Genomic DNA, 68,851 nt, shown 5'->3' on the forward strand with positions numbered 1-68,851 from the left:
CTGCCCAGCCTGGCAAGAGTGGCCAAAAGGGTGTTTATCATCCCCAGTGGCTCTGCAAGTGTGGAGAGGATGTTCTCCCCTGCTGGTCTGCTCTCCAGGCACCATCACATGGGCCTGAAGCCACCATCACATGGGCCTGAAGCCACCATCACATGGGCCTGAAAGCCACCCTGATCACATGGGCCTGAAGCCACCATCACATGGGCCTGAAGCCACCATCACATGGGCCTGAAGCCACAGACTGGCCAAACTCAACATTTTCAAAAGGCTCTAATAAGTCATTTATCATTTCATTTGTACTTAATTCTCAGCCGATATGCACAATTTATAGACTATAATTATTTAATACAACAAAATGTTTAAATGCTTTATGTCCATACCAGCCTATTGCTTCACAATGTATTTCTATGTAGGCTATTGCCTTGAAATAATAATATAGCCGAATTCATTCATTTCCGTTCCTTCTTAGGCGGCCGGTCTGACTCCTGACCTATTTAGAGTGTTTATATGACATGTAGCCTATTTCAAATGTTTATTCAAATACTTTTCATTTAAATCCATATGGTTTGGTTTCAATTCGTAAAAACCAATAGGTAGGTCCATGTAGTCACAATAATAGATGGATGTTGGTTAAATTGTGATTTTAACGAATGGAACAATTTGGAGCTGCAGCTTGTTTTTCTCCTGTGAGCGGAGTGGTTTTTAGCTGAGCAGTAGGAAAGGACATGGAGCGCTGAGCAACATGAGAGATGAGCAGTAGGAAAGGACATGGAGCGCTGAGCAACATGAGAGATGAGCAGTAGGAAAGGACATGGAGCTGAGCAACATGAGAGATGAGCAGTAGGAAAGGACATGGAGCGCTGAGCAACATGAGAGATGAGCAGTAGGAAAGGACATGGAGCGCTGAGCAACATGAGAGATGAGCAGTAGGAAAGGACATGGAGCGCTGAGCAACATGAGAGATGAGCAGTAGGAAAGGACATGGAGCGCTGAGCAACATGAGAGATGAGCAGTAGGAAAGGACATGGAGCGCTGAGCAACATGAGAGATGAGCAGTAGGAAAGGACATGGAGCGCTGAGCAACATGAGAGATGAGCAGTAGGAAAGGACATGGAGCGCTGAGCAACATGAGAGATGAGCAGTAGGAAAGGACATGGAGCGCTGAGCAACATGAGAGATGAGCAGTAGGAAAGGACATGGAGCGCTGAGCAACATGAGAGATGAGCAGTAGGAAAGGACATGGACGCTGAGCAACATGAGAGATGAGCAGTAGGAAAGGACATGGAGCGCTGAGCAACATGAGAGATGAGCAGTAGGAAAGGACATGGAGCGCTGAGCAACATGAGAGATGAGCAGTAGGAAAGGACATGGAGCGCTGAGCAACATGAGAGATGAGCAGTAGGAAAGGACATGGAGCGCTGAGCAACATGAGAGATGAGCAGTAGGAAAGGAAATGGAGCGCTGAGCAACATGAGAGATGAGCAGTAGGAAAGAACATGGAGCGCTGAGCAACATGAGAGATGAGCAGTAGGAAAGAACATGGAGCCCTGAGCAACATGAGAGATGAGCAGTAGGAAAGGAAATGGAGCGCTGAGCAACATGAGAGATGAGCAGTAGGAAAGGAAATGGAGCGCTGAGCAACATGAGAGATGAGCAGAAGGAAAGGAAATGGAGCGCTGAGAGCAACATGAGAGATGAGCAGTAGGAAAGGACATGGAGCGCTGAGCAACATGAGAGATGAGCAGAAGGAAAGGACATGGAGCGCTGAGCAACATGAGAGATGAGCAGTAGGAAAGGACATGGAGCGCTGAGCAACATGAGAGATGAGCAGAAGGAAAGGACATGGAGCGCTGAGCAACATGAGAGATGAGCAGAAGGAAAGGACATGGAGCGCTGAGCAACATGAGAGATGAGCAGAAGGAAAGGACATGGAGCGCTGAGCAACATGAGAGATGAGCAGGATTTCCAACCTCTCATCTCTGCTCATATGCTCTGATTGATTCCATTCCCCCTCCTCCCTCAGTCTGTAACAGGGTATCACAGTAAACTGCAATCTCTCCATCACTCCCCTCCTCCCTCACCATCAGTCTGTAACAGGGTATCCCAGTAGACTGCAGTCTCTCCATCACTCCCCTCCTCCCTCACCATCAGTCTGTAACAGGGTATCACAGTAGACTGCAGTCTCTCCATCACTCCCCTCCTCCCTCACCATCAGTCTGTAACAGGGTATCACAGTAGACTGCAGTCTCTCCATCACTCCCCTCCTCCCTCACCATCAGTCTGTAACAGGGTATCCCAGTAAACTGCAATCTCTCCATCACTCCCCTCCTCCCTCACCATCAGTCTGTAACAGGGTATCCCAGTAAACTGCAATCTCTCCATCACTCCCCTCCTCCCTCACCATCAGTCTGTAACAGGGTATCACAGTAAACTGCAGTCTCTCCATCACTCCCCTCCTCCCTCACCATCAGTCTGTAACAGGGTATCACAGTAAACTGCAATCTCTCCATCACTCCCCTCCTCCCTCACCATCAGTCTGTAACAGGGTATCACAGTAGAGACTGTTGTGCTTCTGTCTCTGTAGTTCCTCCAGGAGCCTCAACTCAAAGCCAGGCAGACGGTACCTCCACATCTTCCTCTTCTTGGCCTCCACCCTGAGAGGGAGGGTGGGTTGGGGGAGGGGTATTGGGTAGAATGGAGAGGGGGGATAGAGTGGTAGAGGAGACAGAGGAAAAATGGATGTGGGGAGAAGGGGGGGCAGTGGGTAGCAAGGAGAGAGGGATAGAGTTGTGGGGTTTAGAGGATAGAAAGGGATGTGGGGAGAAGGGGGGAGATTTAAATGACTGCAGATCGTTCTGACGGTATACAGCATTTGACGAAGTGAAACAATGGTAAAACCGGATTTTCATTAATTGTCTCAAAATGTCGTGCTTGGAGAAGACTGGGCTGAAAAGACAAGGTGTGAAGTTGGTTGTGAGATGCTACGGGCAGCAACAATGTCATACTTGTTTGGACCAGACAGCATCAGATAGATGGCCTGCACGTAGAGAGACAGAGGGGCGCTGTTTCACTCGCTCGGATGCTTTCTCCTGTGATATCCATTCAGCCTCTTGCGAAATGAAGGAAAATTATGAAACACAGAAATACGAAAATGTTAATTTTTTTTGGGGTAATCCTGGCTTCCCTTGGCCTCCATAAATACACACCACCGGGGTGAGTCTCTAGTACTTTACATTCGGGACTCTTTAGTCATGTATTAGTTCACACATTCGTTTCATGACGAGAATAACAAAAAGTTCAGCTATTCGTATCACTTGTTAGTCAGTGCTTTTGCTAGAAAAGACAGCTTGTTCCGTTGGAACGCTTGCAAGAGCCGTGCAATTCAAAGCGTGTTGTGGGCGACCTCCACTTAAAAGACACACTGACAATAGGCCTACAATCAAAAACACAAATGTTAATGTGTTGCATTAGTGCACATTAATTTCGTTTTCAAACAACTGCAAGTGTGGTACAGCTTTCTATGTAATTAGTTTAATATGTATAATTTTCAGCACACTCGTGCCGGGGAACTAGAAACGAAAGTCTTGTGACGTTAGCTAAATGTGTTAGCTGGACAGCTAGCTAATGCACATGCTTACCTTTTCGATGCCAGTCAGGGCCTTTTCTTATCTAGTGACTTGCTTTCTCAAAAATCAGAATATCGCCAACCAATTTGTTTCAAATAGTTAATGTTGACATATTCCCGAGTTGATCGATTCCCACAACGTGGTCAAATTCACGGACTGACGTCACACTTCAGAAAGGAGTTCTCATCAACGTCAAAATCGCGAGGGGCGATCGTGCGTGTTCATGGGTAGTTAACGTGGGAAAAGCCAAGACTGCACATTCGAATCATGGGGTCTTTTCGGCGCGTCGTTGATTTATTTTTTATTTTTTATTTCACCTTTATTTAACCAGGTAGGCTAGTTGAGAACAAGTTCTCATTTGCAACTGCGACCTGGCCAAGATAAAGCTTAGCAGTGTGAACAGACAACACAGAGTTACACATGGAGTAAATTAACAAGTCAATAACACAGTACAAAAAAAGGGGAGTCTATATACATTGTGTGCAAAAGGCATGAGGAGGTAGGCGAATAATGACAATTTTGCAGATTAGCACTGGAGTGATAAATGATCAGATGGTCATGTACAGGTAGAGATACTGGTGTGCAAAAGAGCAGAAAAGTAAATAAATAAAAACAGTGTGGGGATGAGGTAGGTGAAAATGGGTGGGCTATTTACCAATAGACTATGTACAGCTGCAGCGATCGGTTAGCTGCTCAGATAGCACGTTTGAAGTTGGTGAGGGAGATAAATCAACGTCTGTCGTTCCGCACTCAGCTGAAGAGCCATTTGATCTGATCAAGAGCAAACCTGTTGAAATCTTCAGTTCAATGTTGAAAAGTATTCTGTTGACTTTAGCCAATCAGAGGCGTGCGTTAGTTCACCCATTGATTTCAGGGTCTCAACACTGCATGACACTGTATGATTGATGTTTGTGTTTATGAAGAGTACAACTGTACAGGGACAACTACTGACATTTACTGCAACACATGCATTTCTCAAATCACACAGAGCTTGAGAGAAAAAGTCAAGGCCAGTATTGAAAAAAGCACTTTTTATTTTATTTATTATAAACAGTATTGCTTGTTACATATTCCATTCATGAGAGAAATGTGCAACATTAAGAGCCAAGGCATAGAAGAGATTAAGGTTTTCATTCAGAATCACATTTTAGATCAGCGTTCCAATAATAAACTGTTGACAGAAATTGAGAGTTGGACTGTCTCCTAAATGACCCCCTGTCCCCTATATAGTTAGCTACTTTCACCCAGAGCCATATCAGGCCATTTAGTAGTGTACTATATTGGGAATAGGGGACCATTTGGAATGTAAAATTGATTTTACATTGTGTTTTGCTTGTTTTCTCTATAATTAAAATATATAAACCATAAATGTTTCTCAATTCAAAAATAAACCTGATTGCATATGCGTTCACCCACAATACCTGCAAGACGAATAAACCCAAATCATAAAATATAAAAACAATACATAAAACCAGTCAAATTAACAAATATTTATCTTCTATATATAGTTACATTTGCTTTTTATTTTATTTATTTTTTAAATAGCAACTAGAATCAAAATCAGGTCTTTGCACTTATACAAATCTTGCTAATTTAATTTTATGCTCCGTCCCTCTTTAGTCCCACTTTCCCATTGGATTCCACTCCCACATCATTTCCTGTATCAGTTCTAGATCATCTCATTCTACGACTATATCTGGTTACAAGGCAACTCATTTACATTTTTCTGAGACTGACCATTTGTAGTGTTGGATTGGCATGAAAATAATCAAAGGAACCAAGAAACGCTTTTACCCTTAGTGTTTAATCTACTGAGAAAATATCTACATCTTACTCTGCACTGAGAATAATAATGTCTTCTACGGTACTAAAGGAACTCTGTCTGGAGGAAACAACCAGCTAAATGTGTTCTCTCCCCTCTTAGTGTTCTGTGGTCTCCATGGACACCAGCCAGTCCAGCAGGGTAGATGGACACCCAGGCGTAGGTTCAGTAGGCTGGAACACTCCAGTCTGACGTGGAACGTATGGCACTAGAATGGTTCTCTCTGTTCCATATGCAGAGCATCAATCATATCAACTCTATACATTCCATTGTGTTATTATGCGGAACACACACACAAAAAAACTGTTCTATACATTCCATTTGGATTCAATGTTCTGGAATGTTGCTGCTAGTGAATGACCCCCATCCCACCTTAAAAACACCAATCAACGAACGAGGCACTCCAGTTAGCCATGAGCCACACAGACGTAGTTGAAGGCGAGCACATATTTACACATTCATATATATAGAGATTTGCAGATTGAAAGAAATGCAGTCACTGGATCAACAATCAAATCTGTGGTTTCTCCCATAGCTTCAGGAGAACCATTAGAACCAGAGGGAGTTGAGAAAGGGGGTAATAACAATGACGCTAAAGAGCCACACAGATAGAAATGTATTGAATAGAGCCGAAACGGTTCACTGGTCTATTATACATGGCTGAAAAATCATAGAAATATAATCTGCAGAACAGACGATCAAGAATGTTCTGTGACGCAAGACCCATGTGTAAAATGTTAAAGTGGTCGTCAAACTACTTACTTCCCCACAACACTGCCCAATGGCACACCAGTGCCTGTCTGACATCACCCAATGATGTCATGTACACTAGAACATCACAACAGATGGCTCTGAGAAGAGAAGTAGTGTTGAGAAATACTCTGTAGTAGAAAGTCACTGCAATAGTGGTGTGTAGTTTGGCACGTGTTCACCACTGTAGTCAGGACCACAACTCCACCATCACACCTCAAACAAAGACCAATGAAACACCGGCGGTAGATCAACAAACATTGATTCTTTGTTGGGAAACAGAAGTTTAGTGGTAATTAGTTATCACAAGAAGAAGAAAAAAACCTTGACTGGAAATCTTCACAATCACTTGTAGAAATGCAGTTTTAACCATTCCAGTAAAAAAAGGGGGGTTTGTCAGTTTAAGTTCAGTTACAGTTTGAATCCCATTCCAACAGTTCCCTTTTGATTAGCTTTGTTACTGTGGAGGAGAACGTTCCCAGTTCCCAGATGAAGTCCCAAATGTCCCGATTGTGGTGGGAGGAGTTAGTGTAGTGTTGGGGGTTAGTGTGTCACTGTGGTGGGAGGAGTTACTAAATTAGAAGTGGTCTTATGTCATAGTAGTGTCAACAGGTAGTAGAGGGATGTCAGGAGTCCATAGTGTTCATTTAGTGGCTAAAAGTCACACAGTCTAAATAGAGGAATGAGGGAGAGCGAGGGAGGTGAGGAAGGCTGAAGGTCATGCAAGTGGCTTATGTCACAGACCCCGAGAGAGATAAGAGGGAAAGAAGATTAAGAAATTGAGAGGAGAGAGGAAGAAGAGAAAAGGAAAGAGAGAAAGACACAGAAGGAGAGAGTCCAGTTCTAGTGGAGTCAGTGGTCCCTCAGTGAGTGTCCAGAGGTTCAGCAGGGGCAGTAGGCCGGTAGAGGCTGCTCTCTTTTCTCTGTGGGAAGACCAGATGCATACTATCCAGTTTCTCTGTGGGAAGACCAGGACAGAGAGACAGAGAGACACACACAGAGAAGGGTTACTACCATGTGCAATAAACATTTCAATAGTAAGAGTGCAACTCATTAACCAGCTGTATAAACTTAGAGGATTGAGAGGACACAGAACCTGCTCGTGAAGACAATATCGGTCACAGCCTAAACATCACCAATCAATACATGACACACAGACAACATGAACACACACAGCCTAAACATCACCAATCAATACATGACACACAGCCTAAACATTACCAATCAATACATGACACACACAGACAACATGAACACACACAGCCTAAACATTACCAATCAATACATGACACACACAGACAACATGAACACACACAGACAACATGAACACACACAGCCTAAACATTACCAATCAATACATGACACACACAGACAACATGAACACACACAGACAACATGAACACACACAGACAACATGAACACACACAGCCTAAACATCACCAATCAATACATGACACAGACGCTTGAAAAGAGATCAAACACACACAAGACAAAATTCCATATGTATACAGACATGAAACAAATGAAACGAACATCAAGACACAAGATCAACAACATACTATATCAAATATACAAATCACCAGCAGAGGGAGCAAGAAAAAAACACCAATACAATGGGGGGGACACAGAGAGGTTAGTTAGGCCATGCGGTTTAGTGAGAGAGGCAGGTGTTCAGTCGGTGGACACACATACCATGCGCTCACATGCAGTGTGTGGGAGGGTGTGGCCTAACCGTCATAAGAGTCCATGAGAGGAACAGAGTCCCGCCTCTCCTCATACAGCCCTCCCTGAGAGGGGGAAGAGAAGGTGGGAGGAAGAGAAAAGGGGAAAGAACAGGGGAGGAGAAAGAAAGAAAGAACGGGGAGGGGGAGAAAGAAAGAAAGAACGGGGAAGAAAGAACAGGGAGGAGGGGGGAAGAAAGAACAGGGAGGAGGGGGGAAGAAAGAACAGGGAGGAGGGGGAAAAAGAACAGGGAGGAGGGGGAAAAGAACAGGGAGGAGGGGGAAAAGAACAGGGAGGAGGGGGAGAAAGAAAGAAACGGGGGGGAGAAAGAAAGAAAGAGGGGGGGAGAAAAAAAAAAAGCGGGAGGGAGAAAGAACAGGGAGGAGGGGGAGAAAGAAAGAACAGGGAGGAGGGGAGGGGAAAAGAAAGAAAGAAAGAACGGGGGAGAAAGAAAGAACGGGGAGGGAGAAAGAAAGAACGGGGGAGGGAGAAAGAAAGAACGGGGGGGGAGAAAGAAAGAACGGGGAGGGAGAAAGAAAGAACGGGGAGGGAGAAAGAAAGAACGGGGGGGAGAAAGAAAGAACGGGGGGGAGAAAGAAAGAACGGGGAGGGAGAAAGAAAGAACGGGGAGGGAGAAAGAAAGAACGGGGGAGAAAGAAAGAACGGGGGGGAGAAAGAAAGAACGGGGGAACGGGGGAAAGAAAGAACGGGGGGGAGAAAGAAAGAACGGGGGGGAGAAAGAACGGGGGAGAAAGAAAGAACGGGAGGGAGAAAGAAAGAACGGGGAGGGGGAGAAAGAAAGAACGGGGGGAGAAAGAAAGAACGGGGGGAGAAAGAAAGAACGGGGGAGAAAGAAAGAACGGGGGGGAGAAAGAAAGAACGGGGGAGAAAGAAAGAACGGGGGAGAAAGAAAGAACGGGGGAGAAAGAAAGAACGGGGGGGGAGAAAGAAAGAACGGGGGGAGAAAGAAAGAAAGAACGGGGGAAAAGAAAGAACGGGGAGGGAGAGAAAGAAAGAACGGGGGAGAAAAAGAAAGAAGGGGAGGGAAAGAACGGGGAGAGAAGAAAGAACGGGGAGGAGGGGGGAGAAAGAAAGAACGGGGGGGAGAAAGAAAAGAACGGGGGAGGGGGGAAAGAAAGAACGGGGGAGAAAGAGGGGGGGGAGAAAGAAAGAACGGGGAGGAGAAAGAAAGAACGGGGGAGAAAGAAAGAACGGGGGGAAAAGAAAGAACGGGGGAGAAAGAACGGGGGGGGGAGGGAAGAAAGGGGTGGGTTGCGAGAAAAAAAACAACAGGGAGGAGGGGGAGAAAAGGGTGGTAAGGAAGAATCAGATGAGAGAAAAGGGGGGGGAGAAGAGGGAAGAAGAGGTGGTGGGTTGAAGCAGAGTGAGAGAAAAAAGAGAAAGAGAGATGGGTGTGTTCAGAACGAACAATATGAAAACCAGAAAAATCAGATAAGAGAGAGAGAGGGGAAGAGAGAGAGAGGGGAAGAGAGTGTTGATAAAGTGGGTTAGTGTCAGAAGTTAAGTGAGAAATCGTTTGTGAGAAAAGAAGCTAACCACAGTATTTAGTGAGACATGCGAGAACATGCTCTGTGTGTGTGTGTACCTGTGCTGTGTCTTTGTCAGCAGGCTCCAGTGTTCCGTCCAGAGTGTTCTTCCTCCCCCTCTGGTCCAGTGTGGAGTAGGCATCTGGAAGACAGCCAAGGCCTGTTAACAGCTGTGTGTTTAGGCCTGTGTGTGTGTGTGTGTGTGTGTGTGCAGACATACCTGGTCCCATATCATTTAGTGGAATCATGTCTCGCTTGTCTCCTCCTCCTGACAAACAAACACAGTCACAGGATGAGAGACAGCTAGTGTGGTGGTTATAGTGTGGTGGTGGTGGTTATAGTGTGGTGGTGGTAGGTTATAGTGTGGTGGTGGTTATAGTGTGTGGTGGTGGTATAGTGTGGTGGTGGTTTATAGTGTGGTGGTAGGTTATAGTGTGGTGGGTTATAGTGTGGTGGTGGTTATAGTGTGGTGGTGGTGGTTAGTGTGGTGGTGGTTATAGTGTGGTGGTGGTTTATAGGGTTATAGTGTGGTGGTGGTAGGTTATAGTGTGGTGGTGGTAGGTTATAGTGTGGTGGTGGTAGGTTATAGTGTGGTGGTGGTAGGTTATAGTGTGGTGGTGGTGGTGGTAGTTATAGTGTGGTGGTAGGTTATAGTGGTGGTGGTAGGTTATAGTGTGGTGGTGGTTATAGTGTGGTGGTGGTTATAGTGTGGTGGTGGTTTATAGTGTGGTGGTGGTTATAGTGTGGTGGTGGTGGTTATAGTGTGGTGGTGGTGGTTATAGTGTGGTGGTGGTGGTTATAGTGGTGGTGGTGGTTATAGTGTGGTGGTGGTTATAGTGTGGTGGTGGTAGGTTATAGTGTGGTGGTGGTAGGTTATAGTGGTGGTGGTAGGTTATAGTGTGGTGGTGGTTATAGTGGTGGTGGTTATAGTGTGGTGGTGGTGGTTATAGTGTGGTGGTGGTGGTTATAGTGTGGTGGTGGTTATAGTGTGGTGGTGGTTATAGTGTGGTGGTAGGTTATAGTGTGGTGGTGGTATAGTGTGGTGGTGGTGGTTATAGTGTGGTGGTTTATAGTGTGTGGTAGGTTATAGTGTGGTGGTAGGTTATAGTGTGGTGGTGGTTATAGTGGTTATAGTGTGGTGGTGGTTATAGTGTGGTGGTGGTTATAGTGGTGGTGGTTATAGTGGTGGTTATAGCGTGGTGGTGGTTATAGCGTGGTGGTGTTGGTTATAGTGTGGTGGTGGTGTTGGTTATAGTGGTGGTGGTAGGTCATAGCGTGGTGGTGGTAGGTCATAGCGTGGTGGTAGGTCATAGCGTGGTGGTGGTAGGTTATAGCGTGGTGGTGGTAGGTCATAGCGTGGTGGTGGTAGGTCATAGCGTGGTGGTGGTAGGTATAGTGTGGTGGTGGTAGGTTATAGTGTGGTGGTGGTAGGTTATAGTGTGGTGGTGGTAGTTATAATGGGTGGTGGTAGGTTATAGTGTGGTGGTGGTAGGTCATAGCGTGGTGGTGGTAGGTTATAGCGTGGTGGTGGTAGGTCATAGCGTGGTGGTGGTAGGTCATAGAAAACGTGGTGGTGGTAGGTCATAGCGTGGTGGTAGGTCATAGCGTGGTGGTGGTAGGTCATAGCGTGGTGGTGGTAGGTAAACATGTGACCTGGTGGTAGGTCATAGCGTGGTGGTGGTAGGTCCATAGCCAGGTGGTGGTAGGTTATAGTGTGGTGGTGGTAGGTTATAGTGTGGTGGTGGTAGGTTATAGTGTAGGTTATAGTGTGGTGGTGGTAGGTTATAGTGTGGTGGTGGTAGGTTATAGTGTGGTGGTGGTAGGTTATAGTGTGGTGGTGGTAGGTTATAGTGTGGTGGTGGTAGGTTATAGTGTGGTGGTAGGTTGTGGTGGTGGTAGGTTATAGTGTGGTGGTGGTAGGTTGTGGTGGTGGTAGGTTATAGTGTGGTGGTTATCCTCTTGAGACTCTAGGGGCAGTATTTCATTTTTGGATGAAAAACGTTCCCGTTTTAAACAAGATATTTTGTCACGAAAAGATGCTCGACTATGCATACAATTGACAGCTTTGGAAAGAAAACACTCTGACGTTTCCAAAACTGCAAAGATATTATCTGTGAGTGCCACAGAACTGATGCTACAGGCGAAACCAAGATGAAACTTCTAACAGGAAGTGAGCAAAATTTTGGAGGCGCTGTGTTCCAATGTCTCCTTATATGGCTGTGAATGGGCAGGGAATGAGCCTACACTTTCTACCGTTTCCCCAAGGTGTCTGCAACATTGTGACGTATATGTAGGTATATCATTGGAAGATTGACCATAAGAGACTACATTTACCATAAGAGACTACATTTACCAAGTGTCCGCCTGGTGTCCTGCGTCGAAATTGGTGCGTAATCTCCAGCTGCAAGTATTCTTCCATGTGATTCAGAGGAGAAACCAAACTTCCACGAACGATATATCATCGAAGAGATATGTGAAAAACACCTTGAGGATTGATTCTAAACAACGTTTGCCATGTTTCAGTCGATATTATGGAGTTAATTTGGAAAAAAGTTTGCCGTTTTGATGACTGAATTTTTGTTTTTTTTGGTAGCCAAACGTGATGAAAGAATATTTTTTGAAAAACCTAACATTTGCTATCTAGCTGAGTCTCCTCATTGAAAACATCCAAAGTTTTTCAAAAGGTAAATGATTTTATTTGAATGCTTTTCTTGTTTTTGTGAAAATGTTGCCCGCTGAATGCTAGGCTAAATGCTATGCTAGCTATCAATACTCTTACACAAATGCTTGTTTTGCTATGGTTCAAAAGCATATTTTGAAAATCTGAGATGACAGTGTTGTTAACAAATGGCTAAGCTTGAGAGCTAGCATATTTATTTAGTTTCATTTGCGATTTTCATGAATAGTTAACGTTGCGTTATGGTAATGAGCTTGAGGCTGTATTTACGATCCCGGATCCGGGATGGCTAGTATCAAGAGTTATAGTGTGGTGGTGGTAGGTTATAGTGTGGTGGTGGTGGTAGGTTATAGTGTGGTGGTGGTGGTAGGTTATAGTGTGGTGGTGGTGGTAGGTTATAGCGTGGTGGTGGTTATAGGTGGTGGTAGGTTATAGTGTGGTGGTGGTGGTGGTGGTAGGTTATAGTGTGGTGGTAGGTTATAGGTGGTGGTAGGTTATGGTGGTGGTTATAGTGTGGTGGTAGGTTATAGTGTGGTGGTGGTGGTAGGTTATAGTGTGGTGGTGGTGGTAGGTTATAGTGTGGTGGTGGTGGTAGGTTATAGTGTGGTGGTGGTGGTAGGTTATAGTGTGGTGGTGGTGGTAGGTTATAGTGTGGTGGTGGTGGTAGGTTATAGTGTGGTGGTAGTAGGTTATAGTGTGGTAGGTTATAGTGTGGTAGGTTATAGTATGGTCGGTTATAGGCGAGTGGTCGGAGATTGTAGATAGGTGACTGGGTTCCCCACATAAACAAATACTCTTTTTGGTTTTAATTAAGACCACAGATTGGGAGAATATACAAACTCTGAGAAATATTATAATTTTATTGAGTAAATGTATTTTTCAGAGAGATGAAAATGTAATGAATAAAAGGTTGATGTAAAAATGGAAATTGACAAATTTCAGGGTTGTGTCATTAGATTTGTGGGGGGTGTGGGTTGTGAGAAATTCTGGGGGGGGGGGGGAATGGGGTCCCCACAGAAAACCACTGAATACAACCGCTATAGGCTATTCAGAGCTGTGGTCGGGTCCATCAGCTGTAGTTACATAGACCAGAGACCTGTGGCAATCAAACATGGATCCAACCCAGACCCCAGGGATAATTTTAGACTCAGACACTTAGTTCCGGAGTCGGGTCTCAGATATTGGGGTAGACCTGTGAAGACCTCAGTGTGTGTGTGTGTAGCTAGATGTTATTGTCTGTCTCACCCCTGTCAATGAGCGGCAGCGTACTGTCTTCATATCCTCCGTTGACCCGGGGCTGGGTGCTGTTGGGCGGGTTGAGGTTCACCATGAAGTCTGTCTTCTTCCAGCCATCCTTCTCCAGGGTCTTCCTCAACTCCTTATAGCCCCAAACTAACTGGAGTATCAGGCCGGCACCACGCACCTCTCGCTCTGACCGGTTCCTATCAGGAGAGAGAACTGGAGGACTCAGAAAGAGAAACAGCATCAAACAGAAAGAGGTGATTCAACTACACCCCCCAGTCCACCCCGGAGGGAGGTCAACTACACCCCCCCATTCCACCCCGGAGGGAGGTCAACTACACCCCCCAGTCCACCCCGGAGGGAGGTCAACTACACCCCCCAGTCCACCCCGGAGGGAGGTCAACTACACCCCCCAGTCCACCCCGGAGGGAGGTCAACTACACCCCCCAGTCCACCCCGGAGGGAGGTCAACTACACCCCGGAGGAAGGTCAACTACACCCCCCAGTTCACCCCGGAGTCCATACTGAGACCCCCCCAGTCCACCCCGGAGGGAGGTCAACTACACCCCCCATTCCACCCCGGAGGGAGGTCAACTACACCCCCAGTCCACCCCGGAGGGAGGTCAACTACACCCCCCCAGTCCACCCCCGGAGGGAGGTCAACTACACCCCTCCCATTCCACCCTGGAGGGAGGTCAGAATCCATACCCTGGAGGGATCAATTATACCCCCAGTCCACCCCAGGGAGGTCAACTACACCCCCCAGTCCACCCCGGGAGGGAGGTCAATACACCCCTCCCATTCCACCCCGGAGGAGGTCAACTTACCCCCAGTCCACCCCGGAGGGAGGTCAACTTACCCCTCCCAGTCCACCCCGGAGGGATCAACTACACCCCCAGTCCACCCCGGAGGAGGTCAACTACACCCCCAGTCCACCCCGGAGGGAGTCCCATACCCCCAGGACCCGGAGGAGGTCAACTACACCCCCAGTCCACCCCGGAGGGAGGTCAACTACACCCCCCAGTCCACCCCGGAGGAGGTCAATCAAATCCCACCCCAATTAGACAGAGAGTAAATTCTGGAGAAACCCCCCCCCCGGAGGAGTTTGACCCCCATCCACCCCGGAGGAGGAGAAACTACACCCCTCAATTCCACCCCGGTCAACTAGAGACTTACCCCCCCATTCCATGGAGAGGTCAACTATACCCCCAGTCACCCCGGAGGGAGAACCTCAACTGAGACAGGAGGGAGGTCACATACCTACAGAGACACCCCGGAGGAGTCATTGACCCCCCAGTCCACCCCGGAGGGAGGGAGAGAATACACCCAGTCCAATTATACCCCTCCCATTCCACCCCGGAGGGAGGTCAACTCCACACCCCCCCCCATTCCACCCCGGAGGAGAAGATACATACAGATCCCATTCCACCCATACTGAGAGAGAGAGAGAATACACCCCCAGTCTGCCCCGGAGATCAATTACACCCCCCCATTCCCCCCGGAGGAGAGAGAATACATACAGATCAATTATACCCCCATTCCATTTGACCCCGGAGGAGAGAATACACCCACCCAGTACCCCGGAGATCAACTACACCCCCATTCCCCCGGAGACAGAGGTCCACCCCCCCATTCCATACTGACCCCGGAGAAGGAGTCTACCCCGGAGGATCATACAGATCAACCAGTCCATACCGGACAGAGAGAGTCAACTACACCCCCATTCCACCCCGGAGGGAGGACAGATCAATTATCCCCCCCTGAGAGGAGAGAATACACCCCCCCATTCCATTTGACCCCGGAGAGGAGGTCATACTCAATTATACCCCCATTTGAGACAGGAGGGATCATACAGATCAGATCCTGACCCAGGAGAGAAACATACACCCCCCTCACCCCAGGGAGGTCATCATCCAGACCATTCCACCCGATGTTCAAGAGACACATACAGATCAATTTTCCTTTCAATTAGTGTCTAATTGATCAGTAAAGGAGAAACCCTGCAGACCCTCAGCCCACCAGAGACCGAGTTTGACACTTCTGTTCAACATCATCCAGACTGAGGAAAGGGACACATGTACCTCTTTTCTCACACACACACACTCACACACACACACACAGCTTACCCGTCCTTATTGATGAGCACCAGTCTCTCGATGCCCTGCGAGGCTCTGAGGATCTTGGCAGCGTCCAGGCTGGAGCCCAGAACCTCATGAAGGGTGCTCAGTACAGACACCACCGTCTCCTCTGACAGAGCCCTCACAGGCTGGCTCTGACCCCCACCAGGCAGGTTGGATACCAGGTGGGGAACTGCATGTTTACCTACAGAGACAAGAGTTAGAGAGACATAGTTGTAGTATTTGATAACACAGGTTGGCTCAAAGAGAGCGCGAGAGAGGGAGAAAGAGAGGGAGAAAGAGAGAGGGAGAAAGAGAGGGAGAGAGAGAGCAAGAGAAACAGGGAGAGGGAAGAAAAATTATACCGATCAATTATACCGCCCAAACAGTTCCACAGAAACTGTACTAACCGAGCAGGTCTCTGTTGCGACTCGATAGCCAGGTTCCTCAGAGCTCCAGACATGGCCCTGACCAGATCAATTGCCATGGGCCAACAGCTCATCATCATGGGAAGACCCTTCTCTTGACGCAACAACGCACGGATATACCGCCCATACTGAGACAGAGAGAGAGAGAGAATACATACAGATCAATTATACCGCCCATACTGAGACAGAGAGAGAGAGAATACATACAGATCAATTATACCGCCCATACTGAGACAGAGAGAGAATACATACAGATCAATTATACCGCCCATACTGAGACAGAGAGATACATACAGATCAATTATACCGCCCATACTGAGACAGAGAGAGAATACATACAGATCAATTATACCGCCCATACTGAGACAGAGAGAATACATACAGATCAATTATACCGCCCATACTGAGACAGAGAGAATACATACAGATCAATTATACCGCCCATACTGAGACAGAGAGAGAATACATACAGATCAATTATACCGCCCATACTGAGACAGAGAGAGAGAATACATACAGATCAATTATACCGCCCATACTGAGACAGAGAGAGAGAATACATACAGATCAATTATACCGCCCATACTGAGACAGAGAGAGAGAATACATACAGATCAATTATACCGCCCATACTGAGACAGAGAGAGAATACATACAGATCAATTATACCGCCCATACTGAGACAGAGAGAGAGAATACATACAGATCAATTATACCGCCCATACAGAGACAGAGAGAGAATACATACAGATCAATTATACCGCCCATACTGAGACAGAGAGAGAGAGAATACATACAGATCAATTATATTGCCCATACTGAGACAGACAGAGAGAGAATACATACAGATCAATTATACCGCCCATACTGAGACAGAGAATACATAAAGATCAATGAATATTGTAGTGTATTTGTGTTCAGGAAATGGACAGACTGTTTTGAGTACTAGACTGTGGTTTAACAAGAGTCTAGAAAGGTGGTGTCTGGGTTGCAGGTGGAGTTTGTGATTATACTGTGATTGACTTACGGTCCAGGTGTAAAGGGTTTCTGTTAGAGGTCAAGTAAGGAGGCTGAAAGGGATGTGTGTCTGATGGTGGTTGTGTTTGGGTTAAACTAACAGGCTGTGGTGTCTCAAGGTGTGTGGTGGTGTTGGGCCTGGTGGTGGTTGTGTTTGGGTTAAACTAACAGGTTGTGGTGTCTCAAGATGTGTGGTGGTGTTGGGCCTGGTGGTGGTTGTGTTAAACTAACAGGTCGTGGTGTCTCAAGATGTGTGGTGGTGTTGGGCCTGGTGGTGGTTGTGTTAAAAACTAACAGGCTGTGGTGTCTCAAGGTGTGTGGTGGTGTTGGGCCTGGTGGTGGTTGTGTTAAACTAACAGGTTGTGGTGTCTCAAGGTGTGTGGTGGTGTTGGGCCTGGTGGTGGTTGTGTTAAACTTAACAGGCCGTGGTGTCTCAAGGTGTGTGGTGGTGTTGGGCCTGGTGGTGGTTGTGTTAAACTAACAGGCTGTGGTGTCTCAAGATGTGTGGTGGTGTTGGGCCTGGTGGTGGTTGTGTTAAAACTAACAGGCGTGGTGTCTCAAGGTGTGTGGTGGTGTTGGGCCTGGTGGTGGTTGTGTTAAACTAACAGGCCGTGGTGTCTCAAGGTGTGTGTCTCAAGGTGTGTGTGTGGTGGTGTTGGGCCTGGTGGTGGTTGTGTTAAACTAACAGGCTGTGGTGTCTCAAGATGTGTGGTGGTGTTGGGTTTGATGGTGGTTGTGTTCAGGTTAAACTAACAGGTCGTGGTGTCTCAAGGTGTGTGGTGGTGTTGGGCCTGGTGGTGGTTGTGTTAAACTAACAGGTTGTGGTGTCTCAAGATGTGTGGTGGTGTTGGGTTTGATGGTGGTTGTGTTTGGGTTAAACTAACAGGCCGTGGTGTCTCAAGGTGTGTGGTGGTGTTGGGCCTGGTGGTGGTTGTGTTAAACTAACAGGTCGTGGTGTCTCAAGGTGTGTGGTGGTGTTGGGCCTGGTGGTGGTTGTGTTAAACTAACAGGTTGTGGTGTCTCAAGATGTGTGGTGGTGTTGGGCCTGGTGGTGGTTGTGTTCAGGTTAAAAACTAACAGGCCGTGGTGTCTCAAGGTGTGTGGTGGTGTTGGGCCTGGTGGTGGTTGTGTTAAACTAACAGGCCGTGGTGTCTCAAGGTGTGTGGTGGTGTTGGGCCTGGTGGTGGTTGTGTTAAACTAACAGGCCGTGGTGTCTCAAGGTGTGTGGTGGTGTTGGGCCTGGTGGTGGTTGTGTTAAACTAACAGGCCGTGGTGTCTCTAACAGGTGTGTGGTGGTGGTGGTGTGGTTGACTCACGGTCCAGCGTCCGGCACACAGGTTCTGCACGGCTCCGGCGGAGGCTTCCAGCACGGTGGGGTTCTTACTCTCCTTTAGCAGAGAGGTGTAGACACGCACCACCTCTGGCTGGAACAACAGCTCATAACCTGGAGATACACACGGAGGGAGAGGTGGTAGAAACATGGAGGCATCTCATTGTCTTCTCATTTTCACCTGCACTGTTGCTGCATTCATAAATCTCAGACTTCAGTGAGTTCAAGAGAACTGGGAGCTTGGGACGGGGGGGGGGGGTCACTTTGAATGGTCATCCAACTTGGAATTCCAAGTCAGAGCTCGGAATTTCAGAACTGAAGATCACTGACATGATTTGACCTCGTTTCCCAGGGAAAAACTTCACAGGTGAAAACAATGTGATGGAAGCTCATTAGGCTGGCTTAGCTGTCGCCTGGTCACTTCTTTCAGATCAGTACAACAGATGAGTGGACAGGGGAAACATGCATATTCCAGTCTACATGATGCCACTTTATACTGTGTTACCTTTGGCAGGTGTAGTCCTCTTTGGAATGTCAATCATATCTGCTCCGTCTTCATTTCTCCCTGCAACAGAAAATCAGAACACTGAGAAACAGACGCACAGAACACTCAATAAACCCCCCGCCCGGCGCTCCAGAACCCCCCACCCACTACGGTGCTCTAGAACCCCCGCCCGCTACGGTGCTCTAGAACCCTCCGCCCGCTACGGTGCTCTAGAACCCTCTAACCGCTACGGTGCTCTAGAACCCTCTAACCACTATGGTTCTCTAGAACCACACAGCTCTGTGAGCCACTGAAAAAGCCGCTAGGTAGGAGCACACATGCTAACACAGACTCACACACACATGCTGCACACTGTCTCTTACACACATCGTCCTCTAGGAGACGGCAGAGAGCATGACAATGCATGCATAGAGTTAGGAGACTGACATCATTAGCCAGTCCTAATTAATGCTCTAACAAGCAGAGGTCAGAGCTTACCTTTAGAACACCAGTCATCTGTTCCACAGCAGAGAGGAGAGCAGAACGAGGGAGGATTAAATGATAGGAGGAGAGAGGAAGATCATTTGAGTCAAGCGAGAACAGCAGCAGTGACCCAGCCACCAAGACACCTCCTCCCACCAAAGCATCAGCATAGATCAAATGTAGGATTAGATTAGAAACTATCGCAGCAAAAACACACCAACATCCACGCCAGCACAAAGACAAACCATCAAAAACAAAATGTCTGTTCATAAATAGAGAAACAAATCATTTCCCTCACAGACACACAGACATTAAGGAGTGAGACTGAACATTCTTTAGGATGGGGGTAAATAGCATTCAACATCCCAGGCCAACCACTGGTTCTCTGCTGTCTCTCCTGCTACACTGTCACTATACTGTGTACACACACTAAAGTCAACAATTGCATCACTCTCACTCTCCATCTGCCTTCCTTCCACAGACAGATAATATAAACACTCTCACTCACACAGACAGACAGAGACACCCGCGCAAACACAGACACACACTGACCTTTGCCCCTGCGGGAGCTGAAGCGGTTGGTCTTTCCAGTGGAGGGGCGGGGCCCTGGTTGAGGGACATGGCTTCCTGGTAGCGCTCAGCGCCCGGCACCTCCCGGTGAACCTAAGGTCAAGTCAAGTTTACAATCATATCGTATAATATTACTTATTTAAAGACTTGCTGTGAAACCTTGGTGCCTACTCAGTATGTTCTTTACCCCTCTGGCTTTGGGCTGATGTGTCAACGTGTCGTTCACACATTCAGAATCGAGGAGCAGAATTACCACCTTAACTCAATTAGCCACGAAATCCCTAGTTTGAAAGTAACTTTTTCTGGAACTATACTGCGCCATTTCCCCCCATGTGGGTCAGCCCCCTAGCATTTCAAGTTCTAGCCAATGAGCTTTCAGCCCCTTCGCTATTTGAGTGACAGCTAGCAAGATGCACACACAGCAGAGTGAGCACTGACGTTGTGCACATATCTATACATATGTGATGTAGTAAGCAATTTTCAGGGACCACTTTTGCTTCGTGAGCGTTACTTTCACAACTGTGAACAGTGTCGTTACCATGCTAAAAGTTCAACTTCCATACGGATACCAGGTTAAGTATCACAATACAGTACTAAAACAATACCATGGCCAATGTCACAGAATGGCACTTGAACCAGACAGATTTTTGAGTTTTAATTTAAATGTTTTATTTTTGAATGTATGCGTTAAATGAATGAATTATACAATCAATTTGACTTCATTTTTTTTACTAACCTAACTACATAACATGGTAATAATGTATTAGAACAGTAAATCTCTACTGATAAACTGAGCAAATCAAGATCTAGGTGTATTCACATTACAGCTGAATGCATATTGAATAGCAGCGTGACCATGAATTGAGGTAGAGCTTTCTGGCTGATTTCATGGTGCTGCAGATGAAAAAAAAACAATTGTTTCCCTTCCATTTGGGACTTACTTTATTGTACTGATCAACAATATTTGCATAGAAGAAGCAATCTGTTTATTTGATAACAGTGTCTCTCTTTAAGACATGACATTATTCACACACACAGCCAGTTCAAGGCTCGAGCAAATAGGATCTTGACTGGGACAGACGTGAAGGAATAAAGGTTTTGGTCACACTCAGTGTTTCCTCAGAACGGGCCAGCGTCAGCCGCGGGGGAGTGGAACGGGCCAGCGTCAGCCGCGGGGGAGTGGAGCTGGGCCAGCGTCAGCCGCGGGGGAGTGGAGCGGGCCAGCGTCAGCCGCGGGGGAGTGGAACGCGGCCAGCGTTAGCCGCGGAACGGGAGTGGAACGGGCCAGCGGCCGCGGGGAGTGGAACGGGCCAGCGTCAGCCGCGGGGAGTGGAACCCAGCGTCAGCCGCGGGGGAGTGGAACGGGCCAGCCAGCCGCGGGGGAGTGGAACCCAGCGTCAGCCGGGGGAGTGGAACGGGCCAGCGTCAGCCGCGGGGGAGTGGAACCCAGCGGGGGGGAGTGGAACGGGCCAGCGTCAGCCGCGGGGAGTGGAGCGGGCCAGCGGGGGGGAGTGGAACGGGCCAGCCGCGGGGAGTGGAACGTTAGCCAGCGGGGAGTGGAACGTTAGCCACGGGGAGTGGAACGGGCCAGCGTTAGCCGCGGGGAGTGGAACGGGCCAGCGTTAGCCGCGGGGGAGTGGAACGGGCCAGCGTTAGCCACGGGGGAGTGGAACGGGCCAGTGTTAGCCACGGGGGAGTGGAGTGGGCACCGTGCTCTCACGTCATAAGGGGACCTTGGCTGCGCTGATAAACTAACTTGATCCTCTCTCAATCAGTAGATGACGTGACACTCATTTGACAGAAGTACCTTTATCTAGGACCGAACCGTTTGTCATGTGCTGGTATCGGAAAAAGTACAGAAGTTTGGGTATACCACGCAACACTAAGAACTACTGGCTAAAAAGTCTACAGAAGTACCAGACAATCTCTTTAAAGTACAATTAAAATGGTCACAGCACATTACTAAAAAAGGCAGGATGAAACACTGTAGAAAGAAACAGAAAGGACAACAATACCTGATAGGACAGATTCCTCAGCAGACACATACTGTTCTCTATCAGCTGGAGACCGACAGGGAGGGTGAGGGAGGGAGAGAGAGGGGGGGGGATAAGACGAAGGAAAAGGAGAACAGGATTAAAATACATGCGGACACAATCAAAGCTCAGGATCACCAGATAAAACAGCAGTGTGTGCGTGCACACCTTGTTGTCCACGTCTTTCAGGTTGATCTGTGATTGGACAATGTACATGAGCGAGTCCACCAATCCTGTGCACTCTCTCAGCTTCCTCCTGGCCTCACTGCGCTCTGAGCTCACGTTCCTGTTTTAGAGAGAGCGGTGGGAGGAGAGGTAGAGAAGGTGTGTGAGAAAAAACAAACAAACAAGCAATACAGAAATAGAGGGGAAATGGGCAGAGACAGAGAGAGACAGAGAGAGAGAGAGAGAGAGAGAGAGACAGAGAGAGAGAGAGAGAGACAGAGAGAGAGACAGAGACAGAGAGAGAGAGACAGAGAGACAGAGAGAGAGACAGAGACAGAGACAGAGAGAGAGACAGAGAGAGAGCGAGAGCGAGAGAGAGAGAGGAATGGGAGTGGCTCCAATCAGTGGCCACATAAGGATTCCAGCACACAACCATTAGTAATAAAACACTGAGTGGTCCTATGTCAGTGTGTTGCAGAGACTGAAAGTCTGAAAGCGTGTGGTCACGTCCCAAAAAGCACCCTATTCTCCATGTGGTGCACTAATGTTAGGGATGCCCATATAGGGGATAGGGGGCCATTTAGGATGCAAGCCTGTGGTTGTTAAACTCCAGTGGAGTGAGGGGACAGTGAGATCGTAGATCAGGTTACTGGGCCAGTCATTGTGTTGTAGCCTGCCTTTAACAGAGACAGACACACCCACTGGGGAACACAGCACATTCCCACTCTGCCCTACCTTCTGGAAATATCTCAGGCACACCTGTACAGACATGCACACACACACTGCAAGACCAACACACAGCTACCCGTCACTAATGGACTATACATTACTGTTTCATGGCTGGCTGACACATCTTCAACACTGGTATGTATTTTACAATATCGTCTATCATGATATTTTGATACAGTGCCTAAGTTCAAATGAAAAGTTTGACAAATTGGACGACTTCACAGTTTGGTCCTAGCTTGGTTGAGTATAAAACCATCAGAATGGAAAAAGACCAATAAAACCATAAATAATTAATATGTTGCAATTCTACGGTCAATGTTGAAGCATAAAACTTATTTACAACTTGTATTATTCAGAAACTTTAAAATACCGTAAAAAATGAGAAACATATTGTGATATGATATTACAGCCATATCACCCTTCTCTTTTTCCTCCCACTGTACAATCCATCCCTCGCTCTCTCTCTCCCTCCCTCTCCGTACCTCAGGCAGCCAGCTGTGTTGGTGAGGGACGTCTCCCACTCCAGGTGTCGTGGTTTGAGGTTCTCCTCTCCTCCTGCCTCGTTCCCTCTCTCCCAGCCCGAGTGAGCTACCATCACCTCGTCTGAGAGGGCGTGCAGGGCGTGGTCCACGATCTCCATCTTCACCGAGTCGTGAGACGACAAGTTCCACAGCGTGCCTGAGGAAGATGGATTATCATCATCACCACTACACACTTCAGTCTCCCACTTACCGCAGTAGTACACTAGTAGTAACCGCAGTAGTACACTAGTAGTACACACTAGTAGTAACCGCAGTAGTACACTAGTAGTAACCGCAGTAGTACACTAGTAGTAACCGTAGTAACAGTAGTACACTAGTAGTAACCGCAGTAGTACACTAGTAGTAACCGCAGTAGTACACTAGTAGTAACCGCAGTAGTACACTAGTAGTAGCCGCAGTAGTACACTAGTAGTAACAGCAGTAGTACACTAGTAGTAGCCGCAGTAGTACACTAGTAGTAGCCGCAGTAGTACACTAGTAGTAACCGCAGTAGTACACTAGTAGTAGCCGCAGTAGTACACTAGTAGTAACCGCAGTAGTACACTAGTAGTAACCGCAGTAGTACACTAGTAGTAACAGCAGTAGTATTACCTGTGATGGTATCGGTCAGGTCCTGGTCTCTGGTCTTCCTCAGCAGTCTGACCAGGGCCGGTACTCCATCACAGTTCTTGATGGCGATCTTATTGTCAGGGTCTCGTCCGTAAGAGATGTTTTTGAGTGCTCCGCAGGCAGCGTGGTGGACCTCCTTCTTAGGGTTGTCTAACATGGACACCAGGGATGGGATACCTTTCATACGACGGACATCTGTCTTCACCTGGAGGGGAGAGAGGAGAGGGAACGAGGAGAGGGGAGGGAGAGGAGAGGGAACGAGGAGAGGGAAGAGGAGAGGGAACAGGGAGAGGGAAGGGAGGGAGAGGAGAGGGAGGGAGAGGAGAGGGAAGAGGGAACGAGGAGAGGGAAGAGGGAATGAGGAGAGGGAAGAGGGAACGAGGAGAGGGGGAGAGAGGAAGAGGGAGAGGAAAGGGGGAGAGGGAACAGGGAGAGGGAAGAGGGAGAGGGAAGGGGGGGAGTGGAGAGGGAACAAGGAAAGGGAAGAGGGAGAGAGGGAGAGGAGAGGGGGAGGGAAGGGGAGAGAGAAAGGGGAGAGGGAAAGGGGAGAGGAGAGGGAATGAGGGAGGTGGTGTTGGTGGTTGTGTGTTGCTCTCATTCTGACATGAAAGACAGTAGCTAGGTAGCCTGCAGCATGGCTGTGTTTGACTAGATAAAGGGTGCGTGGGTAATCAAATCTAATTTTATTCCTCACATGCTTCATAAACAACAAGTGTAGACTAACAGTGAAATGCTTACTTACGGACCCTTCCCAACAATGCAGACAGAGAAAATAGAAGAAATGATAGAAACACTTAATAACAAAAGTATATAAATACATAATGAGTAATGATAACATGGCTATATAAACGGGGTACCAGTATGGAGTCGATGTGCAGGGGTACGAGGTAATTGAGATAGATATGCAAGGGGCTTTAAGGCTGTGGGTGTGAAGGTGAGGTGCTGCAGGTTCTGTTTGTGTATATAAACTAAGTGTGTATAGATAAAGATATGACCTTGTCGTTCTTAAAGGTGAGGTGCTATAGGTGTATATATTAACTTGTGTACACACACACACACACACACTTGGCTTTAATACACACGAGTGAGTGAAGTGGGGGATGTTCTGCCCATGCAACCCAGATTGCTATGTCACCAGTAGTGTTTGTAGGTGAGTGAGTGACTGACCATGAGAGAGAAGTGGGAAAGTATTTCCGTGTCAAATAAAATAAATGTTTATTCGTCACATGATTGGGGTAATGTCCCGTCTACTCGCGCTCCTCCTCTCTGGCGCTCGTTGTCAACAGTGTACTCATCATTACGCACACCAGCCACCATCGTTACGCGCACCTGCACTTCATGAGACTCACCTGGACTCCATGACCTTCCTGATGACCTCCCCAGGCCTTATTGTTTCTGTTTACGGTCAATGCTCCCTTTGGTTCCTTCCCCAGGCCTTATTGTTTCTGTTTTGTTCCCTGTCTGAATGCTACTCGTGTTCCTGGTTTTGTTCCCTGTCTGAATGCTACTCGTGTTCCTGGTTTTGTTCCCTGTCTGAATGCTACTCGTGTTCCTGGTTTTGTTCCCTGTCTGAATGCTACTCGTGTTCCTGGTTTTGTTCCCTGTCTGAATGCTCCTTGTGTTCCTGGTTTTGTTCCCTGTCTGAATGCTACTCGTGTTCCTGGTTTTGTTCCCTGTCTGTTGATTTGTTCCTGGTTTTGTTCCCTGCTATCCACTCCCTGTACCTGCATGCTGATCACCAGCGTACACGTTCCAGGTAAACAGCAGGTGTAGACTAAGTGACATGCTTACGCCCTTCCCAACAGTGCAGAGGGGAAAAGAGAAATAATACAAACCTGTGTTTATATTTGTCCAAGACAGGCTACATAAATACATGAAATGGCCGTCTATAGTTAACATCTTAATATCAAACATCACCCATTTACAATACTAGTAAAAGTGTGTGTTCACGCACGCATTTCAATGAGTGCAGGTTGTGTCATTTGTATGTGTTGATAATGGTTGTAAATGTATTGACTAAAGTAGATTATGACGATGACTGACTTAATTATTTATTGCTATTCGTCCTTTCTGATGAAAAACATTGAGTGCTCATTGTCAAGATGGCTGGTGCCATGGAAACCTCTGCAAGGAAACAGTCAGCTCCAAAAGGAGCGTGTAACCGACGTGGGAGAAGGCGTGTTTGCAGAAGAGCATGGTTTATATAGCTGGATAGCTCCTCTACTGGTGCCAAGACCTGACTGTAGGTTTTCAGTAAATATAACTAGAGTTTACCCTATTCAGCTATGGCAAAGATACTTAGACGACTCCCCTTTCATCCATGTCTGGTGTTCGCTAGTTACTGGCTCGATGGGTCTTCAGTCAGCATGGAACAAAGGGAGGGGTGGGGGGGGGGGGGGTCTCTTTCAAAACATCTGTCAGTGCTGCTGTGAACCACATCAAAATACATTCTAAACGGGAGATGTATATAAAATATATATATAAACATATAATTGATGCAATATTGTTTGAGGTTCTTTGTGTTTCACCACATTTGCTTGAGGTGATTTTACTGCAACGCTGCATCCAAGTTGCTTGACAAAGGCTTTTCAAAGAGCTGTCAGTCAAGGCCAGCTCATGAATATGAGCTCCACGCCCACTCAGTCGGTCTTTTCAAACTTCCTGGTATTTAGCCAAGAGAGACAAAGTGCTTTTCAGAAGGACTGTTCAGGACTTTTAAATAATTGACTTTGTGTTTTCTGACTGCAGTGATAAAGTTCTAGAAGGTGTCAAGGAAGAAGAGGTGTGGTGGTTGTGGACCCCTGGATTTAAGAGGCCAGACATCCGAGCAAACAGGTGCCGTCCAAGATGGACCCTGACGACATTCAGAGAGGCATCCACTACACCAACACCTTGACAGATGTCCACGCCAGACAATGCCGCTCTCAGGATGGACCCCTGGATTTAAGAGGCCAGACATCGAGTGATGCCGACATTTCAGACCTTCTCTGTGTGGCCCAAGTGCAAAACTTTGACTCGTGATCATGGCGAGTGCTTCCCTAAACCTTGAGACTTCTATTTGTATGGAACGTTGAACAGCTCAAACCAGTGGACCAGTGGAAAAGACGAACCAAAGCCCACATGAATCAGCCCCAGAGAGACGGGCAGTCTGTACTCTGGTGCCGTGCGTTCATATGGGCTTTAACGTTTCTCCTTTTAGTTGCTGCTTAGAGAGCAGAGATGACTCTGACCCGTATCACCTCTCACCCCCTCCCTCCCCTTTAGCACTTCTCAGATGTTGTTTACTCTGTGTAACTGTCATGGGTGTCAGGGTCCTTGGTTTGTGAGAGGGTCATTTGGGCACATCTGCATGTGCTGTCCCCAGGGACGTGTCACACGGGGGAAATGTGTTTGAATAAAGCCTGTACACATTCTCTGTGACGAGAGATTATTTAACGTGGCAACTGATTCATTATTTATCCTCCCAAGCCTCTCCGAATGGAATCTGACCTGGAAAGACTAAAGGTCACAACCATAATATGTGCAGGGACGACATGGGATGTGCACGTGTGTGTGTGTGTGTACATGTTCAAACACGTGCACGCCGCATGTAGTCTTTGCATATATTATGGCTGTGACCTTTAGCCTTTCCAAGTGTTTCTCTGTCATGTATGTACCAGTGTGAACATAAGTGAATGCAGCCAATGCATTCTGTTGCTTGCATGTGTACAAATGTGGCCACGTTTACATGTGTATGCAACAACAACGCAGACAGACACTGTAGAGTTATGGATTTCATGTTTTGTGTTGTCGTATTCATTATTTGAATAAAGTTCTTAAAAGTAACTGCAAACTTTGACCTCGTTTCTCTGAAAAACATGGTGTGGGGACTCAACATGTAATGACATGCAACTCGTTGGATATTTGGAGTAGAGATCATGTTGGCCTCATTACAAACTCCCGTTCTCTTCTTTCTAGCACTGTCTAAAACGCCAAATGGCTTTGGGGTCAATGTGACTGATTATCATAGAGCAAGTCACATATTACCTTGTCGTTCTTAAAAGGGGCCGCAGGTAGCCTAGAGAGGTTAGAGGGCTGGACAAGTAGTAACCAACACAGAAAGGTTGCAAGATCGAATCCCAAAAGAGCGAGCTCACAAGGTAAAAAAAGCTATCTGTGGTTCTGCTCCTGAACAAGGCAGTTAACCCACTGTTCCAAGGCCGTCATTGAAAATAAGAATTTGTTCTTACTGACTTGCCGAGTTAAATAAAGAAGGAAAAAAAACTGGAAAGGGTAGTATACAATGGTGGGTATATATATATATATATTTGCTGAGAAGAGTGTATAAATTTTGTTGCATTCCCTGCTCAGACGTTGCATTAACCAATGGTTACGTGCCACGATCATCGACTGACAGACTGCTATAACATATTATGTGGTAAACCGATCCAGTGTTTGTAAGATCTGTCAGGCGTTGAAAAGCATGCAACACCTTGGGCAGAGGAACGCATTGAAGCCCATTACCTTGTCCAATGACGGGCTTAAAGGTGAGGTGCTGCAGGTGTATATATATATATACCTTGTCGGCCCGAATTCTTAAAGGTGAGGTGCTGCAGGTGTATATATATATTACCTTGTCATTCTTAAAGGTGAGGTGCTGCAGGTGTATGATATATGTCTTTTATCGATATATATATTTACCTTGTCAGGGCAGGATGGATATAGGTCTGTAAAGGGGTCCAGGGAGGTGGACTTAATATATATGACAAGGTTACCTTGTTCTGCTCCTGAACTTAAAGGTTCCAAGAGGTGTTGCAGGTGTATATATATATATATTACCTTGTCAGACGTTCTTAAAGGTGAGGTGCTGCAGGTGTATAACATATTATATTACCTTGTCGTTCTTAAAGGTGAGGTGCTGCAGGTGTATGTATGTATGTATGTATTCTTAATGTAGGTATGTAGGTATGTATGTATGGTGTATATATATATTACCTTGTCATTCTTAAAGGTGAGGTGCTGCAGGTGTATATATATATTATTACTTGTCATTCTTAAAGGTGAGGTGCTGCAGGTGTATATATATTATATTACCTTGTCATTCTTAAAGGTGAGGTGCTGCAGGTGTATATATATATATATTACCTTGTCATTCTTAAAGGTGCAGGTGCCTTGTCGTTCTTAAAGGTGAGGTGCTGCATGTATATATATACCTTGTCATTCTTAAAGGTGAGGTGCAGCAGGTGTATATATATTACCTTGTCATTCTTAAAGGTGAGGTGCAGCAGGTGTATATATATTACCTTGTCATTCTTAAAGGTGAGGTGCTGCAGGTGTATATATATTACCTTGTCATTCTTAAAGGTGAGGTGCTGCAGGTATGCGGCAGCATTGCTCTTGACGGGGTCCAGTCTGTAGTTGAGCATGGCGATGACCTCCGGCAGCTCAGGCTGTCTCCAGGAAGTGGCGGGGCCTTTCCTCAGGGTGCTGGCCAATCAGGGAAGAGAATATATACATCACTTTCATCCAAAGCGACATACAGTAGTGCAGACAAATTCCACATCTGGACCTTGAATCCAGTTCCAATGTTGAATATCCTTCCTCCCTTCTAATCAGGGACTGACTTAGACCTGGGACCCCAGGTGGGTACAATTCATTATGAGGTAGAACAGAAAAACAGCAGTGGTCCGGACCAGTCCTAAAATTCACTTTTTGGTCCACCAGCCACTGTAGCAGGTAGATTTAAAGATTGACCAGCCACTCAGTTTTTTTCACCATCCAAAATATTTCCTCCCCTAAAATTACACAAACAAGACAAAAAAACAGATGCGCATGCTTTGTAATGTTTCTAAAACAATAAAATGTATTACTGTTAAGAAGTAGTGGTATATTGTTTCATTTCATTTCATTTTTTTGTGACCTGACACTTAACAATAATGATCCCCTGCCCCTTTAAGGACGGAGGTTACCGTGGTAACGCGACTAGAGTCATGTTTGTCCTGTGAGAAAGAGTCTGACAAGCAGCAGGGTTGTCTTCTCTTCTCTAACAGTTGAAACTCAAACACTGAAAAACAACCTAACTTGTGAACAAAACAAATATAAATAGCCAGGAAACACAAGGACAAAGTCTTACTTCAGTAGACTTCATCTTCAAGTAAATTAGACCAACTTTCATGCCTGTGCACAAAGCTTCTAAAAATTAATTTTTCACTCATCTCCTGACACCGTGTGAGGTGGGATAGAAGATTCCTAGTTCTTTGACTTTGTGTGATTCATTTACCAGCTGTGAAACAAAAACTGCAGAAATACTTTGAAAATAGCCACTGCAGCATTTAACCATACTTGACTATTTTTATTCACAAATGTGAGTGAAATGCTGGCACTGTGGAGCCCTGGCCCCCACCAACATGGCTGGTGACAGACATCTGACCCACCAATGACAACATGTACCCGCGTTGGCAGGTGGTGGTGGGTGTTCATTTTAAGCCCTGGTCCGGACCTGCAGGCTTGGAAGTGAATACCCCTGATATATCTACAATACGACACCAAGGAGTCTCACCTGTCCAAGGAGGCCATGCTACCCCTCTCTCCCTGGGCCAGGGGTGCACCTCCCCAGTAATACATGTCCCCTGCTCCACTCATGTCTCCGTCCAGAGTCCCTTCATAGCTCCTGGGAGGGGAGAGAAGAGGTTAGTATGGGAGTGGACACTACACTGGTAGGGGTTCGTATGGGAGTGGACACTACACTGGTAGGGGTTAGTATGGGAGTGGACACTACACTGGTAGGGGTTAGTATGGGAGTGGACACTACACTGGTAGGGGTTAGTATGGGAGTGGACACTACTACACTGGTAGGGGTTAGTAGGGAGTGGACACTACACTGGTAGGGGTTAGTAGGGAGTGGACACTACACTGGTAGGGGTTAGTAGGGAGTGGACACTACACTGGTAGGGGTTAGTATGGGAGTGGACACTACACTGGTAGGGGTTAGTAGGGAGTGGACACTACACTGGTAGGGGTTAGTAGGGAGTGGACACTACACTGGTAGGGGTTAGTAGGGAGTGGACACTACTACACTGGTAGGGGTTAGTAGGGAGTGGACACTACTACACTGGTAGGGGTTAGTATGGGAGTGGACACTACTACACTGGTAGGGGTTAGTATTAGGGAGTGGACACTACTACACTGGTAGGGGTTAGTAGGGAGTGGTCACTACTACACTGGTAGGGGTTAGTAGGGAGTGGACACTACACTGGTAGGGGTTAGTAGGGAGTGGACACTACTACTGGTAGGGGTTAGTAGGGAGTGGACGCTACACTGGTAGGGGTTAGTATGGGAGTGGACACTACTACACTGGTAGGGGTTAGTAGGGAGTGGACACTACTACACTGGTAGGGGTTAGTAGGGAGTGGACACTACTACACTGGTAGGGGTTAGTAGGGAGTGGACACTACTACACTGGTAGGGGTTAGTAGGGAGTGGACACTACTACACTGGTAGGGGTTAGTAGGGGAGTGGACACTACTACACTGGTAGGGGTTAGTAGGGAGTGGACACTACTACACTGGTAGGGGTTAGTAGGGAGTGGACACTACTACACTGGTAGGGGTTAGTAGGGAGTGGACACTACTACACTGGTAGGGGTTAGTAGGGAGTGGACACTACTACACTGGTAGGGGTTAGTAGGGAGTGGACACTACTACACTGGTAGGGGTTAGTAGGGAGTGGACACTACTACACTGGTAGGGGTTAGTATGGGAGTGGACACTACTACACTGGTAGGGGTTAGTAGGGAGTGGACACTACTACACTGGTAGGGGTTAGTAGGGAGTGGACACTACACTGGTAGGGGTTAGTATGGGAGTGGACACTACTACACTGGTAGGGGTTAGTATGGGAGTGGACACTACTACACTGGTAGGGGTTAGTAGGGAGTGGACACTACTACACTGGTAGGGGTTAGTAGGGAGTGGACACTACTACACTGGTAGGGGTTAGTAGGGAGTGGACACTACTACACTGGTAGGGGTTAGTAGGGAGTGGACACTACTACACTGGTAGGGGTTAGTAGGGAGTGGACACTACTACACTGGTAGGGGTTAGTATGGGAGTGGACACTACTACACTGGTAGGGGTTAGGTAGGGTGGACACTACTACACTGGTAGGGGTTAGTAGGGAGTGGACACTACACTGGTAGGGGTTAGTAGGGAGTGGACACTACACTGGTAGGGGTTAGTAGGGAGTGGACACTACACTGGTAGGGGTTAGTAGGGAGTGGACACTACACACTGGTAGGGGTTAGTAGGGAGTGGACACTACACACTGGTAGGGGTTAGTAGGGAGTGGACACTACACACTGGTAGGGGTTAGTAGGGAGTGGACACTACACACTGGTAGGGGTTAGTAGGGAGTGGACACTACACTGGTAGGGGTTAGTAGGGAGTGGACACTACACTGGTAGGGGTTAGTAGGGAGTGGACACACACACTGGTAGGGGTTAGTAGGGGAGTGGACACTACACTGGTAGGGGTTAGTAGGGAGTGGACACTACTACACTGGTAGGGGTTAGTAGGGGAGGGACACTACACTGGTAGGGGTTAGTAGGGAGTGGACACTACACTGGTAGGGGTTAGTAGGGAGTGGACACTACACTGGTAGGGGTTAGTATGGGAGTGGACACTACACTGGTAGGGGTTAGTAGGGAGTGGACCCTACACTGGTAGGGGTTAGTAGGGAGTGGACACTACTACACTGGTAGGGGTTAGTTGGGAGTGGACACTACTACACTGGTAGGGGTTAGTAGGGAGTGGACACTACTACACTGGTAGGGGTTAGTTGGGAGTGGACACTACTACACTGGTAGGGGTTAGTAGGGAGTGGACACTACTACACTGGTAGGGGTTAGTAGGGAGTGGACACTACTACACTGGTAGGGGTTAGTATGGGAGTGGACACTACTACACTGGTAGGGGTTAGTATGGGAGTGGACACTACACTGGTAGGGGTTAGTATGGGAGTGGACACTACACTGGTAGGGGTTAGTATGGGAGTGGACACTACTACACTGGTAGGGGTTAGTATGGGAGTGGACACTACACTGGTAGGGGTTAGTATGGGAGTGGACACTACTACACTGGTAGGGGTTAGTATGGGAGTGGACACTACTACACTGGTAGGGGTTAGTAGGGAGTGGACACTACTGACACTGGTAGGGGTTAGTAGGGAGTGGACACTACTACACTGGTAGGGGTTAGTAGGGAGTGGACACTACTACACTGGTAGGGGTTAGTATGGGAGTGGACACTGACTGAATAAACAACCAGGGATACAGAGAAGATGAGACCAGACATTACTGCACACGCTCCTCCACACACACTGGGACATGTACCCTGTTCTGAGTCGGGGCGGTCCGTGGTTGAAGGCTTGCTGGTTGCGTGGTACTGTTCCGGGGAGTGGATGGCCGGTCCCATGCCGTAGTCTGCCTCGTCATATCCCAGACTCCTCTGGTCATCCTCCAGACCGTACGGCTCTGGGACAAACCTCGGCATCCCAGACAGCTCCAACGCACTGCCCATACGACCCACCTGACCAATACAATATCATCACGTTAATACACATTCTGCAGTCCTGACAGCTCCAACACACTGCCCATACAACCCACCTGACCAATACAATATCATCACGTTAACACACATTCTGCAGTCCAGACAGCTCCAACACACAGGCCTTACGACCCACCTGACCAATACAATATCATCAGGTTAAAACACATTCTGCAGTCCGAGACAGCTAACACACTTCTGCAGCCAGACAGCTCCACAACCCACCTGACCAATGACAATATCATCACATTAACACACATTCTGCAGTCCTGACAGCTCCAACACACTGCTCACACGTCACAGACACGGAGGAGATGACATGATCAGGGGAGAGAGGTTAACACATGTCCTGACAGCTCCAACACACTGACCCACTTTGATTTAACACAGGACGATGACACCTGTGGCTGTGCTGCGTATGGGTTAGACACAGCATTCCTGACATGATGGCTCTGTATCCTGAGTCCAGGGTCCGGTACCACATCAGCTGGCCTGGAGTCAGGGAGAAGTAGAGGAGGAGATGACATGAGTTGAGGAGGGAGAGAGGAGAGGACATACCCGTTGTCTCCCGACTCTACGTCTATGGATAAGAAGAGACAACAGATCCACCTGTCCTACCTGTAGCGGTTAGACACATGAGATGCTCCCCTGCTCAGGGGGCGTAGGTCTCCCTATGGAGGGAGGGCACCTGGAGGAGTCCATGAGTCCCGGGGGTCCGTAGTGGTAGTTTCAGGGGAGAGGTTAGACACGGTGTTGGTCAGGGGAGAGTCACGGGAGGACCTGGCTGTCTGTTAGACCCGCTCCATGGGGGAGGTGGTTAGACCCCGACACCTGTCATAGACCCCCCTCCATCCAGGGAGAGGTTGTCAGACACAGAGGGGATGACTGTACGAGTCATGGTAGTCTTCACTACCTTCTTAACCTGTGGAGAGGGAGATGACAAGAGTCAGGGGAGAGAGGTTAGACACGGAGGAGATGACATGAGTCAGGGGAGAGAGGTTAGACACGGAGGAGATGACATGAGTCAGGGGAGAGAGGTTAGACACGGAGGAGATGACATGAGTCAGGGGAGAGAGGTTAGACACGGAGGAGATGACATGAGTCAGGGGAGAGAGGTTAGACACGGAGGAGATGACATGAGTCAGGGGAGAGAGGTTAGACACGGAGGAGATGACATGAGTCAGGGGAGAGAGGTTAGACACGGAGGAGATGACATGAGTCAGGGGAGAGAGGTTAGACACGGAGGAGATGACATGAGTCAGGGGAGAGAGGTTAGACACGGAGGAGATGACATGAGTCAGGGGAGAGAGGTTAGACACGGAGGAGATGACATGAGTCAGGGGAGAGAGGTTAGACACGGAGGAGATGACATGAGTCAGGGGAGAGAGGTTAGACACGGAGGAGATGACATGAGTCAGGGGAGAGAGGTTAGACACGGAGGAGATGACATGAGTCAGGGGAGAGAGGTTAGACACGGAGGAGATGACATGAGTCAGGGGAGAGAGGTTAGACACGGAGGAGATGACATGAGTCAGGGGAGAGAGGTTAGACACGGAGGAGATGACATGAGTCAGGGGAGAGAGACACGGAGGAGATGACAAGAGTCAGGGGAGAGGGAGATGACATGAGTCAGGGGAGAGAGGTTAGACACGGAGGAGATGACATGAGTCAGGGGAGAGAGGTTAGACACGGAGGAGATGACATGAGTCAGGGGAGAGAGGTTAGACACGGAGGAGATGACATGAGTCAGGGGAGAGAGGTTAGACACGGAGGAGATGACATGAGTCAGGGGAGAGAGGTTAGACACGGAGGAGATGACATGAGTCAGGGGAGAGAGGTTAGACACGGAGGAGATGACATGAGTCAGGGGAGAGAGGTTAGACACGGAGGAGATGACATGAGTCAGGGGAGAGAGGTTAGACACGGAGGAGATGACATGAGTCAGGGGAGAGAGGTTAGACACGGAGGAGATGACATGAGTCAGGGGAGAGAGGTTAGACACGGAGGAGATGACATGAGTCAGGGGAGAGAGGTTAGACACGGAGGAGATGACATGAGTCAGGGGAGAGAGGTTAGACACGGAGGAGATGACATGAGTCAGGGGAGAGGTTAGACACGGAGGAGATGACATGAGTCAGGGGAGAGAGGTTAGACACGGAGGAGATGACATGAGTCAGGGGAGAGAGGTTAGACACGGAGGAGATGACATGAGTCAGGGGAGAGAGGTTAGACACGGAGGAGATGACATGAGTCAGGGGAGAGAGGTTAGACACGGAGGAGATGACATGAGTCAGGGGAGAGAGGTTAGACACGGAGGAGATGACATGAGTCAGGGGAGAGAGGTTAGACACGGAGGAGATGACATGAGTCAGGGGAGAGAGGTTAGACAGGAGGAGATGACATGAGTCAGGGGAGAGAGGTTAGACACGGAGGAGATGACATGAGTCAGGGGAGAGAGGTTAGACACGGAGGAGATGACATGAGTCAGGGGAGAGAGGTTAGACACGGAGGAGATGACATGAGTCAGGGGAGAGAGGTTAGACACGGAGGAGATGACATGAGTCAGGGGAGAGAGGTTAGACACGGAGGAGATGACATGAGTCAGGGGAGAGAGGTTAGACACGGAGGAGATGACATGAGTCAGGGGAGGTTAGAGGGAGATGACATCAGACACGGAGGAGATGACATGAGTCAGGGGAGAGGTTAGACACGGAGGTTAGACACGGAGGAGATGACAAGAGTCAGGGGAGAGTTAGACACGGAGGAGATGACATGAGTCAGGGAGAGGTTAGTGTTAGACACGGAGGAGATGACATGAGTCAGGGGAGAGAGGTTAGACACGGAGGAGATGACATGAGTCAGGGGAGAGAGGTTAGACACGGAGGAGATGACATGAGTCAGGGGAGAGAGGTTAGACACGGAGGAGATGACAGACACGGAGGAGATGACATGAGTCAGGGGAGAGAGGTGTTAGACACGGAGGAGATGACATGAGTCAGGGGAGAGAGGTTAGACACGGAGGAGATGACATGAGTCAGGGGAGAGAGGTTAGACACGGAGGAGATGACATGAGTCAGGGGAGAGAGGTTAGACACGGAGGAGATGACATGAGTCAGGGGAGAGAGGTTAGACACGGAGGAGATGACATGAGTCAGGGGAGAGAGGTTAGACACGGAGGAGATGACATGAGTCAGGGGAGAGAGGTTAGACACGGAGGAGATGACATGAGTCAGGGGAGAGAGGTTAGACACGGAGGAGATGACATGAGTCAGGGGAGAGAGGTTAGACACGGAGGAGATGACATGAGTCAGGGGAGAGAGGTTAGACACGGAGGAGATGACATGAGTCAGGGGAGAGAGGTTAGACACGGAGGAGATGACATGAGTCAGGGGAGAGAGGTTAGAGACACGGAGGAGATGACATGAGTCAGGGGAGAGAGGTGACATAGTCAGTTAGACACGGAGGAGATGACATGAGTCAGGGGAGAGAGGTTAGACACGGAGGAGATGACATGAGTCAGGGGAGAGAGGTTAGACACGGAGGAGATGACATGAGTCAGGGGAGAGAGGTTAGACACGGAGGAGATGACATGAGTCAGGGGAGAGAGGTTAGACACGGAGGAGATGACATGAGTCAGGGGAGAGAGGTTAGACACGGAGGAGATGACATGAGTCAGGGGAGAGAGGTTAGACACGGAGGAGATGACAACAGGGGAGAGAGGTTAGACACGGAGGAGATGACATGAGTCAGGGGAGAGAGGTTAGACACGGAGGAGATGACATGAGTCAGACACGGAGGAGATGACATGAGTCAGGGGAGAGAGGTTAGACACGGAGGAGATGACATGAGTCAGGGGAGAGAGGTTAGACACGGAGGAGATGACAGAGTCAGGGGAGAGAGTTAGACACGGAGGAGATGACATGAGTCAGGGGAGAGAGGTTAGACACGGAGGAGATGACATGTGAGTCAGGGGAGAGAGGTTAGACACGGAGGAGATGACATGAGTCAGGGGAGAGAGGTTAGACACGGAGGAGATGACATGAGTCAGGGGAGAGAGGTTAGGTTAGACACGGAGGAGACATGAGTGACATGAGTCAGGGGAGAGAGGTTAGACACGGAGGAGATGACATGAGTCAGGGGAGAGAGGTTAGACACGGAGGAGGTGACATGAGTCAGGGGAGAGAGAGGTCAGACACGGAGGAGATGACATGAGTCAGGGGAGAGAGGTTAGACACGGAGGAGATGACATGAGTCAGGGGAGAGAGGTTAGACACGGAGGAGATGACATGAGTCAGGGGAGAGAGGTTAGACACGGAGGAGATGACATGAGTCAGGGGAGAGAGGTTAGACACGGAGGAGATGACATGAGTCAGGGGAGAGAGGTTAGACACGGAGGAGATGACATGAGTCAGGGGAGAGAGGTTAGACACGGAGGAGATGACATGAGTCAGGGGAGAGAGGTTAGACACGGAGGAGATGACATGAGTCAGGGGAGAGAGGTTAGACACGGAGGAGATGACATGAGTCAGGGGAGAGAGGTTAGACACGGAGGAGATGACATGAGTCAGGGGAGAGAGGTTAGTGTCAGGAGATGACATGAGTCAGGGGAGAGAGGTTAGACACGGAGGAGATGACATGAGTCAGGGGAGAGAGGTTAGACACGGAGGAGATGACATGAGTCAGGGGAGAGAGGTTAGACACGGAGGAGATGACATGTCAGGGGAGAGAGGTTAGACACGGAGGAGATGACATGAGTCAGGGGAGAGAGGTTAGTGACATGAGTCAGACACGGAGGAGATGACATGAGTCAGGGGAGAGAGGTTAGACACGGAGGAGATGACATGAGTCAGGGGAGAGAGGTTAGACACGGAGGAGATGACAGAGAGAGGTTAGACACGGAGGAGATGACATGAGTCAGGGGAGAGAGGTTAGACACGGAGGAGGTGACATGGAGTCAGGGGGAGAGAGGTTAGACACGGAGGAGATGACATGAGTCAGGGGAGAGAGGTTAGAGACACGGAGGAGATGACATGAGTCAGGGGAGAGAGGTTAGACACGGAGGAGATGACATGAGTCAGGGGAGAGAGGTTAGACACGGAGGAGATGACATGAGTCAGGGGAGAGAGGTTAGACACGGAGGAGATGACATGAGTCAGGGGAGAGAGGTTAGACACGGAGGAGATGACATGAGTCAGGGGAGAGAGGTTAGACACGGAGGAGATGACATGAGTCAGGGGAGAGAGGTTAGACACGGAGGAGATGACATGAGTCAGGGGAGAGAGGTTGAGTCAGTTAGACACGGAGGAGATGACATGAGTCAGGGGAGAGAGGTTAGACACGGAGGAGATGACATGAGTCAGGGGAGAGAGGTTAGACACGGAGGAGATGACATGAGTCAGGGGAGAGAGGTTAGACACGGAGGAGATGTGAGTCAGACACGGAGGAGATGACATGAGTCAGGGGAGAGAGGTTAGACACGGAGGAGATGACATGAGTCAGGGGAGACACGGAGGAGATGACATGAGTCAGGGGAGAGAGGTTAGACACGGAGGAGATGACATGAGTCAGGGGAGAGAGGTTAGACACGGAGGAGATGACATGAGTCAGGGGAGAGAGGTTAGTGTCAGACACGGAGGAGATGACATGAGTCAGGGGAGAGAGGTTAGACACGGAGGAGATGACATGAGTCAGGGGAGAGAGGTTAGTGTCAGACACGGAGGAGATGACATGAGTCAGGGGAGAGAGGTTAGACACGGAGGAGATGACATGAGTCAGGGGAGAGAGGTTAGTGTCAGACACGGAGGAGATGACATGAGTCAGGGGAGAGAGGTTAGACACGGAGGAGATGACATGAGTCAGGGGAGAGAGGTTAGACACGGAGGAGATGACATGAGTCAGGGGAGAGAGGTTAGACACGGAGGAGATGACATGAGTCAGGGGAGAGAGGTTAGACACGGAGGAGATGACATGAGTCAGGGGAGAGAGGTTAGACACGGAGGAGATGACATGAGTCAGGGGAGAGAGGTTAGACACGGAGGAGATGACATGAGTCAGGGGAGAGAGGTTAGACACGGAGGAGATGACATGAGTCAGGGGAGAGAGGTTAGTGACATGAGTCAGGGGAGAGAGGTTAGACACGGAGGAGATGACATGAGTCAGGGGAGAGAGGTTAGACACGGAGGAGATGACATGAGTCAGGGGAGAGAGGTTAGACACGGAGGAGATGACATGAGTCAGGGGAGAGAGGTTAGACACGGAGGAGATGACATGAGTCAGGGGAGAGAGGTTAGACACGGAGGAGATGACATGAGTCAGGGGAGAGAGTTAGTCAGACACGGAGGAGATGACATGAGTCAGGGGAGAGAGGTTAGGTTAGACACGGAGGAGATGACATGAGTCAGGGGAGAGAGGTTAGACACGGTGACAGACACGGAGGAGATGACATGAGTCAGGGGAGAGAGGTTAGACACGGAGGAGATGACATGAGTCAGGGGAGAGAGGTTAGACACGGAGGAGATGACATGAGTCAGGGGAGAGAGGTTAGACACGGAGGAGATGACATGAGTCAGGGGAGAGAGGTTAGTGTCAGACACGGAGGAGATGACATGAGTTAGACACGGGGAGAGACATGGTTAGTGACATCAGACACGGAGGAGATGACATGAGTCAGGGGAGAGAGGTTAGACACGTGACAGAGTCAGGGGAGAGAGGTTAGACGGAGGAGATGACATGAGTCAGGGGAGAGAGGTTAGACACGGAGGAGATGACATGAGTCAGTCAGGAGGAGAGACATGTTAGACACGGAGGAGATGACATGAGTCAGGGGAGAGAGGTTAGACACGGAGGAGATGACATGAGTCAGGGGAGAGAGGTTAGTGTCAGACACGGAGGAGATGACATGAGTCAGGGGAGAGAGGTTAGACACGGAGGAGATGACATGAGTCAGGGGAGAGAGGTTAGACACGGAGGAGATGACATGAGTCAGGGGAGAGAGGTTAGACACGGAGGAGATGACATGAGTCAGGGGAGAGAGGTTAGACACGGAGGAGATGACATGAGTCAGGGGAGAGAGGTTAGACACGGAGGAGATGACATGAGTCAGGGGAGAGAGGTTAGACACGGAGGAGATGACATGAGTCAGGGGAGAGAGGTTAGTGTCAGACACGGAGGAGGTGACATGAGTCAGGGGAGAGAGGTTAGACACGGAGGAGATGACATGAGTCAGACACGGAGGAGATGACATGAGTCAGGGGAGAGAGGTTAGTGACATGAGTCAGGGGACACGGAGGAGATGACATGAGTCAGGGGAGAGAGGTTAGACACGGAGGAGATGACATGAGTCAGGGGAGAGAGGTTAGACACGGAGGAGATGACATGAGTCAGGGGAGAGAGGTTAGACACGGAGGAGATGACATGAGTCAGGGGAGAGAGGTTAGACACGGAGGAGATGACATGAGTCAGGGGAGAGAGGTTAGACACGGAGGAGATGACATGAGTCAGGGGAGAGAGGTTAGACACGGAGGAGATGACATGAGTCAGGGGAGAGAGGTTAGTGTCAGACACGGAGGAGACACGGAGGAGATGACATGAGTCAGGGGAGAGGTTAGAGGTTAGTCAGTCAGACACGGAGGAGATGACATGAGTCAGGGGAGAGAGGTTAGTGTCAGACACGGAGGAGATGACATGAGTCAGGGGAGAGAGGTTAGACACGGAGGAGATGACATGAGTCAGGGGAGAGAGGTTACGTGACATGAGTCAGGGGAGAGAGGTTAGACACGGAGGAGATGACATGAGTCAGGGGAGAGAGATAGTGTCAGACACGGAGGAGATGACATGAGTCAGGGGAGAGAGGTTAGACACGGAGGAGACATGACAGGGGAGAGTCAGGGGAGATGACATGAGTCAGGGGAGAGAGGTTAGACACGGAGGAGATGACATGAGTCAGGGGAGAGAGGTTAGTGTCAGACACGGAGGAGATGACATGAGTCAGGGGAGAGAGGTTAGACACGGAGGAGATGACATGAGTCAGGGGAGAGAGGTTAGTGTCAGACACGGAGGAGATGACATGAGTCAGGGGAGAGAGGTTAGACACGGAGGAGATGACATGAGTCAGGGGAGAGAGGTTAGACACGGAGGAGATGACATGAGTCAGGGGAGGGGTAGAGAGGTTGGAGAGGAAAAGGAGGGGAGAAAAGGTAAGTGAGAGAAGTGTAAGGGGTGTGGAGGCAGAAAAGATCAATCCATTAGCTGATGTCATTCACAATCCTCAAGTGTCAACTGTGTGTGTGGAAGTAAAGGTAGTACAGTTTCTGTGCCCGTGGTGCCGTCTTCGCTGGTTTCCACGGAGATGACGGGGGCACCACCGGGTCATCTTCCACGGTCAACCGTCTCCTGGACGACTTGACCAGGCTCCATCCTGTACTGAAGAACGGAGACAGACACCGTTACACACACACACAATATAACACACACACCCACACACACAATATAACACACAGATAAATGCACACTAGCGAACTTAATTAACACAGGCAAACATGTCACACACACAGATACATAGACAGTCACACAACTGCCAAAGAGGAAGACATATTCCGGTACACACACACAGCTTACATGTGTCCCGTTGACGTATCCCTCCTTCAGTGTGAGCCTCTCTATGTCCGCATCACAAGAAACACGCCCATTCTGTAGAGCGGAGGGGAAGACAGGAGTAGTTTACACGAGAGGACAGTGTGTGTGTGTGTGTGTGTGTCAACCGCAGGGCCAGTGGCCAAGGAGGAGCAGAGTTATTCCAAACATTCAGAGGAGCAGGTTAACACAGGACACAGAGAGAATGTCATGACATCAGAGCCCCAGGCTCCTTTCACACACACAGGCACCACCACATCCCATTCAGTCAACAGGCACCACCACATCCCATTCAGTCAACAGGCACCACCACATCCCATTCAGTCAACAGGCACCACCACATCCCATTCAGTCAACACCACCACATCCCATTCAGTCAACAGGCACCACCACATCCCATTCAGTCAACAGGCACCACCACATCCCATTCAGTCCACCACATCCCATTCAGACAACAGACAACACCACCACATCCCATTCATTCAACCCCAGACAACAGGCACCACCACATCCCATTCAGTCAACCCCAGACAACAGGCACCACCACATCCCATTCAGTCAACCCCAGACAACAGGCACCACCACATCCCATTCAGTCAACCCCAGACAACAGGCACCACTACATCCCATTCAGTCAACAGGCACCACCACATCCCATTCAGTCAACAGGCACCACCACATCCCATTCAGTCAACCCCAGACAACAGGCACCACCACATCCCATTCAGTCAACAGGCACCACCACATCCCATTCAGTCAACCCCAGACAACAGGCACCACCACATCCCATTCATTCAACCCCAGACAACAGGCACCACCACATCCCATTCATTCAACCCCAGACAACAGGCACCACCACATCCCATTCAGTCAACCCCAGACAACAGGCACCACCACATCCCATTCATTCAACCCCAGACATTAAGCAGAAATACAGTAAGTACAAACTAGACAAGCAATAAAACAATTGATGACGTGACTGAAAAAAACAAATGAAGGACAGAATGGGGGAGACATGGAGGATGAGGAGAGACCGGTTCAGAGAGAGCAACACTGCTGCCAGCCAGACAGGAAGAGCCTCCGAGAGAGCAGGGCGTGTGAGAACCTGTCAGTGGGTTGTCAGTTGGCCGTGTGTGTGTGTCTCAGTGGGGTTCTCAGTGTGTGTGTGCCTGTCAGCTCTGTAAACAGGGTGAAGACCAGGCACATTCCAACCCTGTCTGTTCTCCAGAGATACAACACTGACTGACCAGACCAACCCTGAGAGAGGAGACTATGTGTTTACCGTGTAGTGTGTTTATAAAATGCCTGAGGGTGGGAAAATGACACACCTCAGTGTGTCTGCTTACCAGACAGTGTGTGTGTGTGTGTGTGTGTATGTGCGCGCTCGCAAGTAATCTAAAGCTATGAGGTCACTACGTCCAGACAGGGAAGCCTGACAGTCACAGACACTAAGCAGGAAGTGGACATGGTAAACAGTAACCTAGACCAGGGATTGGACAAAACCCAACCGGTTATGAATCAAGCAGGCAGCAGTATACTATTTGTAAAAAATAAAGTGTATTTTTCCTCCTCTGTTCTCCCTTCTGCTCAGTGTACACATGCTGCTCCTCCTCCAGAAAAGCACCAAGAAATGACATTCAGTAGCTACAAGCAATGCTTGTATAATGTTGAGCTGGATTTGCCCGTCTTTGCAATTGTGTTCATTTTCACACGTTAGCATTTAGCTTACATCTGGTCAGTCAGAGTTGTATTCTCAAACTAAATACTGCAATTCTACTGTCTGAACGATCTGTAATATTCTGACCACAGGATCAGCCATGGACTGGGATCATTAACACTGAACATACGGTATAATGTTTTATCATATCATATGAGCCTTAGGAATGTCTTAGGGCGGACCAATGATGGCTACAGGGAGGGTTGACCAATGATGGCTACAGGGAGGGACAAAACCAATGATGGCTACAGGGAGGGTTGACCAATGATGGCAAATGACAGGGAGGGTTGACCAATGATGGCTACAGGGAGGGTTGACCAATGATGGCTACAGGGAGGGTTGACCAATGATGGCTACAGGGAGGGTTGACCAATGATGGCTACAGGGAGGGTTGACCAATGATGGCTACAGGGAGGGTTGACCAATGATGGCTACAGGTAGGGTTGACCAATGATGGCTACAGGGAGGGTTGACCAATGATGGCTACAGGGAGAGGGCACATTGACCAATGATGGCTACAGGGAGGGTTGACCAATGATGGCTACAGGGAGGGTTGACCAATGATGGCTACAGGGAGGGTTGACCAATGATGGCTACAGGGAGGGTTGACCAATGATGGCTACAGGGAGGGTTGACCAATGATGGCTACAGGTAGGGTTGACCAATGATGGCTACAGGGAGGGTTGACCAATGATGGCTACAGGGAGGGTTGACCAATGATGGCTACAGGGAGGGTTGACCAATGATGGCTACAGGGAGGGTTGACCAATGATGGCTACAGGGAGGGTTGACCAATGATGGCTACAGGGAGGGTTGACCAATGATGGCTACAGGGAGGGTTGACCAATGATGGCTACAGGGAGGGTTGACCAATGATGGCTACAGGGAGGGTTGACCAATGATGGCTACAGGGAGGGTTGACCAATGATGGCTACAGGGAGGGTTGACCAATGATGGCTACAGGGAGGGTTGACCAATGATGGAACGAGACGGGACGACGGTTGGGGTGAGGCAATGGGTGATACCATGGGGGCTCGGATTGTACAATTCTGTGAACTTCATGCAAAATTCCACAGGTTTTCCGGAAATCCTCCAATTTCCTGCTTATTCCCTCCTGGAAGATATCGGAATGTTGCAACCCTAACGGCAGCTATGGAGGTGACGGCATGGATAGTTACAAGGACGGTTGAACGGTGATGAAACGAGGATGAAGTGATGGAATGGGTGATACCATGATGGCTATGGGGGTGGTGGATGATCCCATGAATGCTATGGGGGTGGTGGATGATCCCATGGGGGCGAGGGCTTTACCTGTAGATTGGGGGGAGGGCGTGGGAGGGTGCCTCCGCACCTCCTCTCCTCCTCCAGAGCGCGAGTCAGACGCTCAAACTGACGCTCCTGCTCCCGCACGGAGGCCAGGAGAGAGGCTGCACTCTCACACTGCTCCATTCACACTGAGTAGAGAGGACAGGACAGGGTTCAACCACCTAGCACCACACTGAGTAGAGAGGACAGGACAGGGTTCAACCATATAGCACCACACTAAGTAGAGAGGACAGGGTTCAACCATATAGCACCACACTAAGTAGAGAGGACAGGGTTAAACCACCGAGCACCACACTGGGTAGAGAGGACAGGTTTAAATCACCTAGCACCACACTGGGTAGAGAGGACAGGTTTAAATCACCTAGCACCACACTGAGTAGAGAGGACAGGACAGGGTTCAACCATATAGCACCACACTAAGTAGAGAGGACAGGGTTAAACCACCGAGCACCACACTGAGAGAGGACAGGGTTAAACCACCGAGCACCACACTAAGTAGAGAGGACAGGGTTCAACCACCGAGCACCACACTAAGTAGAGAGGACAGGGTTCAACCATATAGCACCACACTAAGTAGAGAGGACAGGGTTAAACCACCGAGCACCACACTAAGTAGAGAGGACAGGTTTAAATCACCTAGCACCACACTGGGTAGAGAGGACAGGTTTAAATCACCTAGCACCACACTAAGTAGAGAGGACAGGGTTAAACCACCGAGCACCACACTGGGTAGAGAGGACAGGTTTAAATCACCTAGCACCACACTGGGTAGAGAGGACAGGTTTAAATCACCTAGCACCACACTAAGTAGAGAGGACAGGGTTAAACCACCGAGCACCACACTAAGTAGAGAGGACAGGGTTAAACCACCGAGCACCACACTGGGTAGAGGACAGGTTTAAATCACCTAGCACCACACAAAGAGGAAGGACAGAGTTAACCTGACACACACAGAATAAACCGTTTTTAAACAACATTCCATACTCCGTTATATTCACACACACACAGACAGAGAGAGAGAGAGACACAGACAGAGACAGTTAACCCACATTACAGTGATGCTGTACAGAGAAGCAGCAGGAAGCCAGGATGCCAATCACCTCCACACTTAGAGATGAACAGCATGAGAGAGAGGGGAGGACGAGAAGGAGAGAGAGGGAGGATAGGAGGGAGGTTGAGGAGATACAGGAAAGAGAAGAACGGGAGAGGAAGAGGGAGAAGCAGAAGGAAATAAGTTGAGTTACAATAGGAGTGTGATGACTGCGGGGGGAGAATCACATGTTCTTAGGGAAGGGCTGTGGCAGGTGGTGCTCGTTAGCACCTCTTGTCTTCCACAGAGGCAGGTGAGAGCGAGATAAAGAGAGGAGAGAATGAGAAACGGAGCACCACGGGTTCTAGAAGTCTATTTCTGGGCCCAGAGTTTACACCCATCAGCTCCTGGCTGAGCCCAAAACAGAACCAGAAACTAGAACGACAGTAAAAGACAGAACAGACCTTAAAGACTCTGTTTTATATTCACACTATGGAGGTTGAAATAACACTGAAAATCATAATGCCCTTTTAGTGTAAGAGCTGTTAGAAAAGACAGCCTGTTTTGGTGGGATGGAGTTTGTTAATAGACCAATAAGAGCTCGTTTTGAGTTTCCCCACTCAGACCACTCCCAGGCAGCCCTAGCTACATTCTTGCTTAAGAAATTACTCTTCGCTAACAAGCTTTTTTCTGTTTGACCATTTTAATTGAGAACAACCACAGCAAGGTGAGAAAAACAGCTGCATTGGACCTTTAGGTTGTCGTGTAGCTAGAGGATTCAGAACAGGAAACTTGGCCTAACTGAACCAAACGTAGCTAGAGGATTCAGAACAGGAAACTTGGCCTAACTGAACCAAACGTAGCTAGAGAATTCAGAACAGGAAACTTGGACTAACTGAACCAAACGTAGCTGAACCAAACTGAACCAAACGTAGCTAGAGAATTCAGAACAGGAAACTTGGCCTAACTGAACCAAACGTAGCTAGAGGATTCAGAACAGGAAACTTGGCCTAACTGAACCAAACGTAGCTAGAGGATTCAGAACAGGAAACTTGGCCTAACTGAACCAAACGTAGCTAGAGGATTCAGAACAGGAAACTTGGCCTAACTGAACCAAACGTAGCTAGAGGATTCAGAACAGGAAACTTGGCCTAACTGAACCAAACGTAGCTAGAGAATTCAGAACAGGAAACTTGGCCTAACTGAACCAAACGTAGCTGCTAGAGGATTCAGAACAGGAAACTTGGCCTAACTGAACCAAACGTAGCTAGAGGATTCAGAACAGGAAACTTGGCCTAACTGAACCAAACGTAGCTAGAGGATTCAGAACAGGAAACTTGGCCTAACTGAACCAAACGTAGCTAGAGGATTCAGAACAGGAAACTTGGCCTAACTGAACCAAACGTACTAGAGGATTCAGAACAGGAAACTTGGCCTAACTGAACCAAACGTAGCTAGAGGATTCAGAACAGGAAACTTGGCCTAACTGAACCAAACGTAGCTAGAGGATTCAGAACAGGAAACTGGCCTAACTGAACCAAACGTAGCTAGAGGATTCAGAACAGGAAACTTGGCCTAACTGAACCAAACGTAGCTGAGGATTCAGAACAGGAAACTTGGCCTAACTGAACCAAACGTAGCTAGAGGAACAGGAAACTTGGCCTAACTGAACCAAACGTAGCTAGAGGATTCAGAACAGGAAACTTGGCCTAACTGAACCAAACGTAGCTAGAGGATTCAGAACAGGAAACTTGGCCTAACTGAACCAAACGTAGCTAGAGGATTCAGAACAGGAAACTTGGCCTAACTGAACCAAACGTAGCTAGAGGATTCAGAACAGGAAACTTGGCCTAACTGAACCAAACGTAGCTAGAGGATTCAGAACAGGAAACTGGCCTAACTGAACCAAACGTGGCTAGAGGATTCAGAACAGGAAACTTGGCCTAACTGAACCAAACGTAGCTAGAGATTGGCCTAACTGAACCAAACGGCTAAGGATTCAGAACAGGAAACTTGGCCTAACTGAACCAAACGTAGCTAGAGGATTGTGAATGGCCTAACTGAACCAAACGTAGCTAGAGGATTCAGAACAGGAAACTTGGCCTAACTGAACCAAACGTAGCTAGAGGATTCAGAACAGGAAACTTGGCCTAACTGAACCAAACGTAGCTGAACAGGATTCAGGGACAGGAAACTTGGCTGCTGCTGCTGAGGATTCAGAACAGGAAACTTGGCCTAACTGAACCAAACGTAGCTAGAGGATTCAGAACAGGAAACTTGGCCTAACTGAACCAAACGTAGCTAGAGGATTCAGAACAGGAAACTTGGCCTAACTGAACCAAACGTAGCTATTCAGAACAGCTGCTAACTGCTGCTGGGATGAACAGGAAACTTGGCCTAACTGAACCAAACGTAGCTATGGCTGGCTGCTGCTGTGGATGGGCCGGCACGCTATGGCTGCTGCTGTGGGATGGGCCGGCACGCTATGGCTGCTGCTGCTGTGGATGGGCCGGCACGCTATGGCTGCTGCTGTGGGATGGGCCGGCACGCTATGGCTGCTGCTGTGGATGGGCCGGCACGCTATGGCTGCTGCTGCGGATGGGCCGGCACGCTATGGCTGCTGCTGCTGTGGATGGGCCGGCACGCTATGGCTGCTGCTGCTGGCTGCTGCTGTGGATGGGCCGGCACGCTATGGCTGCTGCTGTGGGATGGGCCGGCACGCTATGGCTGCTGCTGTGTGGATGGGCCGGCACGCTATGGCTGCTGCTGCTGCTGTGGATGGGCCGGCACGCTATGGCTGCTGCTGCTGTGGATGGGCCGGCACGCTATGGCTGCTGCTGCTGTGGATGGGCCGGCACTATGGCTGCTGCTGTGGATGGGCCGGCATGCTATGGCTGCTGCTGCTGTGGATGGGCCGGCACGCTATGGCTGCTGCTGTTGTGGATGGGCCGGTTAGTAACGTAGGAGAAGGGAGCGAGCAGACGGAGGAAGAGGAGAGACACCAAGGCAACTCAGCTACAGCCAAGACGAGCTAACTGGTAGCAGTCACAATGTTATTCATCATCACACAACGTATCATCATGGAAGTCCCTGTCTTGGATAGAGTAGCCTAGAGAAGAGCCAGCTTCACACTGACTATACAAAACATTAGGAACACATAATATTGAGTTGAACACCCCCCCCCACATACACAATCCATGTCTCAAGGCTTCTTCAACCCGTCCCGTCCCCTTCATCTACACTGACTGTATCAGATTTAACAAGTGACATCAATAAGGGGATCATCACTTTCACCTGGATTCACCTGGTCAGTCTGTCATGGAAAGAGGTGTTCTTAATGTTTGGTACACTCTGTGTAGACAGCTAGGCTAATGCTGCGGCCACATGCTGCACTTTCACCCCAAACCCCATTCAGATAAAACAGCCTACCCGTTGGTTGCTGGTTGTAGCTTTCTCCCTCTCATTTGGCTAACTTTTAAATTGGGTCATTTTATTCCATCTAGCGTTGCATTAGTGAATTTTCGTTCCACATTGAGCCTCTTTGATTGGCTAACACAAACAACAAGCTACACAGTGAAGGCTACCGGTCAACTACCAGTCTGTGGCGTCATAAAAACTACCCCAAAAAGTTAGTTTTATTAAACTAAGAATTCTTGTATTTAACAATGTTACATGGATGTTAAATGTAAATCAGAAAAAGTTTTTGTTCATGTTAAAATTGCCCCCCCCCCCCCTCAAAAAAGTCATACTCACAAAAGTATTTAAATCCTAACGTCCGTTTGGCTATTGGAATAACCGTTCACATACCTAGTTCAAAACATAACCGATTCAGAACCACATTAGCCTACATGGAATCAGATCCTTGTTGAGCTGTAGTCATACCAGAGGACCAGCCATCCAAATCATTCCCCCCTTCAATCCTGCCTCCAGTCAGCCACTGGCTGGATTCATTACTGTACAGTAGCAACCCCCCACCCAGTCTGCAGCTGTCTGTGGTGAGTGGATGAACAAAGACAAGTGGATTACAGTAGGCCTGGTATCTGGTCATGGTGACATGAGCTTTATCCTTGAAAACTAAAAACAGAACATCAAGTTTCAGTGAACTTGCTTAATCTCTTTTACCCACCCCTTCTCATTCCGCTTGACACAAACGGTCTCTCCCCCCTCTCTCTCACACACACACCTCCGTCACACATTCCAACGGGAGTTCTGGCATGTCACATCCTGCCTTAGCTGTTCAGGTTGTGTTTGTGGCTAATCCTTCACTTTTCCATTTATCCACTCATCTGTCCCCCTCTCTCTCTATCTACCTCTCCCCCTCCCTCTACCTCTCCCCCTTCCTCTACCTCTCCCGCTCTCTCTATCTACCTCTCCCCCTCCCTCTACCTCTCCCCCTCCCCCTCTACCTCTCCCCCTCCCTCTACCTCTCCCCCTCTCTATCTACCTCTCCTCTCAGCCCTGGAGTGGTTGCAAGGGGCCTTTCTTTCCATTCCTCTAATGATTTCATATCTCTAATCAAATGTCATTAGTCACGTACACATGTTTTGCTGATGTTATCGCGGGTGCAGCGAAATGCTTATGTTTCTATCAGCGACAGTGCAATAATACAGAACAAAACACACTAATCCAAAAAATAAGAAATATAAGAACTAGAAAGAATGATACAAGTTGGTCTCATTTATCAGCAAACATATTTTCAAGGTACCTCTAAAGCAGGCTAACGCATTTAAATTGGGCTCATGGGTTTACGCTGACAGGGACAAAACACACTTAACAAGACAGGTTCAGATGGGTAGCCTTGTACCACATACAGGCCTCAAATATCCCAGTGGCATTGACGGCCCCCTGGTGTGGCCGCAACGCCCCCCTAATCCATGCCTTGCAGCCAGTGTCCGTTGTGCCCTTGGGCAGAATATAATCATTATAATTCCCTTCTCCCGGCTGCCAGCCTCTGTGCTCCAAAGCACCTCTCACTCACATGGCTCTCTCAGATATCTCAATTGTTATTAGCCAACGCCAGTCTCAGACCGGGTCCTTCTCACAGGCATCTCAGCTCTGAAGTATGCTGGGATATGAAGGACTATCAGGGATGCTATGGTCTCCTCCTCCTTCTCCTCCCAGACATCTCAGCTCTGAAGTATGCTGGGAGTGAAGGAGGACACATCAGGGATGCTATGGTGTTCCTCCTCCTCCCAGGCATCTCAGCTCTGAAGTGGCTCCATCAGGGATGCATGGTGTTCCTCCTCCTCCCAGACATCTCAGCTCTGAAGTAGGCTGGGAGTGAAGGATACCCATCAGGGATGCTATGGTGTTCCTCCTCCTCCTTCTCCTCCCAGACATCTCAGCTCTGAAGTATGCTGGGAGTGAAGGACGACCCATCAGGGATGCTATGGTGTTCCTCCTCCTCCTTCTCCTCCCAGACATCTCAGCTCTGAAGTATGCTGGGAGTGAAGGATGACCCATCAGGGATGCTATGGTGTTCCTCCTCCTTCTCCCATTCTGAGGATGTTAGAACCACTGTCCACATTCACTTTACCAGACATCAAGATGAGTAACAAACAGCAAAAGCACTAGCCTGTCAATTTACTATCCCCCATAGTCCAAAAGTTGACCTATTCTATTGGTCAGATTGTCATTCTGTGCGAGAAATAAATATCCCAAACAGATAACTTATTTACTCACATTATACGTTCCAAATTCCAATTAGCGGGAAAACACCGTTCTCCAACGCACACCGAATAGTTTCACATGACAGAGATGAAAATATCCTTTAAAAATTAAGAGGGAAGATCTAAAGATGCAACAATTAGCATTGGTTGTTAAAAAGATTGTGTCTTTGGCTGCTGGATAATGAAAGTTGAGAACATGAGAAATACTAATATCACATGTACAGAGGTATTCAGACCCTTTACTCCATACTTATAGTTAAAGCACCTTTGGCAGTGATGACAGCATTGAGTCTTGGGTAGGACGCCTCAAGCTTAGCACACCTGTATTTGAGGAATTTCTCCCATTCTTCTCTGCCGATCCTCAAGCTCTGTCAGGATGGATGGGGAGCGTTGCGGCACAGCTATTTTTCAGGTCTCTTCAGACACTTTCGATCAGATTCATGTCTGGGCCACTTCACAACATTGCTGCATAAATATTGACTCCAGACATGTTAGATCGGGTTCAAGTCCGGGCTCTGGCTGGGCCACTCAAGGACATTGAGACTTCTCCGTTCAGGTTTCCCTCGATCCTGACTAGTCTCCTGACTAGTGCTGCTGAAAAACATCCCCACAGCATGATGATGCCACCACCATGCTTCATCATAGGGATGGTACCAGGTTACCTTCAGAAGTGATACTTGGCATTCAGGTCAAAGAGTTGGAATCTTGGTTTCATCAGACCAGAGAATCTTGTTTCTCATGGTCTGAAACTCCAAGCAGGCTGTCATGTGCCTTTTACTGAGGAGTGGCTTCCGTCTGGCCACTCTACCATAGAGGCCTGATTGGTGGAGTGCTGTAGAGATGGTTGTCCTTCTGGAAGGTTCTCCCATCTGCACAGAGGAACTCTGGAGCTCTGTCAGAGTGACCATCGGGTTCTTGGTCACCTTGCTGACCAAGGCCATTCTCCCCTAATTGTTCAGTTTGGCTGGGTGTCCAACTGAAGGAAGAGTCTTGGTGGTTCCAAACTTCTTCCATTTAAGAATGGAGGCCACTGTGTTCTTGGGGCCCTCCAATGCTGCAGAAATGTTTTGGTACCCTTCCCCCAGATCTGTGCCTTTCCTGTTGTCTCGGCGCTCTGACAATTCCTTTGACTTCCATGGTTTGGTTTTTGCTCTGACATGCACTGTCAACTATCGGACCTTATATATACAGGTGTGTGCCTTTCCAAATCATGTCCAATCAATTGAATTTACCACAGGTGGCCTCCAATCACGTTGAAGAAACATCTGAAGGATGATCAATGGAAACAGGATGCACCTGAGCTCAATTTCAAGTCTCAGAGCAAAGGGTCTGAATACTTATATAAATAATGTATTTCTGTATTATATATTTTTTGTTGTTGCAAAACTGTCTAAAAACCTGTAGGAATGTTTTTATTTAATACCTTTTAGAATAAGGCTGTAACGTAACAAAGTGTGTATGTATGTAGAGTGAATAAAAACACAACATAAAGTGTTGGTCCCATTTAATTTTTAATTTTACCTTTATTTAACCAGGCAAGTCAGTTAAGAACAAATTCTTATTTTCAATGACGGCCTGGGAACAGTGGGTTAACTGCATGTTCAGGGGCAGAACGACAGATTTGTACCTTGTCAGCTCGGGGGTTTGAACTCGCAACCTTCTGGTTACTATTCCAACACTCTAACCACTAGGCTACCCTGCCGCCCCATGTTTCATTTGCTGAAATAAAAGACAACAGAAATCTTCCATAAACACAAAAAGCTTATTTCTCAAAAGAAATGTACATCTCTGTTAGTGAGCATTTCTCTTTTTCCAAGATAATCCATCCACCTGACAGGTGTCACATATCAAGATTCTGATTGAACAGCCTGATCATTACACAGGTGCACCTTGTGCTGGGGACAATAAAAGACCGCTAAAATGTGCAGTTTTGTCACAACACATTGCCACAGATGTCTCAGGTTTTGAGGGAGTGTGCAATTGGCATGCAAACTGCAGGATTGTCCATCAGAGCTGTTGCCAGAGAATTTAATGTTCATGACACAAACTATTTGCACCCCGCTTGTTGGAGGAAAGAAAATGTTGCTGGTTTAAAGCTTATTTTCTGCAATTATTCACATTTTGTCATTGGGTGCAGAGAAAAAAAAAAAACTTGTATAGCTCATTTTCTTGCAATTCTATACATTTTGCCATGTCTAATGTCTATTCATGTGATATTTGAGCTAAAATACAGATTACATGGACTAGTTACAAATAGCTCTTTGAGGTATGCAATGACTGACATGACAAGAGGATACCTGATGATGTACTACCCAATATCGAAATTTCACCTTGTGCATTCTACTATTACAACTTTTAAGTGTGAGTTGGAAGCCTGACTGAGTTTCTTTAAAAACACTGCCCTGGCAGATGGCCTTGGTGCCCTGGCAGAGTGAACACCGTTTGAAGCCAAATGGCCATGCCCCTAAAATCATGTGCCAGATTTCTAGGATTCTAGGGCTGCGTTCAGACAGGCAGACCAATTCTGATGTTTTCCCCCACTAATTGGTCTTTTGACCAATCACATCCGATCATTTCAGAGCTGATCTGATAGGTCAAAGGAACAATTATTGGAGAAAAAAAAATCAGAATTGGGCTGCCTGCCTAAACACAGCCTTAGACTGTGTTGTGAGACACAGAGACGGCAGCTGTTCAGAGACCGGAGGTGAGACACCAGTGATATGAGGCTCTGTCATCCTCAATGTGCTGCATGTAATTTTGACCTCACTCAGCATGCCAGGTAGGGTTCTAGGATATTTCTATCAGCTGTTGAAAGACTGAAGGTGACACCAGTGATCAGTTGACTAGGATTCTAGGTTCTTTGTAGAGTGTGTTCTAAGACACACACGACAGCTATTGAAACAGACAGCAGAGATATCAGGCTCAGTCACCCTAAAGGCTGTTGAATGAGACAGCAGAGATATCACGCTCAGTCACCCTAAAGGCTGTTGAATGAGACAGCAGAGATATCAGGCTCAGTCACCCACCCTAAAGGCTGTTGAATGAGACAGCAGAGATATCAGGCTCAGTCACCCTAAAGGCTGTTGAATGAGACAGCAGAGATATCAGGCTCAGTCACCCTAAAGGCTGTTGAATGAGACAGCAGTGATATCAGAGTCACCCTAAAGGCTGTTGAATGAGACAGCAGAGATATCAGGCTCAGTCACCCTAAAGGCTGTTGAATGAGACAGCAGTGATATCAGGCTCAGTCACCCTAAAGGCTGTTGAATGAGACAGCAGAGATATCAGGCTCAGTCACCCTAAAGGCTGTTGAATGAGACAGCAGAGATATCAGGCTCAGTCACCCTAAAGGCTGTTGAATGAGACAGCAGAGATATCAGGTTCAGTCACCCTAAAGGCTGTTGAATGAGACAGCAGAGATATCAGGCTCAGTCACCCTAAAGGCTGTTGAATGAGACAGCAGAGATATCACGCTGAGTCACCCTAAAGATTTGCTTGCCGCCATGTATGGCTGTACTGTGGTGTTGTGTTTCTGTGTTATATTACGTTACTTACAGGCTGTGGAAATCATTTCCCATTTCAAGGAGAATAAAGTATCTAGCCTAGGCTGTATGCATATATGGAGATCTCTGAGCATCAGGCTTCATCACCATAATGCTGATGTTTCTAACAAGTCCAGTCCAGCGCAGGCCTTAAGTGCAGGTGGGGCCATCGTTAGCCCCTCCATTATTAAAGCAATTAGCCCAGTGGTGAATCCTGTGTGTCCACTGATGGGATAGCATGGGTATTAGACAGCGAAGCCATTTACTGCTCCCAACCCTACAGTTCACACAAAACTAACCCGCAAATGTGCATGATGCATTCTCAGTCAACACATGCATGTAGGATTGTAGGTAAATACCACCAACTGCTCTAGATTAATGCCAGCAGCATACCACCCTGTATCCCAATGCTGGCTTGCCCCTGAAGCTAAGCAGGGTTAGTCCTGGTCAGTCCCTGGATGGGAGACAAGACGCTGTTGGAAGTGGTGTTGGAGGGCCAGTAGGAGGCACTCTTTCCTCTGATCTAAAATAAAATATCCCAATTCCCCAGGGCAGTGTTTGGGGACAATGCCCTGTGTAGGGTGCAGGCTTGTGGACGGGACATTAAACGTGTGTCCTGACTCTCTGTGGTCACTAAAGATCTCATGGCAATTGTCGTAAGGGGTGTTAACCCCAGTGTCCAGGCTAAATTCCAAATCTGACCCCTCATACCATCACTGCCACCTAATAATCCCCAGCTTCCAATTGGCTTATTCACCCTCTCTCCAGGCTGTTGCTGTAAATGATAACATGTTCTCAGTCAACTTACCTGGTAAAATACATAAAAAATAAAACACATCTGAAAAAAATATTATAAAAAACATAAAATAAAAATAAAGTCTCAGCGTGACCAGTTAAATCTCCAGATACAAAAGTCATCTCAATCAGTAGCAGTTAGCTTCCACTGACATGAGGCCTGATCAGTTTGTTTCCATACTACATGGAAATAATAGTTTTATAGTGATTAGGTAGTAATATGCAAGGACCACACTAGAGGTCGACCGATTATGAATTATTCAACTCCAATACTGATAACGATTAGTGGAGGACCAAAAAGGCCGATACCGATTAATCAGACGATTTTTATTTATTTATTTGTAATAATGACAAGTACAACAATACTGAATGAACACTTATTTCAACATAATATAATACATCAAAATCAATTTAGCCTCAAATAAATGAAACATGTTCAATTTGGTTTAAATAATGCAAAAACAAAGTGTTGGAGAAGAAAGTAAAAGTGCAATATGTGCTATGTAAGAAAGCTAACGTTTCAGTTCCTTGCTCAGAACATATGAAATCTGGTGGCTCCTTTTAACATGAGTCTTCAATATTCTCAGGTAAGAAGTTTTAGGTTGTAGTTATTATAGGACTATTTACCTCTATACCATTTGTATTTCCTTAACCTTTGACTATTAGATGTTCTTATAGGCAATTTAGTATTGCCAGTGTAACAGTATAGCTTCCGTCCCTCTCCTCGCTCCTCCCTGGGCTCGAACCAGCAACACAATGACAACAGCCACCATCGAAGCAGCGTTACCCATGCAGAGCAAGGGAAACAACCACCCCAAGGCTCAGAGCGAGTGACGTTTGAAATGCTATCAACGCATGCTAACTAGCCAGCCATTCACTTCGGTTACACCAGCCTCATCTCAGGAGTTGATAGGCTTGAAGTCATAAACAGCACAATGCTTGACGCACAACGAAGAGCTGCTGGCAAAACACACGAAAGTCCTGTTTGAATGAATGTTTATGCGCCTGCTTCTGCCTACCACCGCTCAGTCAGATACTTAATGCTTGTATACTCAGTCAGACACGCTAGATAATATCTAGTAATATCATCAACCATGTGTAGTTAACTAGTGTTTATGATTGATTGTTTTTTTTACAAGATAAGTTTAATGCTAGCTAGCAACTTACCCTGACTTACTGCATTCGTGTAACAGGCAGTCTCCTTGTGGAGTGCAACGAGAGAGAGGCAGGTCGATATTGCGTTGGACTAGTTAACTGTAAGCTTGCAAGATTGGATCCCCCGAGCTGACAAGGTGAAAATCTGTCGTTCTGCCCCTGAACGAGGCAGTTAACCCACCGTTCCTAGGTCGTCATTGAAAATAAGAATGTGTTCTTAACTGACTTGCCTAGTTAAATAAAAAGGTCTAAAAATAATAATAATATTTTTTTTTAAACGTCAAATCGGCGCTCAAAAATACCGATTTCCAATTGTTATGAAAACTTGAAATCGGCCCTAATTAATCGGCCATTCCGATTAATCGGACGACCTCTAGACCACACACAAACTTGATTCCCCAGTGTTTTACTGAGTGTCATCGCTGCTGTGTGGTAATGTCTTGTTGTGGTCTGGTCCCTGTACTGGTGCTCCTGACTCAGACACATTTGAATTGCTGGCGACAGAGACGGGCAGTTGGTGTGTGTGTTTTAACCTTGGCCTCAGTCCAAACACCACCAGTGCCAGTCCTATACTTCTGCCTATGTAACACTCCCCGCAGGCAAACTAAATACTAGCCAGAGTATGGTGGCCTCTGACACAGACACACAGTAGAAGCACATTGAGCAGTGCAAGACAGACTTTCCAAGTAACAGTAAAAAGTTAGCCATGTTAATTCTTTGACTAGGGAAAAGGGAGTCAGATACACAGCAGTGTGATCTCATGCTCAATCAAATATATGGAGGGAAGAGAATGTGAAATGGCCACACCCGTTGTTTACATACAGGTAGAGTGGAGTCATGCACAACCAGTAAAGGTGACCAGGAAATGAAATGGCTGACATGTTCACTCTGAAAACCACTGGCAAAGTATTGTTTGTTTTTTTTAACACCAAGTTAACAGATCAAATATAAACACATCTCAGGTGTAGCGCCAAACCTAGGAAGGTGCAAATACAGTAAAAGCAGACGTCCGTGTGTCTGGGCCACACCCATAGCGTGACTTGAAAGGCTGTCATTAAAGAGGATCATAAATGATTCTCCTGGCATAAAGATGACCGCCTGTGAGCTGGAGCTGGGCTACTACATTGCTAGGCTACAACTCTCATGTCACTTTGAAATAACTTCTAGGATGAACTCAACAACAGAGTCATCTCACAAACTACATTTGAAGGTAAAAATGAGAAGTGTTCAATTTGGCGAAGGGGTGAAGTAACCTACTACTACTGAAAAGAGAGCATGTACTAACGCGTTGTTGACGGCATGTGAATGTACGGTGCTCTTTTTGATCAATAGATACTGGTGGTGAGGAGCGACAAACCATGGAACTGTAGCATACAATATAAAGCAGAACAAACCAATGCATGGCCCTGATCACGTCTGTGTGCAAATGAAATAACCACGCCTGACTCTACCCCACCCATTAGCAGGTAGCCTAGCGGATAGGAGTGTTGGGCCAGAAACCAAAAGGTTGCTGGTCCAAATCCTGAGCTGACCAGATAAAAAAAAAAAAAGCCAATGTGCCCTCGCGCAAGGCACTTCACCCTGATTTCTCTTGTAAGACACTCTGGATATGAGCTTCTGCTAAATGACTATGTAAACCCATCCTATTCCAAAACGTGGCCAAGACCCACAAAACAGGTTCTTCTCTTCTTCTCCCGCCCTCCTTTCTATCTTGCTCTCATTGTGAATATATCAAAGAAATCCAAGACATAAAAGAGGGAGCCACCCCTTCATAACAGAAAAGGAGAAGAAGAAAAAACACGGATGGTGTTGGACAATTATTACTGTACACAGCCGTGTAATGTTACAGTAGTCGTTAGTACACTTTGCAGCGGTTTCATGCCTTCAACACATACATCTCGATATATCCCATCCTTTCCACAGGCATTTCTTACAAAGATGCTTGGCAAATATGACAGGAGATAAAGTGTAGTACAGAGCAAACACTTCCTAAACAATGTAACGTTAGTTAGCTACCTTGGCTAGTCGAGAACAACTTCTCACAAGAGTCATTAACGCTACACCACTGCTACACATTAACAGCATGACGGGGGAATGACAGCAAAAACTCCATCTACACATGATGGTGATGTAATAGAGACCTATGATAAAATGATTAACGTGGACTTTGACTCATATTTCGTGAGCGGCCCAACGTCCGTGTACGAGGAGTATCTGGTAGCTCACTCTGCCGACGGGCTTTGACCTAACGACTACAGTGTGGCCAACTTAATGTCTGCAGGGAGTCTGTGAAATACATGGAACTTAAAACCATAAAATGCTTGTTAGGTAGACAATTTTGTAAACTTCACATAACTCAATTGCTAGTTGTTAACTAGGTGACAAACGTCACACTCGCTCTCAAGCAAACGTTAGTTTCTGCTAGCAAACCAGCCAACGAGCTAACTAACTTAGCAAGCTAACGACGATTGTTTTACGCTAATGTTAGCTTATTAATAGGTAACTAAGCAAGTCGCTATTATTGGACAGTAGTGCAATGAGTGCAAAACAAATACAGCCGAATACAGTAGCTATATTATAGCTAAGCTACAAATTCGCTAACTGTAGACATCTAACGTTAGCTAACCAAACTACAACACCGCTAGCGACCGCTTGCTAACTAGCTAACGTTAACTATTTTTTTGTATGTGTTCAGACACTTAAATCAAATGATTGAAAAACAATGTACTGAATTACCAATTTCGGGTGGTTCTTTTGTTGTTTTCATGCAAGTCCCCAAGCGTTGTTTGAACAGGGATCCAGGCCTATCGAAACAGACTCAGATTTCCAACTGCTGCTGTTGCAACTCCAATTCTGGGCGTTCTTAGCCCACTGCACGACCGAGTAGTGAAGTCGAATTTCCCCTATTCAGCAAATAGCTTAGATTACACACACATGGGTAAACTAACGCTGAAAGTGACTAGCTTAGTCCCCCTTGACTGTGTACTCTTTTAGGACCAATCTAGAATAGATAATAGGTATGTTCCTCGGCGTGTTCACTGCTCTTCCTTCCCGACAGTTTTCCTATTTTCCTTCCCTGAGTGCGAGATGACGAGCACACACACAGGATAGGGGTTGGGTTCTTTACCGTAATTACCATTTGTTGCGCATTTCCCAACACCAGCATGCGTTGTAAAGTAAGGTGGTTATTTGATAAAAAATACAATACCCACGAATCAAAGTTTTAGTTTCTGAATCAAATTTTAAATATTTTCTGTAACATCAATGACATTTTATTTACCAGATAGGCCAATCAATGAATAAAGTCAAAGCATTCGGGATATTTTTTTATCTAGGCAAGTCAGTTAAGAACAAATTACTTATTTTCAATGACAGGCTAGGAACACCTGGTCAACTGTCTGTTCAGAGACAGAACGCCAGATTTGTACCTTGTTAGCTCAGGGATTTGAACTTGCAACCTTTTGGTTTCTCGTCCACCACTCTAACCACTAGGCCACCATGCCACCCCAATGTGTAATATCAGATAATGTGTAATATCACATAATGTAAAAAACAAAAACTAGTAACATCAACATTAAAGTAAATATTAATGAGAACATTTAAAATCTGAAAATGTATAATTTACAGTAGCTGTATCAGTCTTGCACTTGTACAAACCCATATGTGTGTACTATGCACTGATAACATACAGTTTTTCGATACAAAAACACACACACACACATATATATATATATATATATATATATGTATTTATTATTTACACAAGCATGAATTATTTTCTACATCAATCCATTTTTGATTTAGTGCACTTTCCATACATACTGCACTATAAGGCACTGGTCCAAATAGGGTGACATTTGCGACACAACCATAAATTCATAAAAACACAGGTGATGGGATATAGGATACATTAGTTATGCAAAGCAGCACTAAACCTGCAACATGTGTACAAATCTGTAATTCAAGTAAAGAGTTATGAGTAAATATCGATGAGAAAGTTGCCAAAATATGAAATTAAAAATCACGTATCATTTTTTTCCCCCATCATATACATTTTCTCTACTCCACCTTTCTTTCTCACACCCACACCAGTCCCAGCTAGTATCTGATTAGGGTTTTATATACAGGAAATGACAGAACTGTGGAAATGACCTGTATCTTTACATTGATTATTCTGAAAATCTGTGTGTATGTGTGTGTGTGGACAAACTGGAGAGATATTAAAAGGTTAGAAATGCATCATCTCCCCCCCACCCCGACTAATGTCCATTTCCTCATTTTGTGGAAATTACTAAGTGGAAATGACCTGTATCTTAAATAACTTATTCTGAAGATGTGTGTGTGTGTAACCTGATCTTGGGCAGTGTGTTCAAAGACTTGCCTCCTACTCGGCCTCTTTCTCCTGTCCTCTGGGCTGCTCTCCCCTCTCTCTGCCAGCAGCTCTCCCTCCTGGGATGCAGGGGCAACCCCTCCACACACCGCTATCCAGCTCTCTGTTGACACCTACTGACCTAAAGAGACAGCACCAGGAGACTACTGTTTACCAAAAGGGATCTCAATACACACACACACACACACACCATGACATTCCATCTTCCAACTAGTTCATATTCAACCTCTATGCATAAATCTTTTGTTTACCTGACTCTTGACTTGCAGAGCAGAAACGTAGCTGTGGTGGTCAGCAGCACTATGACCAGTCTGATGATGACAGCTGGCAGAGGAGAGGCTGGAACAGAGACACATATTGGTTGGCATCCTAGTGATTAGCATCAGAACCATCTGTGAATCAGAGTCTGTCAGTTAAAGTTAGGTCTGGTACCTGTTACGTTTAGAGAGAGGAGCTCACTCTCAGAGGAGAAGTTGTGAGAGAAAACATCATTCTTATAAACACAGCTGTAGTTTCCTTGGTGGGAGTCATCTGCAGCAGGGAAGAGGAAGGCAGAAGAGTGATTGCCAGCTGGCTGGGTCTGGGTTCTGTTGCGGCCGGTGAACGTGAGGAGGAAGGAGCCTCCTGGTTACTGTGGCTGAGTGGAGCAGGTGATGGTGAAGCTGTGGCCCCATTACAGCTCGGGCCCCGGGTAGCCCCTGGACACCCCTTCCGTTGAGACATTCAGGGAGATATCAGGCTGGAACAGCAGATCTGGAGAAGAGGATGGAACATCTAATGACCTTCCTCATTTAGATGTGATGACAGCATCGATGTGGAAGTAAGTGGAAGTGATTAATAACACCCTCCCTCACAGAGCAACACAAATAGATACCTGCCCTGTATATGAGGTTTATTGTTATTCTATTTCAAAGATGAAGGGCATACAACAACTTATGGACTTTGAAATGCAATAGCAGTTCATTATAATTGAGGATTTCTATTTGATTAATTAGTCATCATTTAATGCAATAGAGCAGTTTCTCTGATAGTTTGGCTCCATTAACACTATCACGGAAATAGTCAAACACACAAAACAAAAATGTTTCCCGAGTATCAATACAATGCTAGAACCTGAAACCTGAAAAGTGTCTGTAAATGTCCTATCAATGGAAACTTCTCCTCCTCACTTCAGAAAGCTATTACATCATGTACAACAAGAGTGACTCAGTAACAAGACAAACAACTCCACACCATCTAACCAACAAGTCTTACCTGAACAGACCACGCCGGCATGGCCATCGCCGTGAGAACAGCTTCCGAAGCCGGCGTATGAGAATGGGCATCGACACAGTTCAGACTCTGATGCTCTGCATGAAAAATACATCTGTGTGACTAATCCAGATCCTCTGCCAAAGTAACTGCCTCGTCTTGCTGAAACTGCAGAACCACAGTCCAGCTGTCTGGACACCACAGTCCAGCTTGATGTCCCAGTCAGGGCCCGCTATTGTGGCCCCGCCAAATGACCCCTTTCCCTGCACACCAGCTGTCTGGACACCACAGACTCCAGTGTCTGGACACCACAGACCCAGCTGTCTGGACACCACAGTCCAGCTAGTCAGAGAGAGAGAGAGGAGTCACCACAGATAGCTCAGAGAGAGATTGATGTCCCAGTCAGGAGAGAGAGATTCAGAGAGAGATGGCCCCAGAGAGAGATAAGAGTGATGTAAAACCCCTCAGAGAGAGATGCACACCTCAGAGAGAGAGATAGAGAGTCAGAGAGAGATAGAGAGTCAGAGAGAGAGATAGAGAGTCAGTAGCTAGAGAGTCAGAGAGAGATAGAGAGTCAGAGAGAGATAGATAGAGAGTCAGAGAGATAGAGTCAGAGAGAGATAGAGAGTCAGAGAGAGATAGAGAGTCAGAGAGAGAGAGATAGAGAGTCAGAGAGAGAGAGATAGAGAGTCAGAGAGAGAGAGATAGAGAGTCAGAGAGAGATAGAGAGTCAGAGAGAGAGAGATAGAGAGTCAGAGAGAGATAGAGAGTCAGAGAGAGAGAGAGTCAGAGAGAGAGATCAGAGAGAGAGAGATAGAGAGTCAGAGAGAGTAGAGAGTCAGAGAGAGAGAGAGAGAGAGAGAGATAGAGAGTCAGAGAGAGAGATAGAGAGTCAGAGAGAGATAGAGAGTCAGAGAGATAGAGAGAGAGAGAGAGATAGAGAGTCAGAGAGAGATAGAGAGTCAGAGAGAGAGATAGAGAGTCAGAGAGAGAGAGATAGAGAGTCAGAGAGATAGAGAGTCAGAGAGAGAGAGATAGAGAGTCAGAGAGAGATAGAGAGTCAGAGAGAGATAGAGAGTCAGAGAGAGAGATAGAGACAGAGAGAGATAGAGAGTCAGAGAGAGATCAGAGAGAGAGATAGAGAGTCAGAGAGAGATAGAGAGTCAGAGAGAGATAGAGAGTCAGAGAGAGAGATAGAGAGTCAGAGAGAGAGAGATAGAGAGTCAGAGAAAGATAGAGAGTCAGAGAGAGAGAGATAGAGAGTCAGAGAGAGATAGAGAGTCAGAGTCAGAGAGATAGAGAGTCAGAGAGAGATAGAGAGTCAGAGAGAGAGAGAGTCAGAGAGAGAGAGATAGAGAGTCAGAGAGAGATAGAGAGTCAGAGAGAGAGAGAGAGTCAGAGAGAGAGATAGAGAGTCAGAGAGAGAGATGAACTGCTCTGAAATCTGGACAGAGAAGCTCCTGACAAACTACCTCTGCATCCTGCCAGTCAAAGTCAGCTTCACACACTGAGGCCCAGGACTGATTGGACTTCACCTCCAATCTACCAGAGCATGCATTCTCTCCATCCACAAGCCACACAAAATCTGAGGATAAACAGATGATTGAACAATCGATCAGTTGTGTTGATGATTCTGTTATCCGCAGGTCGTCAATTCTCGAACACACCTGGGATTTCTAATCAGCTAATTCTTGATTGGCTGAATGTGTGTACATGTGTGGTTTGTGTTTGAGTGTATCAATGAAAACCCTTTTCTTAGAAATCAAGAGTGCAATGACCATCCCTCCCCCATCTATCTCCCTCTCTCCAAACATCTCCCTCTCCCCCCCCACCCTCTCTCTCCCCCCCACCCTCTCCCCCCCCCCCCTCTCTCCCCCCCCCCTCCCTCTCCCCCCCCCACCCTCTCTCTTAACAAACACTGGATATTCTGTTTACAGTTTTTGCCGATTGCTGACATACTGAAAGTGAACCTTAACTTTTGCAACCATCCCTTAAACAAAGGCACCAAAAGTACAAACACATTTTCTGCTTTGCACTTTGTTTGCAATTCTGCACTTGCAAAACACTACACACAGTTTGTTACATTAGACACTTCGTTCCAGAATGAAATCTCTGGCAATCATTGGGAAAACACTTCTATTCAAAATGCGAAACATACCTGAAATTGGCAGCACCACACACACACGCACACACACACACACACACACACACACACACACACACACACACACACACACACACACACACACATGAAAACACTTCTACAGTAATTGAACACCAATTAGTCTGAGCCTCACCACTACATATTGACCTCAGGTAAGATCACCTCTTTGGTGAGAACTTTACAAACATGGAGGCAGTAAGAGCGAGAGGAAGAGGAAGGGGTAGAGGAAGAGTAGGAGGACGACGACGACGAGGACAAGAATAAAGAAGGAGACCAGGCAATAGACGGAGACATATTTCTGACAACATTAGGGTCACTTTGGTGGCCCATATCATAAATCACGGCCTGACGATGAGGGAGGCGGAGAGTCCAGCCCAACCGGAGTCGCTGCACGGTAGCATCCATAATACGGACATTTAGACTGGAGAACAGGTATGTCTTCAACGTTCTACACTAGACTGTACCTATGTAGTCGTTGCACATCATTCTGCATCCCAGTACAATACAATGTGGTCCTACAATATTAGGTCTCTGCTCCTCAGGTATAGTGCTGTGAAGTACATGTAATGCAGTTGTGATGTTACTGTGTACAGTATGACAGTACAGTATGTAAAAAAGAACCTAACCAATGGCATCATATTGTTGTATTTTCTAGAGAACTGCCAGACGACCTCCTGAGGGTGGACGGCAACGTCTGTTCACCACGAACAGGAACTGGCCATTGTCAGTCTAGTGTTGGCAAACACCACCATCCGCCTACATCAACGATGAGAGCAAATCATGGCAGATCACACAACATTCCATAATATCAACCGTGTCAGTATGTCGACACTCTGCCACATCTTGCGTCAACACCAACTGACGATGAAGCAGCTGTACAGGGTTCCATTGGAGAGGAACAGAGTTAGAGTCCAAGACCTTTGTTGTGATTGTGCAAGTGTCACTGTACTATACTGTAGTACAGTAATGGCAGTAGATTGTGTCCTATTGGCACTGCATAGATACATTCAGACAAAGCAGTATGTGTAAGCAGGTGCCCCCATTCTGGGGGGGGGGGGGGGTTGTCTCTGACAGCTGCCAATCAGAGGCAGCTGTCAATCGTTGTCTCTGAGAACCATACTTAGGTAGTCTGTGTTCCCACTATGATTTGTGGGTAGTTGTTTTGTGTGTATCACCTGACAGAACTGTTTCGTTTCTGTCATTCACTTTGTTATGTTGTTTTGTGTGTTCAGTTCTAATAAATTAACATGGACACTTACCACGCTGCATATTGGTCCGATCTTGAGTACTCTTCCTCAGACGAAGAAGAGATTCGTTACAGTAAACAATAGTTGGAAAAATGACTTGTGTCATGCAGTGGATGTCCTGACCGACTTTCCAAAACTATAGTTTGTTAACAAGAAATTTGTGGAGAGGTTGAAAAACAAGCTATAATGACTCAAATCTAAGTGTATGTAAACCTCTGACTTCAACTGCATATTGTAATCTAGGCCTACCTAAAGAACAAAAACAGCCATGTCTCACAAACCCTGGTCTAGGCCTACTCCATTCGATTTAACAGAGATGAGAACGAGGTAGGTTATTCATGTATGGAGCCTTGTGATGTGAATTTCAACGTAAACCAAATGAGACGATATGGAGGCGAATATTTATTAGGCTGCTTTATGATGCTAATTTAGCTTTACTGATGTTTCCAAAGACCTGTTTGCAGGATTACAACGAGGCCTACAGTAGCCTACTTCAAACCAAATGTTTTTCAAAACTGCAAATGTATATGCCATTGATCATGACATCTATTATCAACAGCTGTTATTGTTGCAATATGCATTTATGTCCCTTACAAAAACAGATTGCAGTTTTGAAACTGCAGTAAAAGTGCAGTGAATGCAGTCGACTGGTATTTTGGAGACAATAATTATAGATAACTGCAGTTACACTGCAAAATTATTGCATAAAAAAACGTATTTTGGACGCAGTGTTGGCAGAACACTGCAGTTATACTGCACTCTGACTGTAATATTTTTTCGTCAGGGGTGTGTGCATGCTTGCGTGTGTGTGTAAACACATTTTGATTTGCAGGTGGGGGAATTATTGAGATAAAGATTATGTGGTGGTAAATGATTCATGTGTTAATACGATGCAATTTTTGAGGACATACCTCAACCCACAGAGCTAGGTGTAAACAAACAGATGCTATGGACCAGAGCTAGGTGTAAACAAACAGATGCTATAGACCAGAGCCAGAGCTAAACAAACAGATGCTATGGACCTGAGCCAGAGGTAAACAAACAGATGCTATGGATCAGAGCTAGGTGTAAACAAACAGATGCTATGGACCAGAGCTAGGTGTAAACAAACAGATGCTATGGACCAGAGCTAGGGTAAACAAACAGATGCTATGGACCAGAGCAAACAGATGCTATGGACCAGAGCCAGAGCTAAACAAACAGATGCTATGGACCAGAGCCAGGAGGTAAACAAACAGATGCTATGGACCAGAGCCAGAGGTAAACAAACAGATGCTATGGACCAGAGCTAGGTGTAAACAAACAGATGCTATGGACAGAGCCAGAGGTAAACAAACAGATGCTATGGACCAGAGCTAGGTGTACAAAAACAGATGCTATGGACCAGAGCCAGAGGTAAACAAACAGATGCTATGGACCAGAGCTAGATGCTGTAAACAAACAGATGCTATGGACCAGAGCCAGAGCTAAAAAAACAGGACCAGAGCCAGAGGTAAACAAACAGATGCTATGGACCAGAGCTAGGTGTAAACAAACAGATGCTATGGACCAGAGCCAGAGGTAAACAAACAGATGCTATGGACCAGAGCCAGAGTGTAAACAAACAGATGCTATGGACCAGAGCCAGAGGTAAACAAACAGATGCTATGGACCAGAGCTAGGTGTAAACAAACAGATGCTATGGACCAGAGCTAGGTGTAAACAAACAGATGCTATGGACCAGAGCCTAGAGGTAAACAAACAGATGCTATGGACCAGAGCTAGATGCTATGTAAACAAACAGATGCTATGGACCAGAGCTAGGTGTAAACAAACAGATGCTATGGACCAGAGCCAGAGGTAAACAAACAGATGCTATGGACCAGAGCTAGGTGTAAACAAACAGATGCTATGGACCAGAGCTAGGTGTAAACAAACAGATGTAAACAAACAGATGCTATGGACCAGAGCCAGAGGTAAACAAACAGATGCTAAACAAACAGATGCTATGGACCAGAGCTAGAGTAAACAAACAGATGCTATGGACCAGAGCAGGGCTAAACAAACAGATGCTATGGACCAGAGCCAGAGGTAAACAAACAGATGCTATGGACCAGAGCCAGAGCTAAACAAACAGATGCTATGGACCAGAGCCAGAGGTAAACAAACAGATGCTATGGACCAGAGCTAGGTGTAAACAAACAGATGCTATGGACCAGAGCTAGATGCTATGTAAACAAACAGATGCTATGGACCAGAGCTAGGTGTAAACAAACAGATGCTATGGACCAGAGCCAGAGGATGCTAAACAAACAAACAGATGCTATGGACCAGAGCCAGAGGTAAACAAACAGATGCTATGGACCAGAGCTAGGTGTAAACAAACAGATGCTATGGACCAGAGCCAGGGCTAAACAAACAGATGCTATGGACCAGAGCCAGGTAAACAAACAGATGCTATGGACCAGAGCTAGGTGTAA

At 47.3% G+C, this 68,851-nt stretch overlaps 1 pseudogene; it reads right to left on the reverse strand.

Annotated features, from left to right (window-relative positions):
- Nucleotides 1-7,241: 7,241 nt before the first annotated feature.
- LOC135537905 (catenin delta-1-like) lies at nucleotides 7,242-60,441 on the reverse strand (annotated as a pseudogene).
- Between the last annotated feature and the right edge of the window lie 8,410 nt (nucleotides 60,442-68,851).

This window comes from Oncorhynchus masou, unplaced genomic scaffold (genome assembly GCF_036934945.1).
Source record: "Oncorhynchus masou masou isolate Uvic2021 unplaced genomic scaffold, UVic_Omas_1.1 unplaced_scaffold_871, whole genome shotgun sequence".
In the NCBI taxonomy this organism is placed as follows: Eukaryota; Metazoa; Chordata; class Actinopteri; order Salmoniformes; family Salmonidae; genus Oncorhynchus; species Oncorhynchus masou.